General features: G+C 39.0%; 3 protein-coding genes and 1 long non-coding RNA gene across 10 annotated transcripts; 3 read left to right on the forward strand and 1 right to left on the reverse strand.

Annotated features, from left to right (window-relative positions):
• Positions 1-4,345: 4,345 nt before the first annotated feature.
• On the forward strand, positions 4,346-18,643 carry LOC122830014 (perforin-1-like). Of its 3 annotated transcripts, none has more exons than XM_044115041.1 (3): positions 4,346-4,379; positions 16,641-17,161; positions 17,270-18,643. In XM_044115041.1, the coding sequence occupies exons 2-3, from the start codon at positions 16,641-16,643 to the stop codon at positions 18,447-18,449; spliced, it is 1,701 nt and encodes a 566-aa protein (XP_043970976.1). In that variant the 5' UTR covers positions 4,346-4,379; the 3' UTR covers positions 18,450-18,643. The 3 variants fall into 3 exon arrangements, with proteins under 3 accessions (XP_043970976.1, XP_043970977.1, XP_043970975.1); XM_044115042.1 differs by lacking the exon at positions 4,346-4,379 and adding an exon at positions 15,580-15,635; XM_044115040.1 differs by lacking the exon at positions 4,346-4,379 and adding an exon at positions 16,436-16,474.
• A 9,284-nt stretch (positions 18,644-27,927) lies between these two features.
• Positions 27,928-34,149, forward strand: LOC122830017 (perforin-1-like). Of its 3 annotated transcripts, none has more exons than XM_044115047.1 (3): positions 27,928-27,965; positions 32,149-32,675; positions 32,780-34,149. In XM_044115047.1, exons 2-3 carry the CDS (start codon positions 32,149-32,151, stop codon positions 33,903-33,905), a joined length of 1,653 nt encoding a protein of 550 aa, XP_043970982.1. In that variant the 5' UTR covers positions 27,928-27,965; the 3' UTR covers positions 33,906-34,149. The 3 variants fall into 3 exon arrangements, with proteins under 3 accessions (XP_043970982.1, XP_043970981.1, XP_043970980.1); XM_044115046.1 differs by lacking the exon at positions 27,928-27,965 and adding an exon at positions 31,944-31,982; XM_044115045.1 differs by lacking the exon at positions 27,928-27,965 and having other exon boundaries at positions 32,024-32,675.
• Positions 32,471-44,328, reverse strand: LOC122830024. Its single transcript, XR_006370473.1, has 4 exons — positions 44,179-44,328; positions 44,050-44,098; positions 32,803-32,915; positions 32,471-32,599 (listed from the first exon to the last, which is right to left on the reverse strand). It is a non-coding gene; the product is annotated as an uncharacterized LOC122830024 (long non-coding RNA).
• LOC122830012 (perforin-1-like) lies at positions 43,446-49,671 on the forward strand. 3 transcript variants are annotated; one of them, XM_044115039.1, is made up of 3 exons: positions 43,446-43,483; positions 47,667-48,193; positions 48,298-49,671. In XM_044115039.1, exons 2-3 carry the CDS (start codon positions 47,667-47,669, stop codon positions 49,475-49,477), a joined length of 1,707 nt encoding a protein of 568 aa, XP_043970974.1. In that variant the 5' UTR covers positions 43,446-43,483; the 3' UTR covers positions 49,478-49,671. The 3 variants fall into 3 exon arrangements, with proteins under 3 accessions (XP_043970974.1, XP_043970973.1, XP_043970972.1); XM_044115038.1 differs by lacking the exon at positions 43,446-43,483 and adding an exon at positions 47,262-47,500; XM_044115037.1 differs by lacking the exon at positions 43,446-43,483 and having other exon boundaries at positions 47,615-48,193.
• The last annotated feature ends 7,809 nt before the right edge of the window (positions 49,672-57,480 follow it).

Consider the following 57,480-nt stretch of genomic DNA (forward strand, 5'->3'; position numbering starts at 1 on the left):
AGATGTAAAGATCAACCAAATGACAAATAAAGACCTTTTAGCTATTGATGTCTAAAACTTAATTTGCATGGGCCTTTTCATGTATCATTATGACAGACAATGTTTTAAAGTATACCGGATTAGCAAGCCAATAAACTTCAGGGTGTATTATACAGACATGTTGTAATGCAAAAGAAACAGAAACAGAAGCAGAGGGTGGGTCTTTTCATACTTTGAAAAAAATGTGGAAGGAAATTACAACTGTTTCAACTGCATGTCCTATGAACAACAACAACATAAATGTAATAATCAAATTTATAATTTCTTTCCTGTCTATGACATATACAATGTATATCTTTTTATTAATGCCTCTATTAGATTGTTATTTGAATCACAAAACTTATTGTTAAAATCAAGGAGAGAAACTTTTAACGTTGAGCTTTGTTAAAATCATGTCTAATCATGTCTAACAGTATTTTACTTTTGGAATACTGTAATAAAGCATTCATAAAGACAACAGTTGCTTCCATGTTGTAATTTGAGTATGACAAATAAATATTTTAACTTAAGAAGCTCCAATGCACATGATCAACAGAAAGTTATACAAAAATTTGTTGCTCATATGTTTTAGAAACACATTCAAATTCTTTTGCACAGTATATCAAAAATGGGATTTATTAAAATGACAAAAGTGTACTGAGTATGAATTCTGCTTTACAAGGAAAAAAAACAAAATTTCTGACACATAATAGTGGCCCCATAACAAAATTTAGCACGCCATCTGCAAGATGGCATCTTGATATGACATCTTTATAGAGAAAAATTGTCTTGGCACACAAAGACAACCAGCTTATCTGCCTGGATACTAAGACAAGACATGTTGGGGTAGTATCTGGTTTCTTTCACCTGCACAATACCTCAAATGCCTGGCCCACCCTGTTCATCATATTTAAAATGATATCCAAATCTGGTACCTGCATTTATAACTTGTGTGCTCAATTATTGTAATGCAAACTTAACTAAATGTCCAAAAAGTTATTTTTGAAGTCTACCATCTAATCTCTTATCCTGCAGTAGGAGATCTGACTGGAAATGTGAAAAAGACCCACATTTATTCTATTTTAGTATTAATGCAACGGCCTCCTTTAAAATTCAGAGATCAATGTAATCCTTCTCATCCTGTACACAGTTCTAGTTTTAGAAACTTTGAAAGATGTAATAATTTTAACAGCCTAATTTAGATTTGTTGTATTAATAATAAGACTTTCTATGTACTACAAGTGGTTATTTGATTTATAGAAGTGTACAAATCAGTGTAATAAACAAAACTATTTGTGCCACAACAGTTGTTACACAATAGCACCATCATGTGGATACTGAACATTACTGCCCTTTTTATTAATCCCAACTTGGTTTTCAAAACATTTGCGGCTGCATCGTATGTAACTTTTACAAAAAATAAATAACTAAATAAATAAAATGCCTTTTTCGTTTTTTTTCTCTTTTTTTTTAAACATATTTTTTCAAACTATTACCAGGTCATGACAGTATGAGACAGGTAATCTGAAGTAAAATTTTTAGCTATTGGAGTTATGCTTAAGAGAAATTAATTTAATCATAGAATGTCATGAATATATGTGTAGGGCTGCACCGATTGCAGTTTTCTGGCCGATTACAGATCTTTAAAAAGCCTGATCTGCCGATTTTGGCAGGTCAGTTAATAAAAGGAGAATGAATGACTGAATGAACATACTTTATTAATCCCAGAGGGAAATTCACATAACAGCACAAACACAATAAATAAAAGATATTTAATATTATTATATCATTAATATTATTTTTTGGAATTATGGAGAAACAATGCCTTCTTAAATTGCCATCCTGGTAAATTTGTCTATCATTAAAATACACACATTTTGATGCAACTGCACATGTTACAATGCAGAAATGTAAGGTAATACAACAAATCATTTGGGTTTATTATTAGGTTGAGAAAGAAATACAACATAAAAAAAATAATAGTATCAATAGACATAATTAAAGTTACGTGGAATGCAATCTCTTTGGAGGTCAGCGTTTGAAGTTTGACAACTATGACTAGGACTATGAACTGGACTGTGCAGTACATTGTCCACAAAGTGAGAGATTGTACTTTTCCAGCAGATTTAAGATGTAAAGATCAACCAAATGACAAATAAAGACCTTTTAGCTATTGATGTCTAAAACTTAATTTGCATGGGCCTTTTCATGTATCATTATGACAGACAATGTTTTAAAGTATACCGGATTAGCAAGCCAATAAACTTCAGGGTGTATTATACAGACATGTAATGCAAAAGAAACAGCAGCAGAGGGTGGGTCTTTTTCATACTTTGAAAAAAAATGGAAGGAAATTACAACTGTTTCAACTGCATGTCCTATGAACAACAACAACATAAATGTAATAATCAAATTTATAATTTCTTTCCTGTCTATGACATATACAATGTATATCTTTTTATTAATGCCTCTATTAGATTGTTATTTGAATCACAAAACTTATTGTTAAAATCAAGGAGAGAAACTTTTAACGTTGAGCTTTGTTAAAATCATGTCTAATCATGTCTAACAGTATTTTACTTTTGGAATACTGTTTATCTGCGTAGACACAAAATGTCTACAGTTAGTAAACTTAGCAAAAGTAAAAATCAGATGTTTACTTTGTGGCACTTCGTTACCAGAAAATATGCTTATATCTCTTAGCAACAGATTAACAAATACTATTGTTCAAAAAACATAAGATCTCTTCTTCTCTTTAGAAATTCTACTCATTTTATGCTATTTAAGAATTGTGCAGTTGGTGAATTTAGCAAAGTGAAAATGTACATTTTTGTCACTGGTGGTAAGTATATAAAACAGACATTCAACACAAAATATCAGATTTATACTTCATGGCAGTTCATTACCAGAAAAAAATGCTCATCTCTTAAAACCAAATCAATAACAAGTAATATTATTGTTTATAAAGCATAAGCTCTTTTGAAAAAACTGCTTATTTGCTTAGATACGAGAAATTTACAGTTAGAAAATTTTGCAAAAGTAAAAATCAGATGTCTACTTTGTGGGACTTTGTTACCAGAAAACAGGCTCATCTCTTAGCAACAAATTAACAACAAATATTGTTATTGTTCAAAAGTCATATGTACTTTAGCCTTATTTCAGCCTTGCTTTGTAAGTGACCTACGAGGTCACTGGAGGCTTTTATTTTGAAATTTCCAGTAAGCTTAATTTTAAAAGTCCTCACTAATCTCTTGCGTAACAGTGGTTTGGCTTAACCAGTCATATAATGCCCAGTACAGCAAATACCTGCTGTGAAAAATGTGAAGGTTTTTAGTTTATTTTGACTAAACAAACTAAATGCCCCTAAACTGGCAAAGTGGTTGTCAGTTTAGGGGCATATGGAACTTACTTTCTTTGCTCTTCTGCCATCTTGTCTGTAATAAGTGCTTCTGTAGTATCTGCTTAGACACAAAAAATCTACAGTTAGTAAACTTAGCAAAAGTAAAAATCAGATGTTTACTTCGTGGCACTTTGTTACCAGAAATGGCATCTTTGTAGTTCTAACTGGAAGCTCTGCCTTCCTCTGTAGGAACTGAGTGTTCCGCCATCTCTGTAGTTTTCTACATCTCTGCTCTTCCTTGTGTTCTGTTGCTATGGTAATTAATCCTCTCTGAAAACTGTCATGTATGAGTGAGGGGGGAGCAAAATTCTATCTCTGTTTTGAGTCTATAACACAAAACAATGTCAGTTAGAATTTGTTTTGATTTGAATTTTGTTAATTTTTTTCTTGCTAATTACGTTGCCATGGTTATTCAAAATGCGGACAAAAGTAATTCTCGTGGGATCGAACCGTGCGTTTTTTTATATTGTGATGGGGTTACGCAGCAGTACGAGCCGCATCAATGGTGAAAGGAAGAGGGAGTTATTTTGAGGTCATTTCAATGGCTCCCTGCCAGGGCCGGACCAAAGCAAAAGCAAACAAAGCAGCCGTTTAGGGCCCCAGGGCCACCAAGCTCCCACAGTGGAGCTGATATTATTTTATTTTATTTTTTTTTTATAACAATTTCTGTCATCACAATAACAAAAACACACAATGTCATCATGAAGTGATTTGTTTTTACAATATATTAAATACTGTATGTAGAAATCAATATTTTATGGACAAAAAAAAAAAATGCTCACCTTGGTGGTCGCGGTAGGTACCGCACGCTCCTCCAGTAACATAAGCTGCCGTGCAACGTGCAGTGCGCGCATCAAAACGTCCAAAGCTCCGGTAGAAGATAAGTTGGCAAAACAATGTCTCAAAAAAGGATTTATCCTTCAGGGAGGAAGAAAAGAGGAATAATAGAAAAAAAGTCAAGGTAAAGGTTTGTTTTAATGTGTCTCCATAATGTAATGTAATGTAATTTGTGAAGCTGCTAATAGAAAATTAGCTTTATAGCGACCTTGAACGATTCAGTTAAACAGCATTTATGCTAGCGTCTTTGTGTGAAGCTGAATTTTAACTTGAAATTAGTTGATTCTCCTGATTGGCTCTGTATATTTCTGAGGTTTCTTGGCTTCAAAATGGCATGTTTAATAACGTTTAATAAGAATAATTAAAACTTCTCAATGTTTGATATTGTCTAACAAAATGTTTTCCATCAGGGTACATAGCTGCACCATTAATATATTGGTGAGCTGCTCTAACCTGCTGTAAATAAAATTTTTAGCTATTGGAGTTATGCTTATGAGAAATTAATTTAATCATAGAATGTCATGAATATATGTGTAGGGCTGCACCGATTGCAGTTTTCTGGCCGATTACCAATCTTTAAAAAGCCTGACCTGTCGATTTTGATTTTGGCCGATATCAATTTATTTTATTTTTTTCTGAAATTTTGCTAAATATAGGAGGGAAGTCAGTGAGTTAGCAACGGTGGGATTAATATTGTTAACTGTAAACATTCAGACATAACCTTGTGGGCAGCTCTGTCAGTCACACCTCTCACTGCAGAGCAGAAGAAGACAGAGGCTGATTTTTAAACCTTTGCTGACGAAAATAAGATCAGGGGATAAGATGGGCTTCACTTGTTAGTATCGCCCAATCAAGATCCCCCAAAATTAAGAAAATGGGCACCCAGAAATGGACTGGCCGATAAATGTATCCTATATTATACATGCATAGGATATAATGCAAACAGCACCATCAGAGATGCAAAAAGTTTATAGCCAGTGTGTGAATGATGTAATTGTCTATCTGTTGACTGCAGCCAGTCCACATTGTAAGCAGAATCAAAAGGCCCCACAACCAAATTTCGCTTAGGGCTCCATGGAGGCTTGGGCCGGCCCTGCTCCGTACAAGACCTGGCAGGCCCCATTAACAGAAAATATTGCTTATTAATATTTTCTGTTATTGGGGCTGATCCAGAATGCTGCTGCTCATGTTCTCACTAAAACCAGGAAGATAGAGCACATAACACCAGTTTTAAAGTCCTCCACTGGCTCTGTCGCTCAAAGAATAGACTTTAAAATACTGTTGTTAGTTTATAAATCACTGAATGGTTTAGCACCACAATACATTAAAGATCTGCTGTTGTATTCAACCTTCCAGAACTCTCAGGTCTTCTGATTCTGGTCTGCTCTGCATCCCCAGAACCAGAACCAAACGAGGAGAAGCAGCATTTAGCATCTATGCACAAAAAATCTGGAACAAACTTCCAGAAAACTGTAAAATAGCTGAAACACTGACTTCCTTTAAATCTCAACTAAAAACCCGCTTGTTAAAAGATTTGTATTTGAAACGTAATCAATTGCAAATTTATTGACGGAATCTGACTTGATGTTGTGTTTTTAATGTTGATTCTATGTTTCATTGTTTTTTTGTGTTTGATTTGATGTCAAGCACTTTGAAATGCCTTGCTGCTGAAATGTGCTATACAAATAAAGTTTGATTTGAATTTGATTTGATTAAAAAATATAAACCTAAAACTATTAATAAACAGAAGAGAAATATCCCATGGCAATGTCAATTTATAGTTGGAAGACCACCTAATATAATTGCAGCTATAATCGCTTGATGGCACAACTCCATTATGTCCTATGTGTCTGATTCAGTTGGAGAGCAAGTGGCTGGAAGGGAGGGGCGTGAAATACAGCTGTTTAATTTGGATTAGTTCTTTTAAATGTTTTTACTGTTGTGCTGTAACATTTTGAAATATATATTTAAAAGAATTGTGTTGTTTGTTATTATTATTATGCCTTCATAATATCAAAATATTAATAGGATATCTCCATGGCTTTCAACTTCATCTTCTTTTATGGCCGCTTTGCTCTTTCATGATAACAACCAGTAGAGTGAAAAGTCTTCATTTAAATCGGGTAATCAGTTCCAGTTTTACACCTGGAATCATGTACCCAATTGGAATCAGTCAATCCAGTGTGTTTGACAGGAACTGATCAATCAGCTGTCACAATTTTTCTTTAGCCCTTTCCTGGAGAAACTGAACCTCTGACAAAGTGCCAGGGTTTATCATAGTGAATGTGGTTCGATCATAGAGATTGGGTGAAAATAATAAGAAACAAATGCTTAAATGTTGTCCATGGGGAACATGTACATAAGACACACTTTACCTCGAGCATTTAGAGCACAAAATGGAGTTTATTCCTTTTCCAAAACTCAAATGGAGTCTGGAAAAATGTAAAAGATGAATAAATGCCTGTGGCAGATCTCATGAGATGAATAAACAGGTGATCAATGGAATAACCACACAATCAAAGGTATAACTACATGTTTGTATGGAGGTTTTTGTCATCATTACATAGTAATGACTTTAATGACTAAATCAGAGATAAATTTTGTCAAGCTGTGTCCAAAACAATAAATGTGAGATGTACCTACAAATAGATACAGTTTCTTTGTAAAGCAGCAGCTATTTAGTCATGAGGTAAATTTATACACAGCCTGACATTTGTGATCAAAACCTTCCAATACAGATATGTATGTGTGGTGCTAAGCCACTTAAGCCACACTGTTGTTTTGAAGTTGTATTGTGGTGCTAACCTAAGTGGCTTAGCACCACACATACATTAAAGATCTGCTGTTGTATCAACCTTCCAGACCTCTGAGGTCTTCTGGTTCCGGTTCTGCTCTGCATCCCCAGAACTAGAACCAAACATGAAGAAGCAGCATTTAGCTTCTATGCACCACAAATCTGGAACAAATTTCCAGAAAACTGCAAAACAGCTAAAACACTGAGCTTCTTTCAATCAAAACTAAACCCCCACCTGTTCAGAGTTGCTTTTGAACCATGATAAACTAACATATTTGATGTGTATTGATGATTTTGATGATGGCATGTAATGTTTGCTTCTGGTTTTCTCAATTGTTGACTGTATGGTAATTTTATGACTTTGTATTTTTGTGTTTTTATGGTGTAAAACTTTGAACTACCCTGTTGCTGAAATGTGCTATACAAATAAACTTGACTGATAGAATGATTACAGTCATTATGGCCTCTTGGCATTCTCTGATTAATAACTTGTCATATTAGGCGGCCATAAATTGGTAATTTTGCATTTATTCCATATGCTTTCTCCTTTCAAGTGATAGTTTGAATGGAGCTCTGTCTGATATTAAGTTCTTGGAATATTATTTTATAACCTAACCCTTCTTTAAATCTTTCTACAAAATTCTCTCTAACCAGTCTGTTGCATGTCTTCCTTTTTTGGAAGAAGTTTGATCATATCAGATGATACAATCTTGTGAAAATAGAGAAGCAAAGCTGACCACAGGCAGAATGTGTGAATTTGTTACTGTGTACAATGTCTAGTTTTCCTTTACCTAGTGCAATCTTTAAAGAAACAATCAAACATAAAAACATCCCTTTCTGCTGTTGCAGTCTTCTAAGCAAAATCTTATGAGAATTTATGTTAAATTTTCATCACGAGATAACAATTTGCAAAGAATAGAGAATAGAAAAAAGTACAACTCTGAGATCAGTGACTAAAATATGAAATGTATCTCATGAGCTTCTTGTCATTTATTGTTTTTTCTTCTATATTTTGCTACAATAATATTACAAATAGATTTGTCTGCAGGAAAATAGCTTCAATTTGTCTTGTTCTGAATCATAGTTGCTAAAACAATCTGCTAAAAACATCATTGTGATCTAAATAATCACAAGGGCATTTAAATGAGCATATATTAAGATTATTGTGCTGCTTGCATGTTATTTTTAGGGATGTAACAGTACACCCTGTTCACAAGATAATACACAATAAGAGGCTCTTAATAAGAACAGGCTTCATTCTTGTTATCATAGGATACAGAACAAAAGCAGATAAACAATATAACAGCTGGATTGTGCATATTGCAGTAAGAGGAAGAGGAAATTTTGACAAATACCCAAAGGGAACTGGGGGCTCGTTTGCACAACAGGCACAGTTCAATCATTAAGTACCAGTTACACTATCAGATCCAACAAAGATAGACACAGTCATATAGATCTGATACCTGAACAGTCATATTTTGCAGAAGAACTAAGTCAAACCCTTGTTCCATTTGAGGGGGCAACTGTTTTATGCAACTCTGTCTACATTCCCATAACTTGTTCATAATCATAAGACAGCCACATAGGGTTCAGACTTTCAAGCAGCTCCAGTGAAGGTCCTCCAGACCTGATATTACATTAAGGCGGAATAAAAACTTTGTGTTCAAACCAGAATGCCCCAACATCGTCTTAATTTCTGCTGCGTTTGATCCCAAATTCAGGAGACTTAAATTTTACCTCCTGAATTAGTACTCAAATGCAAAGCATGGTGCAAACCAAGACCCTTCAAGTGAAGAAATTAATGCAAACAAGTTTTGATCTACACTCCAGTGAACAAGCAGACAACAAGAAGAAAACTTGTTCCTGATCAAGATTTGACAAGAGGCCACTAAAACAATGAAAAGCTTATACATTATCAAACAAAGCTGAAAGATGAAAATCTGACACACTTACAAAACTATTTTGCAAAACCAAAGGAAACCAGTACATTTTAAAGAAGGCCATAACCAGATAAGTAAATAAAACTACAAAGGAAAACAGACCTATTTAAATTAGGCATAAGTGCACATTTAAAGTCACACCATGCTCATTTTAGTAGATTTCCTAAAAAACTAACAAAATTAAAAAAAAAATTTAATTGTATTATCAGTGTTTCAGTGGCTACTAAGTGGCTTAGCACCACACATACATTAAAGATCTGCTGTTGTATCAACCTTCCAGACCTCTGAGGTCTTCTGGTTCCGGTTCTGCTCTGCATCCCCAGAACTAGAACCAAACATGAAGAAGCAGCATTTAGCTTCTATGCACCACAAATCTGGAACAAATTTCCAGAAAACTGCAAAACAGCTAAAACACTGAGCTTCTTTCAATCAAAACTAAACCCCCACCTGTTCAGAGTTGCTTTTGAACCATGATAAACTAACATATTTGATGTGTATTGATGATTTTGATGATGGCATGTAATGTTTGCTTCTGGTTTTCTCAATTGTTGACTGCATGGTAATTTTATGACTTTGTATTTTTGTGTTTTTATGGTGTAAAACTTTGAACTACCCTGTTGCTGAAATGTGCTATACAAATAAACTTGACTGATAGAATGATTACAGTCATTATGGCCTCTTGGCATTCTCTGATTAATAACTTGTCATATTAGGTGGCCATAAATTGGTAATTTTGCATTTATTCCATATGCTTTCTCCTTTCAAGTGATAGTTTGAATGGAGCTCTGTCTGATATTAAGTTCTTGGAATATTATTTTATAACCTAACCCTTCTTTAAATCTTTCTACAAAATTCTCTCTAACCTGTCTGTTGCATGTCTTCCTTTTTACATGGAAGAAGTTTGATCATATCAGATGATACAATCTTGTGAAAATAGAGAAGCAAAGCTGACCACAGGCAGAATGTGTGAATTTGTTACTCGTGTACAATGTCTAGTTTTCCTTTACCTAGTGCAATCTTTAAAGAAACAATCAAACATAAAAAACATCCCCTTTCTGCTGTTGCAGTCTTCTAAGCAAAATCTTATGAGAATTTTGTTAAATTTTCATCACGAGATAACAATTTGCAAAGAATAGAGAATAGAAAAAGAGTACAACTCTGAGATCAGTGACTAAAAATATGAAATGCATCTCATGAGCTTCTTGTCATTTATTGTTTTTTTTCTTCTATATTTTGCTACAATAATATTACAAATAGATTTTCGTCTGCAGGAAAATAGCTTCAATTTGTCTTGTTCTGAATCATAGTTGCTAAAAAAATCTGCTAAAAAGACATCATTGTGATCTAAATAATCACAAGGGCATTTAAATGAGCATATATTAAGATTACTCTGATGCTTGCATGTTATTTTTAGGGATGTAACAGTACACCCTGTTCACAAGATAATACACAATAAGAGGCTCTTAATAAGAACAGGCTTCATTCTTGTTATCATAGGATACAGAACAAAAGCAGATAAACAATATAACAGCTGGATTGTGCATATTGCAGTAAGAGGAAGAGGAAATTTTGACAAATACCCAAAGGGAACTGGGGGCTCGTTTGCACAACAGGCACAGTTCAATCATTAAGTACCAGTTACACTATCAGATCCAACAAAGATAGACACAGTCATATAGATCTGATACCTGAACAGTCATATTTTGCAGAAGAACTAAGTCAAACCCTTGTTCCATTTGAGGGGGCAACTGTTTTATGCAACTCTGTCTACATTCCCATAACTTGTTCATAATCATAAGACAGCCACATAGGGTTCAGACTTTCAAGCAGCTCCAGTGAAGGTCCTCCAGACCTGATATTACATTAAGGCGGAATAAAAACTTTGTGTTCAAACCAGAATGCCCCAACATCGTCTTAATTTCTGCTGCGTTTGATCCCAAATTCAGGAGACTTAAATTTTACCTCCTGAATTAGTACTCAAATGCAAAGCATGGTGCAAACCAAGACCCTTCAAGTGAAGAAATTAATGCAAACAAGTTTTGATCTAAAATCCAGTGAACAAGCAGACAAGAAGAAAACTTGTTCCTGATCAAGATTTGACAAGAGGCCACTAAAACAATGAAAAGCTTATACATTATCAAACAAAGCTGAAAGATGAAAATCTGACACACTTACAAAACTATTTTGCAAAACCAAAGGAAACCAGTACATTTTAAAGAAGGCCATAACCAGATAAGTAAATAAAACTACAAAGGAAAACAGACCTATTTAAATTAGGCATAAGTGCACATTTAAAGTCACACCATGCTCATTTTAGTAGATTTCCTAAAAAACTAACAAAATTAAAAAAAAAATTTAATTGTATTATGAGTGTTTCAGTGGCTACTAAGTGGCTTAGCACCACACATACATTAAAGATCTGCTGTTGTATCAACCTTCCAGACCTCTGAGGTCTTCTGGTTCCGGTTCTGCTCTGCATCCCCAGAACTAGAACCAAACATGAAGAAGCAGCATTTAGCTTCTATGCACCACAAATCTGGAACAAATTTCCAGAAAACTGCAAAACAGCTAAAACACTGAGCTTCTTTCAATCAAAACTAAACCCCCACCTGTTCAGAGTTGCTTTTGAACCATGATAAACTAACATATTTGATGTGTATTGATGATTTTGATGATGGCATGTAATGTTTGCTTCTGGTTTTCTCAATTGTTGACTGCATGGTAATTTTATGACTTTGTATTTTTGTGTTTTTATGGTGTAAAACTTTGAACTACCCTGTTGCTGAAATGTGCTATACAAATAAACTTGACTGATAGAATGATTACAGTCATTATGGCCTCTTGGCATTCTCTGATTAATAACTTGTCATATTAGGTGGCCATAAATTGGTAATTTTGCATTTATTCCATATGCTTTCTCCTTTCAAGTGATAGTTTGAATGGAGCTCTGGCTGATATTAAGTTCTTGGAATATTATTTTATAACCTAACCCTTCTTTAAATCTTTCTACAAAATTCTCTCTAACCAGTCTGCTGCATGTCTTCCTTTTTACATGGAAGAAGTTTGATCATATCAGATGATACAATCTTGTGAAAATAGAGAAGCAAAGCTGACCACAGGCAGAATGTGTGAATTTGTTACTCGTGTACAATGTCTAGTTTTCCTTTACCTAGTGCAATCTTTAAAGAAACAAACATAAAAAACATCCCCTTTCTGCTGTTGCAGTCTTCTAAGCAAAATCTTATGAGAATTATGTTAAATTTTCATCACGAGATAACAATTTGCAAAGAATAGAGAATAGAAAAAGAGTACAACTCTGAGATCAGTTACTAAAAATATGAAATGCATCTCATGAGCTTCTTGTCATTTATTGTTTTTTTTCTTCCATATTTTGCTACAATAATATTACAAATAGATTTTTGTCTGCAGGAAAATAGCTTCAATTTGTCTTGTTCTGAATCATAGTTGCTAAAACAATCTGCTAAACAGACATCATTGTGATCTAAATAATCACAAGGGCATTTAAATGAGCATATATTAAGATTACTCTGATGCTTGCATGTTATTTTTAGGGATGTAACAGTACACCCTGTTCACAAGATAATACACAATAAGAGGCTCTTAATAAGAACAGGCTTCATTCTTGTTATCATAGGATACAGAACAAAAGCAGATAAGCAATATAACAGCTAGATTGTGGATATTGCAGTAAGAGGAAGAGGAAATTTTGACAAATACCCAAAGGGAACTGGGGGCTCGTTTGCACAACAGGCACAGTTCAATCATTAAGTACCAGTTACACTATCAGATCCAACAAAGATAGACACAGTCATATAGATCTGATACCTGAACAGTCATATTTTGCAGAAGAACTAAGTCAAACCCTTGTTCCATTTGAGGGGGCACCTGTTTTACTGAGTGGATAAGAATGCAACTCTGTCTACATTCCCATAACTTGTTCATAATCATAAGACAGCCACATAGGGTTCAGACTTTCAAGCAGCTTCGGTGAAGGTCCTCCAGACCTGATATTACATTAAGGCGGAATAAAAACTTTGTGTTCAAACCAGAATGCCCCAACATCGTCTTAATTTCTGCTGCGTTTGATCCCAAATGAAGGAGACTTAAATTTTACCTCCTGAATTAGTACTCAAAGTGCAAACCATGCTGCAAACCAAGACCCTAATGTAAAGAAATCAATGCAAACAAGTTTTGATCTAAAATCCAGTAAACAAGCAGACAACAAGAAGAAAACATTTTCCTGGTCAATGTACTTGTCATAAGGGGTGTGATGTTGGCGGTGGTGAGGTAAACGCAGCAGACCCAGATGAGGTGTAGATGAGGAGTTTAATGAGTTAAACCCGGCAGCACTGCTGAGCGGAGGGCTAATGCTCACAACAGGTAGCAACAGGAGATCAAGAGGACTTAACAGTCAACTCCTAAATGAAACAAACGTAACTCAGACGTGACACAGCCGTACACAGACGTGGGAAGACGTAGATTGACGTAGGACCCGACAAACACACGGAGACACAGGTGACATTAAATACACAAGAGGTAATCAGGGAACGAGACACACCTGGGAACTAATCAAGGGGAGACAGGACAACACAGAGACTCAGACACACAGGAAACTTGAAATAAACATACAGAAAAACACAGAACACGACAGTACCCCCCCCTTAACGGGCGGCTCCCAGACGCCCAAAACGGGAAACCCAACGAGGGTGGGCGGCGGGGAGCTGGTTGGGGGTCCAGAGTCCATAAACAACGAAAAACTACCCAACATAATTGGGCGGAAACACAAGGGTCCAGAGTCCAAAAACAAAACAAAACAAACCCAACTAAGTGGGCGGAAGCACAGGAAGGCGGGAACCACAGAAGCGGTCCGGCGGCCGTCCGCGGCGCCGGAGGCGGGAACCACAGAGGCGGTCCGGCGGCCGTCCGCAGCGCCGGAGGCGGAAACCACGGAGGCGGTCCGGCGGCCGTCCGCAGCGCAGGAGGCGGGAACCACGGAGGCGGTCCGGCGGCCGTCCGCGGCGCAGGAGGCGGGAACCACGGAAGCGGTCCGGCGGCCGTCCGCGGCGCAGGAGGCGGGAACCACCGAGGCGGTCCGGCGGCCGTCCGCGGCGCATGAGGCGGGAACCACGGAGGCGGTCCGGCGGCCGTCCGCGGCGACGAGGAGGAGTCTCGGGAGGAGCACCAGGGGTCTCTGGGGTCTCGGGAGGAGCACCAGGGGTCTCTGGGGTCTCGGGAGGAGCACCAGGGGTCTCTGGGGTCTCGGGAGGAGCACCAGGGGTCTCGGGGGTCTCGGGAGGAGCACAAGGGGTCTCGGGGGTCTCGGGAGGAGCACAAGGGGTCTCTGGAGGAGCATTGGGGGGCTCGGAAGCGTTGCTGGCGGCTCCGGCCGCGGAAGCGTTGCTGGCGGCTCCGGCCGCGGAAGCGTTGCTGGCGGCTCCGGCCGCGGAAGCGTTGCTGGCGGCTCCGGCCGCGGAAGCGTTGCTGGCGGCTCCGGCCGCGGAAGCGTTGCTGGAAGCGTTGCTGGCCGCGGAAGCGTTGCTGGAAGCGTTGCTGGCGGCTCCGGCCGCGGAAGCGTTGCTGGCTCAGGAGGCACTGGAGATGACGGGGCTGGGGTGGTGGAACGGGAGGACAGAGTCTTGGGTCTGGGAGGCAGCGGTTCTCCAGCCATGACTGCTAGCGCTGCCTCACGCTCCCACTCTGTCTCCCTCTGCAATTCCACCAACTGCAGGTGCGGAAAGCGCGGAACCCAGTAATCCAGCAGCAGACCCAACCGGATGGCAAATCCAAGCCTTCTCCAAGCCACGTACGGTTTTGCCATGGCCTCCTCATACTCGCGTATGGTTTCCAACAACTCCTGCGTTTCTTCTGGGTCCATAATGGGAAGTGCGGGCCTCACCGTTGTGTTGGTCGGGTCCTTCTGTCATAAGGAGTGTGATGTTGGCGGTGGTGAGGTAAACGCAGCAGACACAGATGAGGTGTAGATGAGGAGTTTAATGAGTTAAACCCGGCAGCCCTGCTGAGCGGAGGGCTAATGCTCACAACAGGTAGCAACAGGAGATCAAGAGGACTTAACAGTCAACTCCTAAATGAAACAAACGTAACTCAGACATGACACAGCCGTACAGGCGACGGAAGACGAGATTGACGTGAGGACCCGACAAACACACGGAGACACAGGTGACATTAAATACACAAGAGGTAATCAGGGAACGAGACACACCTGGGAACTAATCAAGGGGAGACAGGACAACACAGAGACTCAGACACACAGGAAACTTGAAATAAACATACAGAAAAACACAGAACACGACAGTACTTCAATCATCATCTGACTCAAGAGCAAGTTATGAAGAAAATCCAAAATAAAACCCACTCCTTTGGTGGAAAACCTTCAATATACTAACCAGAAAAAGGGTACTAGAATTTTAGATCATACTGACAACCCCAATTGCTCCGAGTCATTTGATTTTTGACCCATTGTTGTAAATAGCTATGACAAACTTACATTCACGGTTTATAGCGACGATACAGACTCTGATACAGAGTCTGGCAAAACAGCCAAAGTCCTTTCTGTTTCCTGTCACCTCCACCATCAGAACGACTGTTTTCAGCAGCTGGAATACAGGTACTAATGGAAGAGCAAGTCTGAGTTCTGAGCATGTAGAGATGCTCACTATAGTGACATTTTCTTCTACTCTTGAGTTGATCTAAAAAGCTAGGTTATCATAAATATTGTTGAAAAATGTATTAATCTAAATTCAACCTAGCTTGTCACTAGGTTGACAAGCTAGCTTGGTTGACACTATTGTGAATAGTGAACAATATTCACTATTTAAAATAGTGAATATTGTTCACTATTCTTAAAAATGTAACAAAAATGTATTAATCTCAAATCAATATTTTGAAAATGCTATTTTCTGGGCAACAAATTCAAGCTTTTATGTTTTTTTTGCCATGACGTTGCACTGTGAATTTGTATTTTAAAATTCTAAACACTTAATTATTGGGGCATGTTTTACTAAAAGTATCTACTGTTCGATTAACCAAAAAATAATCACTAGATTAATTGATTATTAAAATAATTAATAGCTACCAAGTTGTTTATTAACCAGTACAGAAAGGTTAATAAAATGTTGGAAGCGGCAAAAAGTTTGAAAGAATTAAGGAAAATAAATTGCATAAGTATCCATATGGGATACCCTGTCCATCCATCCATCCATCCATTTTCCGTTCACCCTTGTCCCTAATGGGGTCGGGAGGGTTGCTGGTGCCTATCTCCAGCTATGTTCCGGGCAAGAGGCGGGGTTCACCCTGGACAGGTTGGGATACCCTGTTCACGAGATAATACACAATAAGTGTATTGGTATGAAACTAAGCTGATAAGAAAAGCTCCACCTTCACATCAATAGTATAAGAGCAGCCAGACACTTTACAGACGATCAGAGCTTGCAGTCTTCTGTCAGAGTAAGACTTTAAAAACTTTCACCTAAACTCTCATTTTTGCTGTTCCAAATTCTATATAATATGGTTATTTACTAAAAATCCTGAAGCAGAAATTTCCTGTGCATATGTGTATGTTTGTGAATCTTTTGCTATGCAATTTAAACATTTAAATTATTTTTTTTCACAGATGACTAGACTTCTGCAGCTCCTGCTCCTGACCTGGACATTCAGTCCTCTGTGTCTCTCAACCACTGTGAGTTTCATTGGTTCACCAGAGGAATGTAAAACTGCTCACTTTGTTCCAGGTTACAACCTGGGTGGAGAAGGCTTCGACATTGTCAAAATGCAAAGAAAATCTGCCTATGTCATCGACACTGAAACATGGGACCTTGGAAATGGCACTTGCAGAATGTATGGAAACAGCTACCAGAATGGAGAGAAACAAAAGATCCCAGTCTCTGTGGTGGACTGGAGAAATGTCCCGAAATGCAATTTGAGAGTCTCCAGTATGGTCTATGATTCTGTTGAATCTCTCGTCAATAGCTCTACATCATCTGTGTCCAACAACTGGAAAATTGGTCTTGAAGTTCCTTTTGTCTCAGTTGGTTTTGGAGGTTCCCATTCCAAGGTGGCTGAATTTGGCATAGCAAAGTCAAAACAAGACCGCTACACCTTTACCCGCCATTCTGTTAGCTGTACCTTCTACAAGTGAGTGTCAAGGCAGAACTTACTGTGCAACTTTTCATTAAGCTGCTATGCATAAAGTATGTCTGTGACAAAAAGTAACTTGTTTTATCTGTTTTCATTCCTTCACAGCTACAGACTGACAACAAACCCACCTTTGCATCACGAATTTAAAACGGCTGTGAAGTCTCTTCCTCCAAATTCTTCTGGGTTACCATATCGCAATTTCATCGATACTTATGGCACACATTACATCACACAGGTTTTCCTAGGAGGGGAGATAAAAGCAACAACATCGATTAGGACCTGCGAGGCATCCTTAAAGGGGCTGTCGGCTACCGAAGTTAGTGACTGTCTGTCAGTTGAAGCTTCAGTTAACTTTGCTTTTGTGGCAAGCATTAAAGCTATGTATGAAAATTGTCAGAAAAAAAAACAGAATCTGGGCTATGGTCAAAGTTTCAACTCTGTGTTTAGTGAACGTATCACAGAAGTTGTTGGTGGGGACAAAAATGATGTTGTGTTCTTCCAAGGGTCTAATGATTCAAGTGTCCATATCACATGGAAAGAGTCTCTTAAAACTACCCCTGACATCGTGAGTTACAACCTGAAGCCTCTGCACACAATTCTGCCAGATGGTCATCCTGCCCAAAGTGGGCTTAAAGAAGAGGTGGAAAAGTATATTAAGGAGAATGCAGTGCTAAAAAAATGTTCAGAATCCTGTAAAATTGGACACAGATCCAATAGCAGAGATCCCTGTGCTTGTGTGTGTAACGGCAACCAGAATATTAGGTCAAACTGCTGTCCAGCTGGAAAAGGTCTTGCAACATTGAGGGTGTACAATCTTTATGCTAGGGGACTGTATGGTGATTGTTGCTCTCAGACAGACGCTTCAGTGGTTGTTAAATATACTAACCAGGAAAAGCGTACTGAAAGGATAGATGAGTCTGACAATCCCAATTGGTCAGAGTCATTTGATTTTGGACCCATTGTTGTAAATAACTATGACAAACTTACATTCACGGTTTATGACGACGATACATATTGGAAAAGGGACCTGCTTGGTAGTTGCTCCATTGATCTCCGCAGCGGAATCGTTTCAAACAGTTGCATGTTTGATCATGGTACCTTTTTTTTTAGCTACTCAGTTGAATGTGCACCAAGCCTTGGTGGCAACCAGTGTGAGGAGTACATTCCTTCTCCCATGGATCCGTCTTTGGCTAAAGTTTTCTACTCCAGAAACGGGGTTCTGCTTGGAGATTTAAATAAGGGGTTTGTTAAATCTGCTCCTCAGCCAGGTTTGGGCCAACTGTGAGACGACTGGATGATGACAAGGATTTTGATCTGAATCATTTTTGCTTTTGGCATTTCTATCTTTGACTTTTATATTAATTAAAAGAACATAGTTTGCAAATTCAGTCTAAATGTGATAATCTGTACTGATAACTTCTGTCTCTGTTTCTTCCTTTGTACTTGCAAATTACTGCAATAAAGCATTCATAAAGACAACAGTTGCTTCCATGTTGTAATTTGAGTATGACAAATAAATATTTTAACTTAAGAAGCTCCAATGCACATGATCAACAGAAAGTTACACAAAAATTTTTTGCTCATATGTTTTAGAAACATATTCAAATTCTTTTGCACAGTACATCAAAAATGTGGGATTTACATTAAAATGACAAAAGTGTACTGAGTATGAATTCTGCTTTACAAGGAAAAGAAAAATGTATTGCGTGTAGAAAGTTCAATTTTCTGACACATAATAGTGGCCCCATAACAAAATTTAGCACGCCATCTGCAAGATGGCATCTTGATATGACATCTTTATAGAGAAAAATTGTCTTGGCACACAAAGACAACCAGCTTATCTGCCTGGTGTGACTGGAATACTAAGACAAGACATGTTGGGGTAGTATCTGGTTTCTTTCACCTGCACAATACCTCAAATGCCTGGCCCACCCTGTTCATCATATTTAAAATGATATCCAAATCTGGTACCTGCATTTATAACTTGTGTGCTCAATTATTGTAATCCAAACTTAACTAAATGTCCAAAAAGTTATTTTTGAAGTCTACCATCTAATCCCTTATCCTGCAGTAGGAGATCTGACTGGAAATGTGAAAAAGACCCACATTTATTCTATTTTAGTATTAATGCAACCTCCTTTAAAATTCAGAGATCAATGTAATCCTTCTCATCCTGTACACAGTTCTAGTTTTAGAAACTTTGAAAGATGTAATAATTTTAACAGCCTAATTTAGATTTGTTGTATTAATAATAAGACTTTCTATGCACTACAAGTGGTTATTTGATTTATCGAAGTGTACAAATCAGTGTAATAAACAAAACTATTTGTGCCACAACAGTTGTTACACAATAGCACCATCATGTGGATACTGAACATTACTACCCTTTTTATTAATCCCAACTTTGTTTTCAAAACCTTTGCGGCTGCATAGTATGTAACTTTTACAAAATAAATAAATAAATAAATAAAATGCTTTTTTTGTTTTTCTTTTTTTTGTTTTCTTAACATATTTTTTCAAACTATTATCAGGTCATGACAGTATGAGACAGGTAATCTGAAGTAAAATTTTTAGCTATTGGAGTTATGCTTAAGAGAAATTAATTTAATCATAGAATGTCACAAATATATGTGTAGGGCTGCACCGATTGCAGTTTTCTGGCGGATTACAGATCTTTAAAAAGCCTGACCTGCCGATTTTGAAATTATATTAACTTAATAATACAGAACAATTAATAAAAGGAGAATGAATGACTGTATGAACATACTTTATAAATCCGAGGGAAATTCACATAACAGCACAAACACAATTCAATCTGGATAGACTCACACAGAGAAAGAGAAGCAGTTAGAAGATTTAATGATACAGAAACTTTGGCGCCGAACCCGGCGGAAGACTTGTGAGCTGAGGATCACCAGGCAGGTGATCGGTCCAGGTTTAGCTCAGGGTAGTCTTCCCCGGTCCGAATACTGGTGGTGGAGAGCCTTGAACGAAGGAGCAGAGGGGAGCTAGGAAGATGTCCCTGGGATGATGGTGGAGATGGGGAGGAGGTGGGTCAAGCACGGCTGACGAGCAAGAAGATCCGGGAAGCTTGTCCTTTGAAGGGATCCGTGAGCACGATTGGCTGAGCGGTGCGCGCACCTGTCCTGATTGGCTGCGGCGGGAGCGTGGTGAGTGTCTGATGTGTGACGGCTGTGTTTTGTCTCCCAGCTTGAATTTTCGCCTAGGCTTCATTTCAATCTGGATAGACTCACACAGAGAAAGAGAAGCAGTTAGAAGATTTAATGATACAGAAACTTTGGCGCTCGAACCCGGCGGAAGACTTGTGAGCTGAGGATCACCAGGCAGGTGATCGGTCCAGGTTTAGCTCAGGGTAGTCTTCCCCCCAAAAGAGGGTGCCGGGTTGAGGCCTAGCTGGCCTGCAGTCTGCAAGACTTGTTAGGCGCAGCTACGTTGGCGGGGGCCTGCAGTCACATGACTTGTTAGGCACGAGCCGCGTTGGCAGGGGCCTGCAGTCTGATAGACTTGTTAGGCGCGAGCTGCGTTGGCGGGGGCCTGCAGTCTGATAGACTTGTTAGGCGCGAACCGCTTGATGATCTGTGGAGGATGGAATGGCTGCTGTCGAGCCGAGGGCAGAGGACCACTGGTCCGCCGGGTCTCCTAGGCAGAATGGGACTGTTAGGGATGGCGATGCTCCACCACCAGATATGATGAGATGCTTACCTGCAGTTATGGAACGTTGAGCTTCGAGTAGGATTGAGAGATCGGGTCTGATGTAAGATGAGAAGGCTGAGGACGCCAAGCGTCCGAGCTGAAGGAGAGAAGCTACAGGGACGCCTTGAACGGCGGTAGACGTAGCGGCACTTATTCTAAAAGAATGGCCTGAAAAGTGACTAGGTGGAAGACCGCAAGCTGCTAACGTCAGTCTGAGGTGGTGAGTGAACCAGTTAGCAGTCATGGCGAAGCATTCAGGTGTGAGAAACAGAGATTTGGATTCGTGGCAGAGTTGATGTCTTTACATGTGAATTTGAGCATGGCGTGAAAAGAGCAGAACGGAACGTTCATGCGTGCGATAGCGATAGTACACAACCTTTCGTTTTGGTGTGTTTGATGTGAAGGATTGTAGTGGTCCGCGAAGAATTTTAGATCAGATATAGATAGATCTCATGACAAAATGAATACTTTTGATGCAGATGTGAACTCACTCAGCCCAAGAAATCCATGGAAGGCTAGGAGGAAGCGCATGGAGGAGAGCTTAGGTGTAGGAGGAGAAAGCTCTGGAACAGAGCGCAGTGATGAGACTCTTAGGTAATAGGAGTGTGATCAGTCTCTGCTATCGGGAATAGAGGTGCTGTGCTTAGCAATCCCTTTGAGAAGGAGCTTCGCAGCAGAGTTCGAGAAGAGGCTAGGTGATTAACTAGGTTTCTGTAGCTTCACGTGAAAACTGATGCCCGCGAACGGACTGCGGATGTAGGACAGTACGAATCGACGGTGGTCGAAACAGTAGGTGATGAAAGCGAGAACTGTGGATATACTACCAGGGTAAAGGGGAGAATTGATAGCAGAGCAGAACTTGGTGAAGGTTTGCCAGGCGAGAGTATGTGGAGAGTGTAGATGGGAAGACCAACTTTATGTAGTGGCGTGATGAACGCGAGAGGGAGTGGAGAGAGCCATTCATTAAGCATCAGATCTTCGAAGGCTTGCGTTAGCTCAGGTTGAGCGTCGGCAGCAAGGCATGGACAGCGAAACCTGAAACTTAGAACGGGACGGAGAGTCGGCGATAACATTGTAATAACTGGAAACGTGCTGAGCTGAGATGATGAAATGTTGTTGACAGCTTGCCATGTGCAGCGGCGAATGAAAGGCATAATGGAGCTAACGGATGGGCAGCCTTTATTAATGCTTGGACCATGGTAATATTATCCCAGCGCGCTAATAAACGCATTCTGCTCCAAGGATGGCCCCAGAGGCGGCAAGCTACGGCAAAGGGAAATATTTCATAAAATGTAGAGGATTCGGACTGAGGAAAATAGGAAGGCCACTTTCTGGCAACCATTTAGCTTTTAAAGCCCCCAAAACCAGAGGACGGGCAGCGTCCGTGGAGAACTGAAGCGAGTCGGTCGAGAGAATGACGCATGGCGGGGTTGCGGTCTGTGAGACTTGGGCGTGAGCCGCGTTGGCGGGGGCCTGCAGTCTGATAGACTTGTTAGGCGCGAGCCGCGTGGACAGGGACCTGCAATCTGTGGGGCTTGGGCGTGAGCAGCGTTGGCGGGGGCCTGCAGTCTGATAGACTTGTTAGGCGCGAGCCGCGTGGACAGGGACCTGCAGTCTGTGAGGCTTGGGCGTGAGCAGCGTTGGCGGGGGCCTGCAGTGTGATAGACTTGTTAGGCGTGAGCCGCGTGGACAGGGACCTGCAGTCTGTGAGGCTTGGGCGTGAGCCGCGTTGGCGGGGGCCTGCAGTCTGATAGACTTGTTAGGCGCGAGCCGCGTGGACAGGGACCTGCAGACTGTGCGACTTGATGCTGTGTTGTCTCCCCACGGCGAACAGCCCTGCGCCTGATTACTCTTCTGTAAGGAACACATCCTACCTTCACACATACAACGTGACAACGCAGAGCCCTTAAGGTGTCTCCACTGCTGCAGGTTTGAAGAGGGAAAGCCTGGGTTACGTTTGCAACCGACAGGGAGGGACAAGCGATAACAGTTTTAGGTAAACGGCCACATGTCAGGGAAGTTAGATCTTTGTAAGCTTTATCGCAGGCGACGTGTGTTGCCACAAGGTTAATTTCGCTGATTTCACTCGTGTGTTTGAGGAGGAAAAACAAAAACTCCCACAGCGCTCCGATGTAAAGATGTAAAACAAAAAGATTTATTCCACAGTTACTTGTGTTATCCTTTACATGGGCAGTCAAATCTTAAATAACCTCCACAGAACGAACTACGGTTAAAAACTGTGCGGCTCTGTCGATTCTCACTGCAGCGACCTCGCCTTTTTCCCTCTCTTCCCTTCTATAACACCAGGCTCCTCACCTCTTTTGCATAAATTTCAAAGTGGCCAATGAAGTTATAAGGCATACAAACTTAAAATAAAACACTTAAAACATTATGAATTAAGCTACATACAATATAATAATACTTCCTAAACCTCAACAAATTATTTTATTAAATCACTGATTAAACGAATAAGTTTTTTTTTTTTTTTTTTTTTTTTGGTAACTGAATATTTTCTACATTAACTTGGCCTCCACACGACGGTTAGACTTGGTGATAAGCCATCAGGCTATCAAGGACGACGCTTGTTTATGCGAGTGCGCTTTGTGGTTCATTGCGAATAGCTCCAGCAGAGATTACGTAGCAATTGTGACAAACGTGAGAGATCGTGCATTTATCAAAACGCTGGCTAGTCGTATCCTGACGCGTGTGTTGGACTGCGACTGTGCAGATGGCACGGACCTCTTAGAGCGCATGCCTGCTTATTCGCTGCGTGAGTGCCTCCTTGAAAGGAGTCGGAACCAATGAATGAGGAGGAAAGGAAGCCGTCCGTGCGGGTGGTATTGCCACAAGTGAATGACTTGAAAGAGGACGCTCGTGCAGTTCGGATTGCTGTGCAGGTGAAACTGACTGTTAGAGGGTTGAGGTTGACGCAGGCGACTGGGACTTCGTGGCTGAAGGTCCTTTGACCCTGATAAAAAGAAGTGTGAAACTAGGCGAGAGTGGCAGGTCCAACGTGTTTTTTTTTTTTTTTTTCTCCCCTAATAAAAGAGGAATTTGAAAATAAAAGATTGCGCCAAACTCGTTTGTTTTCGGTGCGTTTCATGTGTAGCTTTAAAAGAATCCTCTCTATTAGTGAAAAGAGCTTAAAGAAATATGGTGCTGTGATTAGGAGACCAGCGGCAGCTGGGCTGGAGGGCAGAATGTGCTGAGATACAGACTGGGACTTCTGACAGAATTTGGAGCGAGCTGAGCAACAGAGGAAGAGAGGGCTACGGCGGCCTGGGCGGGGAAATAACGGAATGAGGTTGACAAAAGCGTCCGCCATTAAATGGCGGGGCCGAGGGAACCTCGGCTCTTCTAACTAATTGAGCTACTCGAGACCTTGAAGATGCCAACTGACCAGCAATAGGAGGCGAAATAAACTTGAATTAAAGGTACTGGTGCGCTGACGGTGACATGATGCGTATGAAAATGAACGAATCAGGAGTGGGTACGTCTTACCTAGACGACGCCCGATGGGCGTAAACGAAGTTCCCGGTTGATGAGGCTGAAGGGTCAGCTGCGAGCTGAGATACGCGGAGGTGAGCGTAGCGGTCTGATTTCGGTTTTCTCCTGGAGGTGGACTGATAGAGAAGATGGGCAACGGATCGAGTCCATGATGGGACGAGGAGGAAGAGCTGACGTGCGTCAATGGAGCCACGGCGGATCGTGGAGACAACCAGCGCTGCAGGTTGACAGCGCCAGTGAGCCGTAGCAACTGACGATGGTGAGCCGGAACGGGGAACCAGGCGGATGCCAGAGGACGCCTGCGTCATCAATGAGGGGAAGACATCGCTGGAGGCCGAATGCAGGCTTGATAGGGTGGTTAGATCGGTGAGGAATGACTGGGAGTCGACAGGAGCGCAGCCGGCAGGTGAGGGACACTCCCTGTATCTGGTTCTGAAAGAGGGCGAAGATGATCGGAAGGTGCTTCTGCGAGCTGAATTAGGGACTGAAGGACCGGGAATGCTGGCGGACGGGAGGCAGCTGACTAGCTGACTGAATGTGGGAGAGGTTGAAAAGCGCATACGTAGAGTCGAAGCACGGCTGACGAGCAAGAAGATCCGGGGAAGCTTGTCCTTTGAAGGGATCCGTGAACGACGATTGGCTGAAGCGGTGCGGCGCACCTGTCCTGATTGGCTGCGGCGGGAGCGTGGTGAGTGTCTGATGTGTGACGGCTGTGTTTTGTCTCCCAGCTTGAATTTTCGCCTAGGCTTCATTAAATAAAAGATAAAACAAAATTTTTTATTAAATTTTTTTTAATTAAGAAGGGCATAGACATAATTTACAAAACTGCAAACCAAAATCTCAGAGAAGCAAATGTTGAAAACATTTGAATGTTTTGAATCTTTGTGTTACAAATTAGAGTATAAAGTACATATCCAGACATACTATCCACAGAGATAGGCAGGTGGTGAGCAAAAAAGTGTAACAATTGAAAAACTTTAGTTTTCAAAGCAAACCAGCCGCGACAGAGAGCAGGTTAGTTACTTCAAGTAAGAAGGATGACGATAACTGAGACCCTAGAGGAAGCATTATTTTTTTCCGTTGAATAGCCTGTTAACTAATTTGGGATGTGGTGCCGATCTCTTATGAATCACATTTTCAGGTTAACTTGGCTTAAATAAGAGAATTTAAGGACTGCCATAATCTGGATGACTGAAAATCTACATGTGCAATTGTAGGTCTATTTAGTGTAAGGAGTCACTAATTCCTGTCTTTTGAGTCGGATCGAATGCCGAGTACGAACTAGAAGTATCTGGTATAGATGAATGGAAGTTGTGTGTTTAATGCCCTACAAACAGCTACATTCAACAATCAATACATTACATTAAATCAGTTATTCTACTTAGAAGATAGAAATAGGAGAATTATAATATTATAGTAGGCCATCAGTTTTTAAGATGATCCCCACCAACTCCCACATCTGTTCTAATAAAATTTGCAAATAATTTTTGGAAAGATTGTAAAAATGATTAAAACACACATCATCATGTACATGTATTTTCAAACGGACTCTGTGACAATCCTTAACTTCTTTTCATTCTTTCTCTGCTCCACAGGTACAGACTGACCACTAGTCCTCCTTTTAGTCATGACTTTCTTGCAGCTGTGAACTCTCTAAGGGCTTGTGACAGACAGCTGCATGATTAATCATGGAACGTTCTTCTTCACTTACTCCGTGGAGTGTGCACCAAGTCTGGGAGGAAGCCGGTGTGATGAGTACATTTCCTCCCCCATGAATCCCTCACTGGCCAAAGAGTTTTACACTAGGAATGGGGTTCTGCTTGGCGATACAATGAAGAGGTTTTCTAAGCCAGCTAGACAGGCAAGTTTGGACCAGTTTTGAAATAATTTGTTGAAAAAAAAAAATTATTTGATAGTGTTACCAAGATGTGGTTCTCTTGTATTAGAAAGTACATTCAGAGTGAGCAGTCACAATGAAAACATGGTAAATCCCTTTGACTCGCTTGTGCATAAACCTGAACTTTTTATTCTGATGCCATTGTCACGTCCATTAATGTGAACATTTGGTTTTGAGGGATGAACTATACATCCTTAGTTTGTATTGTAAGAAGTGCACCAGTTGTTGTGCAAATATTAATAGTGGTGTAAAAAATGACCCAAAGTGAAAAACGTGCTAAACCAAAACTTCTCAGCCTGTATTGAATCTATTAACATACTTTACATATATTTACACCAGGAATTGTGTAATATGTTTTATGATTGATAATCACAATTTTGTTTTCACAAGCAAGATTTTTTTTGTGCCATTACCAATTTAAAAAAAAAAAAAAACAAACAAAACAAAAACAAGAATACATAAAAATACATCAAATATATACTATTTATGTACTTGTATACTGATATTTTAGTAAAATAAAGATAAGAGTGATTTATAGAATTATGAGGACATTTTTTTTTTACCACAATAGCACCACCCAGTGGACATTTAGCACTGTGCATAGAAATTAGCTGACTTAATTCATGCTATATGATCAAATGGGATATTATAAGGATAAGCAACAGAAATATAGCAAGAACAGGAAGTCTTAACTCTTTATGTGCCGGTAACCACTGTAATATAGATTATGTAGATTATGGCTCAGTTTTTCATGTTTTTGTGGTAACAATAAGAGCTGCAACTTTTCAGAGGCACCAGGTTGGTGAGTGGAGAAACTGCGGAGCTTTAATAAACAGCAGAGGGTGAACTTTTCCTTAATATAGAAAAAATGCAGACAGAAACTGCAACATCATTAAAAATATGGAACAAACTCATAAAAACCTTTTTGATATGAAATGTGAATTATGCTCTTTATTAATAATATTTTTAGTTTTTGGAATTATGGAGCAACAATACCTTCTTAAATTGCCACCCCTGGTAAATTTGTCTATCATTAAAATACACACATTTTTAATGCAACTCAACATTAAAAAAATAATAGTATCAATAGACATAATTAAAGTTACGTGGAATACAATCTCTTTGGAGGTCAGTGTTTGACGTTTGACAACTGTAACTAGGACTATGAACTGGACTGTGCAGTACATTGTCCACAAAGTGAGAGATTGTATCTTTCCAGCAGATTTAAGATGTAAAGATCAACAAAATGACAAATAAAGACCTTTTAGCTATTGATGTCTAAAACTTAATTTGCATGGGCCTTTTCTTGTATCATTATGACAGACAATGTTTTAAAGTATACCAGATTAGCAAGCCAATATACTTAACTTTTAACGTTGAGCTTTGTTAAAATCATGTCTAATCATGTCTAGCAGTATTTTACTTTAGGAATACTGTTTATCTGCGTAGACACAAAATGTCTACAGTTAGTAAACTTAGCAAAAGTAAAAATCAGATGTTTACTTCGTGGCACTTCGTTACCAGAAAACATGCTTATCTCTTAGCAACAGATTAACAAATACTATTGTTCAAAAAACATAAGATCTCTTCATCTCTTTAGAAATTCTACTCATTTTATGCTATTTAAGAATTGTGCAGTTGGTGAATTTAGCAAAGTGAAAATGTACTTTTTTGTCACTGGTGGTAAGTATATAAAACAGACATTCAACACAAAATATCAGATTTATACTTCATGGCAGTTCATTACCAGAAAAAAATGCTCATCTCTTAAAACCAAATCAATAACAAGTACTATTATTGTTTATAAAGCATAAGCTCTTTTGAAAAAACTGCTTATTTGCTTAGATTCAAGAAATTTACAGTTAGAAAATTTTGCAAAAGTAAAAATCAATGTCTACTTTGTGGGACTTTGTTACCAGAAAACACGCTCATCTCTTAGCAACAAATTAACAACAAATATTGTTATTGTTCAAAAGTCATATGTACTTTAGCCTTATTTCAGCCTTGCTTTGTAAGTGACCTAGGAGGTCACTTGAGGCTTTTATTTTGAAATTTCCAGTAAGCTTAATTTTAAAAGTCCTCACTAATCTCTTGCGTAACAGTGGTTTGGCTTAACCAGTCAAATAATGCCCAGTACAGCAAATACCTGCTGTGAAAAATGTGAAGGCTTTTAGTTTATTTTGACTAAGCAAACTAAATGCCCCTAAACTGACAAAGTGGTTGTCAGTTTAGGGGCATATGGAACTTACTTTCTTTGCTCTTCTGCCATCTTGTCTGTAATAAGTGCTTCTGTAGTATCTGCTTAGACACAAAAAATCTACAATTAGTAAACTTAGCAAAAGTAAAAATCAGATGTTTACTTCGTGGCACTTTGTTACCAGAAATGGCATCTTTGTAGTTCTAACTGGAAGCTCTGCCTTCCTCTTTAGGAACTGAGTGTTCCGCCATCTCTGTAGTTTTCTACATCTCTGCTCTTCCTTGTGTTCTGTTGCTATGGTAATTAATCCTCTCTGAAAACTGTCATGTATGAGTGAGGGGGGAGCAAAATTCTATCTCTGTTTTGAGTCTATGACACAAAACAATGTCAGTTAGAATTTGTTTTGATTTGAATTTGGTTAATTTTTTTCCTGCTAATTACGTTGCCATGGTTATTCAAAATGCGGACAAAAGTAATTCTCGTGGGATCGAACCGCGCGTTTTTCTATATTGTGATGGGGTTACGCAGCAGTACAAGCCGCATCAATGGTTAAAGGAAGAGGGAGTTATTTTGAGGTGTAGAATAATATGCATTTCAATGCCTCCGTGCCATGGCCGGCCCAAAGCATAGGCAAACAAAACAGCCGTTTAGGGCCCCAGGGCCACCAAGGGGCCCCCTCAGTGGAGCTGATTTTATATGTTTTTTTTATTTTTTACTCTGACCACTCTGCTGCATGTCTTCCTTTTTACAAGGAAGACGTTTGATCATATGAGATGATACGATCTTGTGAAAATAGAGAAGCAAAGCTGACCACAGGCAGAATTTGTTGCTCGTGTATAGAACTAGTTTACCTTTATCTAGTGGAATCTAGTGGAATAAAAAAAACATCCCCTTTCTGCTGTTGCAGTCTTCTAAGCAAAATCTTATGATTTGAGAATCATGTTAAATTTTCAACACGAGATAACAATTTGTAAAGAATAGAAAATAGAAAAAGAATACATTTTCACTTTAATACTACAAGTAATATTAAAAGAAAAATATCAGGACATTATTCTCTAGTCAAAGCTGAGTTTGATACGTGTACCACAGAAGTTATTGATAGGCACAGAAATTGTGTTGCTGAAAGATATATCTGCTTAAAACATCTTCAGAAGTTACTTCATGACTTGTTTTCTGTGTTCCTCGGTCTTCTTGTTGCTTTTAATGTTCTCTAAATAAAACCTTTAGGCCTTCAGAAAACATCTGCCTTCACACTGAGATTAAATGACGCATAGGACAAGTTTTTACTGATCAGGAAACCTTTGAAGACAATATGCTGAATTAAATGCTGTTTGAGTTTTACATCAAATAAGGCCACATGGAACCATTTTCAGATTTTTATATACAAAGAGATAAAAAGCATGTATTCTTTAAATACAAATTCATTCATTAGTTACCTTATGCAGGCTGGTTTTCACTACAGGCACAGTTCAGTTGTTAAGTACCAGGTGTGGTCATAGTCATATATATATACAATAGTTCATGATAAATACAGGCAAAAGTTCATCAACAGTACTTTACTTTACTATGTGACTTATAGAAGATGTTTGGTCTTATTTTGAAGATAAATATTTTAATTTACTAAGTAGTCTCATTACACCAGAAATGGCAACTTTCTTCATTCTAAAAGTAATGTCAAATTGTGAAAAAGAGATAATGCTAAACATTTACCGAAAACAAGATGTGTAATTTTTTGTGGTTTTCTTAAGTTAAAGCTGTTGAAGATAATTTGCACGTGTCTGGCACCATTTTGTAGAAACGCTTCCTCTAAGGAGCATTGCCTGTCAAACTTATAAGCTTTTCAAAAACAAGATGTCTGATTATATAATACAATTTAATTCAGCAATTTACTTTTAGCAGAATGCAACTCTGAGATCAGTGACTAAAATATGAAATGTATCTCATGAGCTTCTTGTCATTTCTTGTTTTTTTTCTTCTATATTTTACTACAATAGTACTAAAACTAGATTTACGTCTGCAGGAAAATAGCTTCAATTTGTCTTGTTCTGAATCATAGTTGCTAAAAGAATCTGCTAAACAGACATCATTGTGATCTAAATAATCACAAGGGCATTTAAATGAGCATATATTAAGATTACTCTGATGCTTGCATGTTATTTTTAGGGATGTAACAGTACACCCTGTTCACAAGATAATACACAATAAGAGGCTCTTAATAAGAACAGGCATCATTCTTGTTATCATAGGTTACAGAACAAAAGCAGATAAACAATATAACAGCTAGATTGTGCATATTGCAGTAAGAGGAAGAGGAAATTTTGACAAATACCCAAAGGGAACTGGGGGCTCGTTTGCACAACAGGCACAGTTCAATCATTAAGTACCAGTTACACTATCAGATCCAACAAAGATAGACACAGTCATATAGATCTGATACCTGAACAGTCATATTTTGCAGAAGAACTAAGTCAAACCCTTGTTCCATTTGAGGGGGCAACTGTTTTACTGAGTGGATAAGAATGCAACTCTGTCTACATTCCCATAACTTGTTCATAATCATAAGACAGCCACATAGGGTTCAGACTTTCAAGCAGCTCCAGTGAAGGTCCTCCAGACCTGATATTATATTAAGGCGGAATAAAAACTTTGTGTTCAAACCAGAATGCCCCAACATTGTCTTCTGCTGCGTTTGATCCCATATTCAGGAGACTTAAATTTTACCTCCTGAATTAGTACTCAAATGCAAAGCAAGGTGCAAACCAAGACCCTAATGTAAAGAAATCAATGCAAACAGTTACTGATCTAAAATCCAGTAAACAAGCAGACAACAAGAAAAAAAACTTGTTCCTGGACAATGTACCATACTTCAATCATCATCTGACTCAAGTGCAAGTTGTGAAGAAAATCCAACATAAAACCCACTCCTTTGGTGGAAAACAGATGAAGGATGCTGTCCGACTCTGGCAAAACAGCCAAAGTCCTTTCTGTGCATTCCTGTCACCATCAGAACGACTGTTTTCAGCAGCTGGAATACAGGTACTAATGGAAGAGCAAGTCTGAGTTCTGAGCATGTAGAGATGCTGACTATAGTGACATTTTCTTCTACTCTTAAGTTGATCTATAAAGCTAGGTTATCATAAATATTGTTCACTATTCTTAAAAATGTAACAAAAATGTATTAATCTAAAATTAATATTTTGAAAATGCTATTTTCTGGGCAATAAATTCAAGCTTTTATGTTTTTTGCCATGACATGTTGCACTGTGAATTTGTTGGTAGTTTCAAAACAGTTAGAGGAAATCCAAGTGAGATGCATTGATTAATCACTTCCCCATGTCTTTATCTAAACTTTGAAAGACGTAAGGAAAATAAATTGCATAAGTATCCATAAGGGTGCAGTTTGTATGAAACTAAGCTGATAAGAAAAGCTCCACCTTCACATCAATAGCACAGGAGCAGCCAGACACTTTACAGACGATCAGAGCTTGCAGTCTTCTGTCAGAGTAAGACTTTAAAAACTTTCACCTAAACTGTCATTTTTGCTGTTCCAAATTCTATATAATAGGGTTATTTACTAAAAATCCTGAAGCAGAATTTTTCTGTGCATATGTGTATGTTTGTGAATCTTTTGCTATGCAATTTAAACATTTAAATTATTTTTTTTCACAGATGACTAGACTTCTGCAGCTCCTGCTCCTGACCTGGACATTCAGTCCTCTGTGTCTCTCAACCACTGTGAGTTTCATTGGTTCACTGGAGGAATGTGAAACTGCTCACTTTGTTCCAGGTTACAACCTGGGTGGAGAAGGCTTCGACATTGTCAGCATGGAAAGAAAAGCTGCCTATGTCATTGACACTGAAACATGGGACCTTGGAAATGGCACTTGCAGAATGTACGGAAACAGCTACCAGAATGGAGAGAAACAAAAGGTCCCAGTCTCTGTGGTGGACTGGAGAAATGTCCCGAAATGCAATTTGAGAGTCTCCAGTATGGTCTATGATTCTGTTGAATCTCTCGTCAATAGCTCCACATCATCTGTGTCCAACAACTGGAAACTTGGTCTTGATATTCCTTTAACCTCAGTTGGTTTTTCTGTTGGAGGTTCCCATTCCAAGGTGGCTGAATATGGCATGGAAAAGTCAAAACAAGACCGCTACGAATTTACCAGCCATTCTGTTAGCTGTAGCTACTACAAGTAAGTGTCAAGGCAGAACTTACTATACAACTTTGCATTAAGCTGCTATGCATAAAGTATGACTGTGACAAAAAGTAACTTGTTCTGTTTTCATTCCTTCACAGCTACAGACTGACAACAAACCCACCTTTGCATCTTGAATTTAAAACGGCTGTGGAGTCTCTTCCTCCAAATTCTTCTGGGTTACCATATCGTAATTTGATCGATACTTATGGCACACATTACATCACACAGGTTTTCCTAGGAGGGGAGATAAAAGCAACAACATCGATTAGGACCTGCGAGGCATCCTTAAAGGGGCTGTCGGCTACCGAAGTTAGTGACTGTCTGTCAGTTGAAGCTTCTGCTAACTTTGATACTATGGCAAGCATTAAGGCTATGAATGAAAACTGTCAGGAGAAAAAACAGAAACTGACCCATGGTCAAAGTTTCAACTCTGTGTTTAGTGAACGTATCACAGAAGTTGTTGGTGGGGACAAAAATGATGTTGTGTTCTTCCAAGGGTCTAATGATCCCAGTGTCCATATCACATGGAAAGAGTCTCTTAAAACTACCCCTGACATCGTGAGTTACAACCTGAAGCCTCTGCACACAATTCTGCCAGATGGTCATCCTGCCAAAAGTGGGCTTAAAGAAGAGGTGGAAAAGTATATTAAGGAGAATGCAGTGCTAAAAAAATGTTCAGAATCCTGTCAAATTGGACACAAATCCAACAGCAGAGATCCCTGTGCTTGTGTGTGTAACGGCAACCAGAATATTAGGTCAAACTGCTGTCCAGCTGGAAAAGGTCTTGCAGTATTGAGGGTGTACAATCTTTATGCTAGGGGACTGTATGGTGATTGTTGCTCTGAGACAGACGGTTCAGTGGTTGTTAAATATACTCACCAGGAAAAGCGTACTGAAAGGATAGATGATTCTGACAATCCCAATTGGACAGAGTCATTTGATTTTGGACCCATTGTTGTAAATAGCTATGACAAACTTACATTCACGGTTTATGACGATTCAGATTGGAAAACGGATCTGATTGGTAGTTGCTCCATTGCTCTCCGCAGCGGAATCGTTTCAAACAGTTGCATGTTTGATCATGGTACCCTTTTTTTTAGCTACTCAGTTGAATGTGCACCAAGCCTTGGTGGCAACCAATGTGAGGAGTACATTCCTTCTCCCATGGATCCGTCTTTGGCTAAAGTTTTCTACTCCAGAAACGGGTTCTGCTTGGAGATTTAAATAAGGGGTTTGTTAAATCTGCTCCTCAGCCAGGTTTGGGCCAACTGTGAGACGACTGGACGATGACAAGGATTTTGATCTGAATCATTTTTGCTTTTGGCATTTCCATCTTTGACTTTTATATTAATTAAAAGAACATAGTTTGCAAATTCAGTCTAAATGTGATAATCTGTACTGATAACTTCTGTCTCTGTTTCTTCCTTTGTACTTGCAAATTACTGCAATAAAGCATTCATAAAGACAACAGTTGCTTCCATGTTGTAATTTGAGTATGACAAATAAATATTTTAACTTAAGAAGCTCCAATGCACATGATCAACAGAAAGTTACACAAAAATTTTTTGCTCATATGTTTTAGAAACATATTCAAATTCTTTTGCACAGTACATCAAAAATGTGGGATTTACATTAAAATGACAAAAGTGTACTGAGTATGAATTCTGCTTTACAAGGAAAAGAAAATGTATTATGTAGAAAGTTCAATTTTCTGACACATAATAGTGGCCCCATAACAAAATTTAGCACGCCATCTGCAAGATGGCATCTTGATATGACATCTTTATAGAGAAAAATTGTCTTGGCACACAAAGACAACCAGCTTATCTGCCTGGTGTGACTGGAATACTAAGACAAGACATGTTGGGGTAGTATCTGGTTTCTTTCACCTGCACAATACCTCAAATGCCTGGCCCACCCTGTTCATCATATTTAAAATGATATCCAAATCTGGTACCTGCATTTATAACTTGTGTGCTCAATTATTGTAATCCAAACTTAACTAAATGTCCAAAAAGTTATTTTTGAAGTCTACCATCTAATCCCTTATCCTGCAGTAGGAGATCTGACTGGAAATGTGAAAAAGACCCACATTTATTCTATTTTAGTATTAATGCAACGGCCTCCTTTAAAATTCAGAGATCAATGTAATCCTTCTCATCCTGTACACAGTTCTAGTTTTAGAAACTTTGAAAGATGTAATAATTTTAACAGCCTAATTTAGATTTGTTGTATTAATAATAAGACTTTCTATGCACTACAAGTGGTTATTTGATTTATCGAAGTGTACAAATCAGTGTAATAAACAAAACTATTTGTGCCACAACAGTTGTTACACAATAGCACCATCATGTGGATACTGAACATTACTACCCTTTTTATTAATCCCAACTTTGTTTTCAAAACCTTTGCGGCTGCATAGTATGTAACTTTTACAAAATAAATAAATAAATAAATAAAATGCTTTTTTTGTTTTTCTTTTTTTTGTTTTCTTAACATATTTTTTCAAACTATTATCAGGTCATGACAGTATGAGACAGGTAATCTGAAGTAAAATTTTTAGCTATTGGAGTTATGCTTAAGAGAAATTAATTTAATCATAGAATGTCACAAATATATGTGTAGGGCTGCACCGATTGCAGTTTTCTGGCGGATTACAGATCTTTAAAAAGCCTGACCTGCCGATTTTGAAATTATATTAACTTAATAATACAGAACAATTAATAAAAGGAGAATGAATGACTGTATGAACATACTTTATAAATCCGAGGGAAATTCACATAACAGCACAAACACAATTCAATCTGGATAGACTCACACAGAGAAAGAGAAGCAGTTAGAAGATTTAATGATACAGAAACTTTGGCGCTCGAACCCGGCGGAAGACTTGTGAGCTGAGGATCACCAGGCAGGTGATCGGTCCAGGTTTAGCTCAGGGTAGTCTTCCCCCCGGTCCGAATACTGGTGGTGGAACGGAGCCTTGAACGAAGGAGCAGAGGGGGAGCTAGGAAGATGTCCCTGGGATGATGGTGGAGATGGGGAGGAGGTGGGTCGAAGCACGGCTGACGAGCAAGAAGATCCGGGGAAGCTTGTCCTTTGAAGGGATCCGTGAGCAGCGATTGGCTGAAGCGGTGCGGCGCACCTGTCCTGATTGGCTGCGGCGGGAGCGTGGTGAGTGTCTGATGTGTGACGGCTGTGTTTTGTCTCCCAGCTTGAATTTTCGCCTAGGCTTCATTTCAATCTGGATAGACTCACACAGAGAAAGAGAAGCAGTTAGAAGATTTAATGATACAGAAACTTTGGCGCTCGAACCCGGCGGAAGACTTGTGAGCTGAGGATCACCAGGCAGGTGATCGGTCCAGGTTTAGCTCAGGGTAGTCTTCCCCCCAAAAGAGGGTGCCGGGTTGAGGCCTAGCTGGCCTGCAGTCTGCAAGACTTGTTAGGCGCAGCTACGTTGGCGGGGGCCTGCAGTCACATGACTTGTTAGGCACGAGCCGCGTTGGCAGGGGCCTGCAGTCTGATAGACTTGTTAGGCGCGAGCTGCGTTGGCGGGGGCCTGCAGTCTGATAGACTTGTTAGGCGCGAACCGCTTGATGATCTGTGGAGGATGGAATGGCTGCTGTCGAGCCGAGGGCAGAGGACCACTGGTCCGGCCGGGTCTCCTAGGCAGAATGGGACTGTTAGGGATGGCGATGCTCCACCACCAGATATGATGAGATGCTTACCTGCAGTTATGGAACGTTGAGCTTCGAGTAGGATTGAGAGATCGGGTCTGATGTAAGATGAGAAGGCTGAGGACGCCAAGCGTCCGAGCTGAAGGAGAGAAGCTACGGGGACGCCTTGAACGGCGGTAGACGTAGCGGCACTTATTCTAAAAGAATGGCCTGAAAAGTGACTAGGTGGAAGACCGCAAGCTGCTAACGTCAGTCTGAGGTGGTGAGTGAACCAGTTAGCAGTCATGGCGAAGCATTCAGGTGTGAGAAACAGAGATTTGGATTCGTGGCAGAGTTGATGTCTTTACATGTGAATTTGAGCATGGCGTGAAAAGAGCAGAACGGAACGTTCATGCGTGCGATAGCGATAGTACACAACCTTTCGTTTTGGTGTGTTTGATGTGAAGGATTGTAGTGGTCCGCGAAGAATTTTAGATCAGATATAGATAGATCTCATGACAAAATGAATACTTTTGATGCAGATGTGAACTCACTCAGCCCAAGAAATCCATGGAAGGCTAGGAGGAAGCGCATGGAGGAGAGCTTAGGTGTAGGAGGAGAGAGCTCTGGAACAGAGCGCAGTGATGAGACTCTTAGGTAATAGGAGTGTGATCAGTCTCTGCTATCGGGAATAGAGGTGCTGTGCTTAGCAATCCCTTTGAGAAGGAGCTTCGCAGCAGAGTTCGAGAAGAGGCTAGGTGATTAACTAGGTTTCTGTAGCTTCACGTGAAAACTGATGCCCGCGAACGGACTGCGGATGTAGGACAGTACGAATCGACGGTGGTCGAAACAGTAGGTGATGAAAGCGAGAACTGTGGATATACTACCAGGGTAAAGGGGAGAATTGATAGCAGAGCAGAACTTGGTGAAGGTTTGCCAGGCGAGAGTATGTGGAGAGTGTAGATGGGGCGAAGACCAACTTTATGTAGTGGCGTGATGAACGCGAGAGGGAGTGGAGAGAGCCATTCATTAAGCATCAGATCTTCGAAGGCTTGCGTTAGCTCAGGTTGAGCGTCGGCAGCAAGGCATGGACAGCGAAACCTGAAACTTAGAACGGGACGGAGAGTCGGCGATAACATTGTAATAACTGGAAACGTGCTGAGCTGAGATGATGAAATGTTGTTGACAGCTTGCCATGTGCAGCGGCGAATGAAAGGCATAATGGAGCTAACGGATGGGCAGCCTTTATTAATGCTTGGACCATGGTAATATTATCCCAGCGCGCTAATAAACGCATTCTGCTCCAAGGATGGCCCCAGAGGCGGCAAGCTACGGCAAAGGGAAATATTTCATAAAATGTAGAGGATTCGGACTGAGGAAAATAGGAAGGCCACTTTCTGGCAACCATTTAGCTTTTAAAGCCCCCAAAACCAGAGGACGGGCAGCGTCCGTGGAGAACTGAAGCGAGTCGGTCGAGAGAATGACGCATGGCGGGGTTGCGGTCTGTGAGACTTGGGCGTGAGCCGCGTTGGCGGGGGCCTGCAGTCTGATAGACTTGTTAGGCGCGAGCTGACCTGCAATCTGTGGGGCTTGGGCGTGAGCAGCGTTGGCGGGGCCTGCAGTCTGATAGACTTGTTAGCAGCGCGCCGCGTGGACAGGGACCTGCAGTCTGTGAGGCTTGGGCGTGAGCAGCGTTGGCGGGGGCCTGCAGTGTGATAGACTTGTTAGGCGTGAGCCGCGTGGACAGGGACCTGCAGTCTGTGAGGCTTGGGCGTGAGCCGCGTTGGCGGGGGCCTGCAGTCTGATAGACTTGTTAGGCGCGAGCCGCGTGGACAGGGACCTGCAGACTGTGCGACTTGATGCTGTGTTGTCTCCCCACGGCGAACAGCCCTGCGCCTGATTACTCTTCTGTAAGGAACACATCCTACCTTCACACATACAACGTGACAACGCAGAGCCCTTAAGGTGTCTCCACTGCTGCAGGTTTGAAGAGGGAAAGCCTGGGTTACGTTTGCAACCGACAGGGAGGGACAAGCGATAACAGTTTTAGGTAAACGGCCACATGTCAGGGAAGTTAGATCTTTGTAAGCTTTATCGCAGGCGATGTGTGTTGCCACAAGGTTAATTTCGCTGATTTCACTCGTGTGTTTGAGGAGGAAAAACAAAAACTCCCACAGCGCTCCGATGTAAAGATGTAAAACAAAAAGATTTATTCCACAGTTACTTGTGTTATCCTTTACATGGGCAGTCGAATCTTAAATAACCTCCACAGAACGAACTACGGTTACAAAAACTGTGCGGCTCTGTCGATTCTCACTGCAGCGACCTCGCCTTTTTCCCTCTCTTCCCTTCTATAACACCAGGCTCCTCACCTCTTTTGCATAAATTTCAAAGTGGCCAATGAAGTTATAAGGCATACAAACTTAAAATAAAACACTTAAAACATTATGAATTATGCTACATACAATATAATAATACTTCCTAAACCACAACAAATTATTTTATTAAATCACTGATTAAACGAATAAGTTTTTTTTTTTTTTTTTTTTTTTTTTGGTAACTGAATATTTTCTACATTAACTTGGCCTCCACACGACGGTTAGACTTGGTGATAAGCCATCAGGCTATCAAGGACGACGCTTGTTTATTCGAGTGCGCTTTGTGGTTCATTGCGAATAGCTCCAGCAGAGATTACGTAGCAATTGTGACAAACGTGAGAGATCGTGCATTTATCAAAACGCTGGCTAGTCGTATCCTGACGCGTGTGTTGGACTGCGACTGTGCAGATGGCACGGACCTCTTAGAGCGCATGCCTGCTTATTCGCTGCGTGAGTGCCTCCTTGAAAGGAGTCGGAACCAATGAATGAGGAGGAAAGGAAGCCGTCAGTGCGGGTGGTATTGCCACAAGTGAATGACTTGAAAGAGGACGCTCGTGCAGTTCGGATTGCTGTGCAGGTGAAACTGACTGTTAGAGGGTTGAGGTTGACGCAGGCGACTGGGACTACGTGGCTGAAGGTCCTTTGACCCTGATAGAAAGAAGTGTGAAACTAGGCGAGAGTGGCAGGTCCAACGTGGGTTTTTTTTTTTTTTTTTTTGGCCCCTAATAAAAGAGGAATTTGAAAATAAAAGATTGTGCCAAACTCGTTGGTTTTCGGTGCGTTTCATGTGTAGCTTTAAAAGAATCCTCTCTATTAGTGAAAAGAGCTTAAAGAAACATGGTGCTGTGATTAGGAGACCAGCGGCAGCTGGGCTGGAGGGCAGAATGTGCTGAGATACAGACTGGGACTTCTGACAGAATTTGGAGCGAGCTGAGCAACAGAGGAAGAGAGGACTACGGCGGCCTGAGCGGGGAATAACGGAATGAGGTTGACAAAAGCGTCCGCCATTAATCTTTAATGGCGGGGCCGAGGGAACCTCGGCTCTTCTAACTAATTGAGCTACTCGAGACCTTGAAGATGCCTACTGACCAGCAATAGGAGGCGAAATAAACTTGAATTAAAGGTACTGGTGCGCTGACGGTGACATGATGCGTATGAAAATGAACGAATCAGGAGTGGGTACGTCTTACCTAGACGACGCCCGATGGGCGTAAACGAAGTTCCCGGTTGATGAGGCTGAAGGGTCAGCTGCGAGCTGAGATACGCGGAGGTGAGCGTAGCGGTCTGATTTCGGTTTTCTCCTGGAGGTGGACTGATAGAGAAGATGGGCAACGGATCGAGTCCATGATGGGACGAGGAGGAAGAGCTGACGTGCGTCAATGGAGCCACGGCGGATCGTGGAGACAACCAGCGCTTGGCTGCAGGTTGACAGCGCCAGTGAGCCGTAGCAACTGACGATGGTGAGCCGGAACGGGGAACCAGGCGGATGCCAGAGGACGCCTGCGTCATCAATGAGGGGAAGACATCGCTGGAGGCCGAATGCAGGCTTGATAGGGTGGTTAGATCGGTGAGGAATGACTGGGAGTCGACAGGAGCGCAGCCGCAGGTGAGGGACACTCCTGTATCTGGTTCTGAAAGAGGCGAAGATGATCGGAAGGTGCTTCTGCGAGCTGAATTAGGGACTGAAGGACCGGAATGCTGGCGGACGGGAGGCAGCTGACTAGCTGACTGAATGTGGGAGAGGTTGAAAAGCGCATACGTAGAGTCGGGCACGGCTGACGAGCAAGAAGATCCGGGAAGCTTGTCCTTTGAAGGATCCGTGAACGACGATTGGCTGAAGCGGTGCGGCGCACCTGTCCTGATTGGCTGCGGCGGGAGCGTGGTGAGTGTCTGATGTGTGACGGCTGTGTTTTGTCTCCCAGCTTGAATTTTCGCCTAGGCTTCATTAAATAAAAGATAAAACAAAATTTTTTATTAAATTTTTTTTAATTAAGAAGGGCATAGACATAATTTACAAAACTGCAAACCAAAATCTCAGAGAAGCAAATGTTGAAAACATTTGAATGTTTTGAATCTTTGTGTTACAAATTAGAGTATAAAGTACATATCCAGACATACTATCCACAGAGATAGGCAGGTGGTGAGCAAAAAGTGTAACAATTGAAAAACTTTAGTTTTCAAAGCAAACCAGGCGACAGAGAGCAGGTTAGTTACTTCAAGTAAGAAGGATGACGATAACTGAGACCCTAGAGGAAGCATTATTTTTTTCCGTTGAATAGCCTGTTAACTAATTTGGGATGTGGTGCCGATCTCTTATGAATCACATTTTCAGGTTAACTTGGCTTAAATAAGAGAATTTAAGGACTGCCATAATCTGGATGACTGAAAATCTACATGTGCAATTGTAGGTCTATTTAGTGTAAGGAGTCACTAATTCCTGTCTTTTGAGTCGGATCGAATGCCGAGTACGAACTAGAAGTATCTGGTATAGATGAATGGAAGTTGTGTGTTTAATGCCCTACAAACAGCTACATTCAACAATCAATACATTACATTAAATCAGTTATTCTACTTAGAAGATAGAAATAGGAGAATTATAATATTATAGTAGGCCATCAGATTTTAAGATGATCCCCACCAACTCCCACATCTGTTCTAATAAAATTTGCAAATAATTTTTGGAAAGATTGTAAAAATGATTAAAACACACATCATCATGTACATGTATTTTCAAACGGACTCTGTGACAATCCTTAACTTCTTTTCATTCTTTCTCTGCTCCACAGGTACAGACTGACCACTAGTCCTCCTTTGAGTCATGACTTTCTAGCAGCTGTGAACTCTCTAAGGGCTTGTGACAGACAGCTGCATGATTAATCATGGAACGTTCTTCTTCACTTACTCCGTGGAGTGTGCACCAAGTCTGGGAGGAAGCCGGTGTGATGAGTACATTTCCTCCCCCATGAATCCCTCACTGGCCAAAGAGTTTTACACTAGGAATGGGGTTCTGCTTGGCGATACAATGAAGAGGTTTTCTAAGCCAGCTAGACAGGCAAGTTTGGACCAGTTTTGAAATAATTTGTTGAAAAAAAAAAAATTATTTGATAGTGTTACCAAGATGTGGTTCTCTTGTATTAGAAAGTACATTCAGAGTGAGCAGTCACAATGAAAACATGGCAAATCCCTTTGACTCGCTTGTGCATAAACCTGAACTTTTTATTCTGATGCCATTGTCACGTCCATTAATGTGAACATTTGGTTTTGAGGGATGAACTATACATCCTTAGTTTGTATTGTAAGAAGTGCACCAGTTGTTGTGCAAATATTAATAGTGGTGTAAAAAATGACCCAAAGTGAAAAACGTGCTAAACCAAAACTTCTCAGCCTGTATTGAATCTATTAACATACTTTACATATATTTACACCAGGAATTGTGTAATATGTTTTATGATTGATAATCACAATTTTGTTTTCACAAGCAAGATTTTTTTTGTGCCATTACCAATTTAAAAAAAAAAAAAACAAACAAAACAAAAACAAGAATACATAAAAATACATCAAATATATACTATTTATGTACTTGTATACTGATATTTTAGTAAAATAAAGATAAGAGTGATTTATAGAATTATGAGGACATTTTTTTTTTACCACAATAGCACCACCCAGTGGACATTTAGCACTGTGCATAGAAATTAGCTGACTTAATTCATGCTATATGATCAAATGGGATATTATAAGGATAAGCAACAGAAATATAGCAAGAACAGGAAGTCTTAACTCTTTATGTGCCGGTAACCACTGTAATATAGATTATGTAGATTATGGCTCAGTTTTTCATGTTTTTGTGGTAACAATAAGAGCTGCAACTTTTCAGAGGCACCAGGTTGGTGAGTGGAGAAACTGCGGAGCTTTAATAAACAGCAGAGGGTGAACTTTTCCTTAATATAGAAAAAATGCAGACAGAAACTGCAACATCATTAAAAATATGGAACAAACTCATAAAAACCTTTTTGATATGAAATGTGAATTATGCTCTTTATTAATAATATTTTTAGTTTTTGGAATTATGGAGCAACAATACCTTCTTAAATTGCCACCCCTGGTAAATTTGTCTATCATTAAAATACACACATTTTTGATGCAACTCAACATTAAAAAAATAATAGTATCAATAGACATAATTAAAGTTACGTGGAATACAATCTCTTTGGAGGTCAGTGTTTGACGTTTGACAACTGTAACTAGGACTATGAACTGGACTGTGCAGTACATTGTCCACAAAGTGAGAGATTGTATCTTTCCAGCAGATTTAAGATGTAAAGATCAACAAAATGACAAATAAAGACCTTTTAGCTATTGATGTCTAAAACTTAATTTGCATGGGCCTTTTCTTGTATCATTATGACAGACAATGTTTTAAAGTATACCAGATTAGCAAGCCAATATACTTAACTTTTAACGTTGAGCTTTGTTAAAATCATGTCTAATCATGTCTAGCAGTATTTTACTTTTGGAATACTGTTTATCTGCGTAGACACAAAATGTCTACAGTTAGTAAACTTAGCAAAAGTAAAAATCAGATGTTTACTTTGTGGCACTTCGTTACCAGAAAACATGCTTATCTCTTAGCAACAGATTAACAAATACTATTGTTCAAAAAACATAAGATCTCTTCATCTCTTTAGAAATACTACTCATTTTATGCTATTTAAGAATTGTGCAGTTGGTGAATTTAGCAAAGTGAAAATGTACTTTTTTGTCACTGGTGGTAAGTATATAAAACAGACATTCAACACAAAATATCAGATTTATACTTCATGGCAGTTCATTACCAGAAAAAAATGCTCATCTCTTAAAACCAAATCAATAACAAGTACTATTATTGTTTATAAAGCATAAGCTCTTTTGAAAAAACTGCTTATTTGCTTAGATACAAGAAATTTACAGTTAGAAAATTTTGCAAAAGTAAAAATCAATGTCTACTTTGTGGGACTTTGTTACCAGAAAACACGCTCATCTCTTAGCAACAAATTAACAACAAATATTGTTATTGTTCAAAAGTCATATGTACTTTAGCCTTATTTCAGCCTTGCTTTGTAAGTGACCTAGGAGGTCACTTGAGGCTTTTATTTTGAAATTTCCAGTAAGCTTAATTTTAAAAGTCCTCACTAATCTCTTGCGTAACAGTGGTTTGGCTTAACCAGTCAAATAATGCCCAGTACAGCAAATACCTGCTGTGAAAAATGTGAAGGTTTTTAGTTTATTTTGACTAAGCAAACTAAATGCCCCTAAACTGACTAAGTGGTTGTCAGTTTAGGGGCATATGGAACTTACTTTCTTTGCTCTTCTGCCATCTTGTCTGTAATAAGTGCTTCTGTAGTATCTGCTTAGACACAAAAAATCTACAATTAGTAAACTTAGCAAAAGTAAAAATCAGATGTTTACTTTGTGGCACTTTGTTACCAGAAATGGCATCTTTGTAGTTCTAACTGGAAGCTCTGCCTTCCTCTGTAGGAACTGAGTGTTCCGCCATCTCTGTAGTTTTCTACATCTCTGCTCTTCCTTGTGTTCTGTTGCTATGGTAATTAATCCTCTCTGAAAACTGTCATGTATGAGTGAGGGGGGAGCAAAATTCTATCTCTGTTTTGAGTCTATGACACAAAACAATGTCAGTTAGAATTTGTTTTGATTTGAATTTGGTTAATTTTTTTCCTGCTAATTACGTTGCCATGGTTATTCAAAATGCGGACAAAAGTAATTCTCGTGGGATCGAACCGCGCGTTTTTCTATATTGTGATGGGGTTACGCAGCAGTACAAGCCGCATCAATGGTTAAAGGAAGAGGGAGTTATTTTGAGGTGTAGAATAATATGCATTTCAATGCCTCCGTGCCATGGCCGGCCCAAAGCATAGGCAAACAAAACAGCCGTTTAGGGCCCCAGGGCCACCAAGGGGCCCCCTCAGTGGAGCTGATTTTATATGTTTTTTTTATTTTTTACTCTGACCACTCTGCTGCATGTCTTCCTTTTTACAAGGAAGACGTTTGATCATATGAGATGATACGATCTTGTGAAAATAGAGAAGCAAAGCTGACCACAGGCAGAATTTGTTGCTCGTGTATAGAACTAGTTTACCTTTATCTAGTGGAATCTAGTGGAATAAAAAAAACATCCCCTTTCTGCTGTTGCAGTCTTCTAAGCAAAATCTTATGATTTGAGAATCATGTTAAATTTTCAACACGAGATAACAATTTGTAAAGAATAGAAAATAGAAAAAGAATACATTTTCACTTTAATACTACAAGTAATATTAAAAGAAAAATATCAGGACATTATTCTCTAGTCAAAGCTGAGTTTGATACGTGTACCACAGAAGTTATTGATAGGCACAGAAATTGTGTTGCTGAAAGATATATCTGCTTAAAACGTCTTCAGAAGTTACTTCATGACTTGTTTTCTGTGTTCCTCGGTCTTCTTGTTGCTTTTAATGTTCTCTAAATAAAACCTTTAGGCCTTCAGAAAACATCTGCCTTCACACTGAGATTAAATGACGCATAGGACAAGTTTTTACTGATCAGGAAACCTTTGAAGACAATATGCTGAATTAAATGCTGTTTGAGTTTTACATCAAATAAGGCCACATGGAACCATTTTCAGATTTTTATATACAAAGAGATAAAAAGCATGTATTCTTTAAATACAAATTCATTCATTAGTTACCTTATGCAGGCTGGTTTTCACTACAGGCACAGTTCAGTTGTTAAGTACCAGGTGTGGTCATAGTCATATATATATACAATAGTTCATGATAAATACAGGCAAAAGTTCATCAACAGTACTCTACTTTACTATGTGACTTATAGAAGATGTTTGGTCTTATTTTGAAGAGAAATATTTTAATTTACTAAGTAGTCTCATTACACCAGAAATGGCAACTTTCTTCATTCTAAAAGTAATGTCAAATTGTGAAAAAGAGATAATGCTAAACATTTACCGAAAACAAGATGTGTAATTTTTTGTGGTTTTCTTAAGTTAAAGCTGTTGAAGATAATTTGCACGTGTCTGGCACCATTTTGTAGAAACGCTTCCTCTAAGGAGCATTGCCTGTCAAACTTATAAGCTTTTCAAAAACAAGATGTCTGATTATATAATACAATTTAATTCAGCAATTTACTTTTAGCAGAATGCAACTCTGAGATCAGTGACTAAAAATATGAAATGTATCTCATGAGCTTCTTGTCATTTCTTGTTTTTTTTCTTCTATATTTTACTACAATAGTACTAAAACTAGATTTACGTCTGCAGGAAAATAGCTTCAATTTGTCTTGTTCTGAATCATAGTTGCTAAAAGAATCTGCTAAACAGACATCATTGTGATCTAAATAATCACAAGGGCATTTAAATGAGCATATATTAAGATTACTCTGATGCTTGCATGTTATTTTTAGGGATGTAACAGTACACCCTGTTCACAAGATAATACACAATAAGAGGCTCTTAATAAGAACAGGCTTCATTCTTGTTATCATAGGTTACAGAACAAAAGCAGATAAACAATATAACAGCTAGATTGTGCATATTGCAGTAAGAGGAAGAGGAAATTTTGACAAATACCCAAAGGGAACTGGGGGCTCGTTTGCACAACAGGCACAGTTCAATCATTAAGTACCAGTTACACTATCAGATCCAACAAAGATAGACACAGTCATATAGATCTGATACCTGAACAGTCATATTTTGCAGAAGAACTAAGTCAAACCCTTGTTCCATTTGAGGGGGCAACTGTTTTACTGAGTGGATAAGAATGCAACTCTGTCTACATTCCCATAACTTGTTCATAATCATAAGACAGCCACATAGGGTTCAGACTTTCAAGCAGCTCCAGTGAAGGTCCTCCAGACCTGATATTACATTAAGGCGGCATTAAACTTTGTGTTCAAACCAGAATGCCCCAACATTGTCTTCTGCTGCGTTTGATCCCAAATTCAGGAGACTTAAATTTTACCTCCTGAATTAGTACTCAAATGCAAAGCAAGGTGCAAACCAAGACCCTAACGTAAAGAAATCAATGCAAACAGTTACTGATCTAAAATCCAGTAAACAAGCAGACAACAAGAAAAAAAACTTGTTCCTGGACAATGTACCATACTTCAATCATCATCTGACTCAAGTGCAAGTTGTGAAGAAAATCCAACATAAAACCCACTCCTTTGGTGGAAAACAGATGAAGGATGCTGTCCGACTCTGGCAAAACAGCCAAAGTCCTTTCTGTGCATTCCTGTCACCATCAGAACGACTGTTTTCAGCAGCTGGAATACAGGTACTAATGGAAGAGCAAGTCTGAGTTCTGAGCATGTAGAGATGCTGACTATAGTGACATTCTCTTCTACTCTTAAGTTGATCTATAAAGCTAGGTTATCATAAATATTGTTCACTATTCTTAAAAATGTAGCAAAAATTTATTAATCTAAAATTAATATTTTGAAAATGCTATTTTCTGGGCAATAAATTCAAGCTTTTATGTTTTTTGCAATGACATGTTGCACTGTGAATTTGTTGGTAGTTTCAAAACAGTTAGAGGAAATCCAAGTGAGATGCATTGATTAATCACTTCCCCATGTCTTTATCTAAACTTTGAAAGAAGTAAGGAAAATAAATTGCATAAGTATCCATATGGGTGCAGTTTGTATGAAACTAAGCTGATAAGAAAAGCTCCACCTTCACATCAATAGCATAAGATCAGCCAGACACTTTACAGACGATCAGAGCTTGCAGTCTTCTGTCAGAGTAAGACTTTAAAAACTTTCACCTAAACTGTCATTTTTGCTGTTCCAAATTCTATATAATATGGTTATTTACTAAAAATCCTGAAGCAGAATTTTTCTGTGCATATGTGTATGTTTGTGAATCTTTTGCTATGCAATTTAAACATTTAAATTATTTTTTTTCACAGATGACTAGACTTCTGCAGCTCCTGCTCCTGACCTGGACATTCAGTCCTCTGTGTCTCTCAACCACTGTGAGTTTCATTGGTTCACCGGAGGAATGTGAAACTGCTCACTTTGTTCCAGGTTACAACCTGGGTGGAGAAGGCTTCGACATTGTCAGCATGGAAAGAAAAGCTGCCTATGTCATTGACACTGAAACATGGGACCTTGGAAATGGCACTTGCAGAATGTACGGAAACAGCTACCAGAATGGAGAGAAACAAAAGGTCCCAGTCTCTGTGGTGGACTGGAGAAATATCCCGAAATGTAATTTGAGGGTCTCCAGTATGGTCTATGATTCTGTTGAATCTCTCGTCAATAGCTCTACATCATCTGTGTCCAACAACTGGAAAATTGGTCTTGATATTCCTTTAACCTCAGTTGGTTTTTCTGTTGGAGGTTCCCATTCCAAGGTGGCTGAATATGGCATGGAAAAGTCAAAACAAGACCGCTACGAATTTACCAGCCATTCTGTTAGCTGTAGCTACTACAAGTGAGTGTCAAGGCAGAACTTACTATACAACTTTGCATTAAGCTGCTATGCATAAAGTATGTCTGTGACAAAAAGTAACTTGTTCTGTTTTCATTCCTTCACAGCTACAGACTGACAACAAACCCACCTTTGCATCTTGAATTTAAAACGGCTGTGGAGTCTCTTCCTCCAAATTCTTCTGGGTTACCATATCGCAATTTGATCGATACTTATGGCACACATTACATCACACAGGTTTTCCTAGGAGGGGAAGTAAAAGCAACAACATCGATTAGGACCTGCGAGGCATCCTTAAAGGGGCTGTCGGCTACCGAAGTTAGTGACTGTCTGTCAGTTGAAGCTTCTGCTAACTTTGATACTATGGCAAGCATTAAGGCTATGAATGAAAACTGTCAGGAGAAAAAACAGAAACTGACCCATGGTCAAAGTTTCAACTCTGTGTTTAGTGAACGTATCACAGAAGTTGTTGGTGGGGACAAAAATGATGTTGTGTTCTTCCAAGGGTCTAATGATCCCAGTGTCCATATCACATGGAAAGAGTCTCTTAAAACTACCCCTGACATCGTGAGTTACAACCTGAAGCCTCTGCACACAATTCTGCCAGATGGTCATCCTGCCAAAAGTGGGCTTAAAGAAGAGGTGGAAAAGTATATTAAGGAGAATGCAGTGCTAAAAAAATGTTCAGAATCCTGTCAAATTGGACACAAATCCAACAGCAGAGATCCCTGTGCTTGTGTGTGTAACGGCAACCAGAATATTAGGTCAAACTGCTGTCCAGCTGGAAAAGGTCTTGCAGTATTGAGGGTGTACAATCTTTATGCTAGGGGACTGTATGGTGATTGTTGCTCTGAGACAGACGGTTCAGTGGTTGTTAAATATACTCACCAGGAAAAGCGTACTGAAAGGATAGATGATTCTGACAATCCCAATTGGACAGAGTCATTTGATTTTGGACCCATTGTTGTAAATAGCTATGACAAACTTACATTCACGGTTTATGACGACGATTCAGATTGGAAAACGGATCTGATTGGTAGTTGCTCCATTGCTCTCCGCAGCGGAATCGTTTCAAACAGTTGCATGTTTGATCATGGTACCCTTTTTTTTAGCTACTCAGTTGAATGTGCACCAAGCCTTGGTGGCAACCAATGTGAGGAGTACATTCCTTCTCCCATGGATCCGTCTTTGGCTAAAGTTTTCTACTCCAGAAACGGGGTTCTGCTTGGAGATTTAAATAAGGGGTTTGTTAAATCTGCTCCTCAGCCAGGTTTGGGCCAACTGTGAGACGACTGGACGATGACAAGGATTTTGATCTGAATCATTTTTGCTTTTGGCATTTCCATCTTTGACTTTTATATTAATTAAAAGAACATAGTTTGCAAATTCAGTCTAAATGTGATAATCTGTACTGATAACTTCTGTCTCTGTTTCTTCCTTTGTACTTGCAAATTACTGCAATAAAGCATTCATAAAGACAACATTTGCTTCCATGTTGTAATTTGAGTATGACAAATAAATATTTTAACTTAAGAAGCTCCAATGCACATGATCAATGGAAAGTTACACAAAATGCTCATATGTTTTAGAAACATATTCAAATTCTTTTGCACAGTATATCAAAAATGTAGGATTTACATTAAAATGACAAAAGTGTACCGAGTCCGAATTCTGCTTTACAAGGAAAAAAAAAATGTATTGTGTGTCTAGAAAGTTCAATTTTCTGACACATAATAGTGGCCCCATAACAAAATTTAGCACACCATCTTCAAGATGGCATCTTGAAATGACATCTTTATAGAGCAAAATTGTCTTGGCACACAAAGACAACCAGCTCATCTGCCTGGTGTGACTGGAATACTAAGACAAGACATGTTGGGGTAGTATCTGGTTTCTTTCACCTGCACAATACCTCAAATGCCTGGCCCACCCTGTTCATCATATTTAAAATGATATCCAAATCTGGTACCTGCATTTATAACTTGTGTGCTCAATTATTGTATTGCAAACTTAACTAAATGTCCAAAAAGTTATTTTTGAAGTCTACCATCTAATCCCTTATCCTGCAGTAGGAGATCTGACTGGAAATGTGAAAAAGACCCACATTTATTCTATTTTAGTATTAATGCAACGGCTTCCTTTAAAATTCAGAGATCAATGTAATCCTTCTCATCCTGTACACAGTTCTAGTTTTAGAAATTGTGAAAGATGTAACAATTTTAACAGCCTAATTTTGATTTGTTGTATTAATAATAAGACTTTCTATGTACTACAAGTGGTTATTTGTTTTATAGAAGTGTACAAATCAGTGTAATAAACAAAACTATTTGTGCCACAACAGTTGTTACACAATAGCACCATCATGTGGATACTGAACATTACTACCCTTTTTATTAATCCCAACTTTGTTTTCAAAACTTTTGAGCCTACATAGTATGTAACTTTAAAAAAAAAAAAGCGTTTGTTTTTTTTCCTTTTACATATTTTTCAAACGATTACCAGGTCATGACAGTAAGAGACAGGTAATCTGAAATAAAATATTTAGCTATTGGAGTTATGCTTAAGAGAAATTAATTTAATCATAGAATGTCATGAATATTTGTGTAGGGCTGCACCGATTGCAGTTTTCTGGCCGATTACCAATTTTTTTTCGTCTGAAATTTTGCTAAATATAGGAATAAAGTCAGTGAGTTGGCAACAGTGGGGTGAATATTGTTAACTCTAAACATTCAGACATGACCTTGTGGGCCGCTCTGTCAGTCACACCTCTCACTGCAGAGCAGAAGAAGACAGAGGCTGATTTTTAAACCTTTGCTGACAAAAATAAGATCAGGGGATAAGATGGGCTTCACTTGTTACACTGAAAAAAATACCTCTTTGGATGAACATAAAAAAAGTGGAGTATCTGGGGGGTGAGAGGGGTGAGAGGTCGGTCTTGTCACCCCCACAAGATGCCGCCCTGGGCGGTTGCCCGTGTTGCCCATGGCAGAATCTGGCACTGGCTGATTAATCACAATTAATCACTATGCCTAACTTTGTAGGCTTGAAATATAAATATGCACACAGCTGTGCAAACCCCTCTTGCTGCACGTCAACAATTTAAAATCCAAGCCATTTTCTTGCTTTTGTAATCTCCCATATTCAATAGCAACTAAGAGAAATTTACTCCACTATACATGCATACAAGTGGTACCAAACTTGTTCAGGAGCCAACTGATAGATAAGATCTACTTTATTAGATCTATTTTAATTTCTAGTTCCTGGATGCCCCACTCTTTTATGATACCATGAAGCCCATATCAAACATACACATCCTCAAAAAATGTTTTGTCTCAAACCAACCATGTCTGAAGATTCTTAGTCTTCCAGATTTTTATATTCAGGAAGGTTTATAGAAACTCAGTTTGTTTTAAACGTTGGTTAAGAAATTCCCCCATGGGCGTGCTGTGGTGGCGTAGGGGATAGCATGACCCACGTTTGGAGGCCTTGTGTCCTCGACGCAGCCACCGTGGGTCCGATTCCAGGACCTGTCAATATTTACCGTATGTCTTCTTCCCCCTTTCCTGTCAGTCCTACTTTCAAATAAGGGACACTAGAGCCCACAAAATATCCCCCGGAGGGGCGGAAAATTTTTTTTCCCCTCTATATTCATTTCCTATACAATACACTATATTGTCCTCATCCAGCCAGGGAAGACCGGTGTAATTCGTGTACATGAAACTGTGGGCTAGTAAACTAGATGTGCACATCGTTGGCTAAAGACCCAACACAAGAAAGCTTGTTGCTGTCTGCAGTCGCAGGAAAAGTATTCCGCTGTTCATAGCTCCCTGTGTGTAACGTGTTGCTATGAACTAGATAACATTCCGTGGAAGAGTGTTGTGCAATATTAACGCATTAAAATGTTCTGGTCATTCGCGTGCGCTAATGTTGACAGTCCTATGTGCGAGAGAGAGAAAAAACCAAACAGTTGAGACATGCTACCCTCAAACAACTTCCGCAAAAAGACCAGAAAATAGCCATCTGCATATTCTAGGTGAATCAAAAGCACTTGTGTTAACTGAGAAATAACCGAAGTTAGCTTTAGCAAACAAGCTCAATATAACCACATAAAATATATTTTTGTACACAAAACCGCAATATAATATTTTTTAAAAAGTACTTACCCGGTGAAAGTCATTGTTGGCCAGCCCTCTAGCCTGTGAGCATTCGCCTCCAGCCGGTAAAAATCCCACATGCAATTGTACATTACAGATTTACAGTAGGCTACATGTTTAAATTTCCGCACGTGATCCAGCGGTCCAAACATGTCCCATATACTTTCCATATGCATTTCAGATCACAACAGCTGTATTTTCAAAACCCAGCCACCTAACTGTAATTTCATGCTGTAGTTTTTACAGCCATTTGTTACAGTGTGGTTCTTAAATGCCAATAGTGCCCTGCAGAGAAAAACAAATATCTATAATTGAATGCATAACTAAAACCGCATAGAAGTTTTCCCAGGTGCAAAACAGTTATGTCGTGTGATCTCCTGATCTCGCTAGACCCTCTTCAGAGGAAGACCAATCTGACTAAATTGAATCACATTATCTCAACTTGAATACATTTTATTCAAGTTGAAACAAAAAACGATTGCTTTCGTGGTCTCATGTTATTCCGTGATTTCCTATAATCTCGCGTGAACTCGTATGATCTCACTCGTCGTCCTCGGCACAAGATCAGACTGACTATAATGAATCATATTATCTCAACATGATTAAATTTCATAAACGTGAAGTTGTTGAATTTCTTGTTTATACAACATGATTGTATCACGTTTTTGTTTGAAACATGAAATTATTTAGTTAAAAGTACATAATATTCTTTTGTTAATATAATAACCCCTTAAGTTCACTTTTTTGAGTGCAGGATATTGCCATGGCTTTCAACTTCATCTTCTTTTTATGGCCACTTTGCTCTCCAACTCTCTTCATGATCACAACCAGTAGAGTGAAAAGTCTTCATTTAAATCGGGTGATCAGTTCCAGTTTTGCACCTGGAATCATGTACCCAAATTGGAATCAGTCAATCCAGTGTGTTTGACAGGAACTGACCAATCAGCTGTCACAATTTTTCTTTAGGTAAACAGCCCTTTCCTGGAGAAACTGAACCTCTGACAAAGTGCCAGGGTTTATCATAGTGAATGTGGTTCGATCATAGAGATTGGGTGAAAATAATAAGAAACAAATGCTTAAATGTTGTCCATGGGGAACATGTACATAAGACAAACTTTTCCCTGAGCATTTAGAGCACAAAATGGAGTTTATTCCTTTTCCAAAACTCAAATGGAGTCTGGAAAAATGTAAAAGATGAATAAATGCCTGTGGCAGATCAAATGAGATGAATAAACAGGTGATCAATGGAATAACCACACATTCAAAGGTATAACTACATGTTTATATGGAGGTTTTTGTCATCATTACATAGTAATGACTTTAATGACTAAATCAAAGATAAATTTTGTCAAGCTGTGTCCAAAACAATAAATGTGAGATGTACCTACAAATAGATACAGTTTCTTTGTAAAGCAACAGCTATTTAGTCATGAGGTAAATATTCATACACAGCCTGACATTCGTGATCAAAACCTTCCAATACAGATATCCTCCAGCAAGTAAAAAGTGATATTTTAGTGGTTCTTTGATAGAAACAAGCACAAAGCTCTGATAAATAAACAAAACGATTTATGCCACAAAGGCAATAGCACCACAAGTAGAGACCTGAACATTACAAATCTTTTATTAAAATCATTTTATGAAATGGCGTCTTAAACAGACCAAAAACAGTTTATGTCACAATTTATTTATTTGCTTATTTATTTATTTTAAGAACAAATGACAATATAATTGTTATGAGCATCAGCGGTCTGCTACGGCCTACCATGCAGGTAGAAAAAAAACAATATATTGGAATGTTTACATCGTAAATTTTCTTCATCATCTAGAGCAACCTGTACCTGAGATTGAAGGAAATCTGTACTGAAAAACAGGTGAGCTTGTGTTACTGGTGGTTACAGCAAGATCTAGAGAAATTCATCTGTGAATTGAATTGTGTCTTCTCAGGTCTGCCTGAAACATCAGATCCAGAACACTGCTGCTCACGCTCCAACTAAAACCAGAAAGAGCACATCACCCCAGTTCTAAAGTCCTTACTCTGGCTCCCTGTAGCTCAGAGAATAGACTTCAAAATACTGTTGTTTTGAAGTTGTATTGTGGTGCTAACCTAAGTGGCTTAGCACCACACATACATAAAAGTTCCGCTGTTGTATCAACCTTCCAGACCTCTGAGGTCTTCTTCCATGATAAACTAACATATTTGATGTGTACTGATGATTTTGATGATGGCATGTAATGTTTGCTTCTGGTTTTCTCAACTGAGAATGACTGCATGGTAATTTTATGAATTTGTATTTTGGTGTTTTTATGGTGTAAAACTTTGAACTACCTTGTTGCTGAAATGTGCTATACACATAAACTTGACTGATAGAATGATTACAGTCATTATGGCCTCTTGGCATTCTCTGATTAATAACTTGTCATATTAGGTGGCCATAAATTGGTAAATTTGCATTTATTCCATATGCTTTCTCCTTTCAAGTGATAGATTGAATGGAGCTCTGGCTGATATTAAGAGCTTGGAATATTATTTTATAACCTAATCCTTCTTTAAATCTTTTTACAAAATTCTCTCTGACCACTCTGTTGCATGTCTTCCTTTTTACAAGGAAGAAGTTTGATCATATGAGATGATAGAATCTTCTGAAAATAGAGAAGCAAAGCTGACCACAGGCAGAATGTGTGAATTTGTTACTCGTGTATAGAACTAGTTTTCCTTTATCTAGTGCAATCTTTAAACAACCACACATAAAAAACATCCCCTTTCTACTGTTGCAGTCTTCTAAGCAAAATCTTATGATATGAGAATCATGTTAAATTTTCATCACGAGATAATTTGTAAAGAACAGAGAAAATAAAAAAAGAATACATTTTCACTTTAATACTACAAGTAATATTAAAAGAAAAATATCAGGACATTATTCTCTAGTCAAAGCTGAGTTTGATACGTGTACCACAGAAGTTATTGATAGGCACAGAAATTGTGTTGCTGAAAGATATATCTGCTTAAAACGTCTTCAGAAGTTACTTCATGACTTGTTTTCTGTGTTCCTCGGTCTTCTTGTTGCTTTTAATGTTCTCTAAATAAAATCTTTAGGCCTTCAGAAAACATCTGCCTTCACACTGAGATTAAATGACGCATAGGACAAGTTTTTACTGATCAGGAAACCTTTGAAGACAATATGGTGAATTAAATGCTGTTTGAGTTTTACATCAAAGAAGGCCACATGGAACCATTTTCAGATTTTTATATGCAGAGAGTTTAAAAAGCATGTATTCTTTAAATACAAATTCATTCATTAGTTACCTTATGCAGGCTGGTTTTCACTACAGGCACAGTTCAGTTGTTAAGCACCAGGTGTGGTCATCGTTCTAACTGCGTGCAACTAGAAAGACAATCTAGTTGTTGGTCTATTTGCCGACCGAATCATGGATTTGGGTTCTTTGTTAAAACGATTAATGACTTATACTAAAACAATGAAAAGCTTATACATTATCAAACAAAGCTAAAAGATGAAAATCTGACACACTTACAAAACTATTTTTCAAAATCATAGGAAACCAGTACATTTTAAAGAAGGCCATAACTAAATAAGTAAATAAAACTACAAAGGCAAACAGACCTATTTAAATTAGGCATAAGTGCACATTTAAAGTCACACCATGCTCATTTTAGTAGATTCCCTACAAAGGTAAAAAAAAAAAAAGAAAAAAAAAGTAAATGAATAATAAAAAAGTAAATGGATAAAACAAAATTGTATTATGAGTGGATCAAGAAGGACGGCTTTTCATTTTTGACTGAATAAGCTGTCTGGGTAAAAGAGAAGGGGATGAGAAGAAGACCAGAAGGGAGATTTATTGATGTGGTGGAAAAGGACATGAAGTTAGTTAGTGTGAGTGTGGAGGACGCAGTGGACTGGACTAAAGTGAGACAGATAATTTTCTGTGGCAACCCCAGAAGAGAAAACTTTGTTTAGTGAAATTATTTTTGCGTTTGACTGACTGTCCAGATCACATTGAAACTGAATGTAGGTTTGGACTTTGCTAGTATCATTTGCTACATTATCTTCAGTATGAAAGTCATAAGCAGAAGGGTTGCAGGCCCTGCTGTGTATTGAGCCATTGTAGCATTTTGTACCATGTGATGATAAAAAAAGACACGTTAAATTCTAGAAAGAAGTATGAGCCGTTTTTCAGTTTATTAGTAACCCCTTTTCAGAATAGATCCATAAGTAAATTTAATATAATGGTTTAAAAATCATATAATCAAGATGTTCATGACAAACGGCATTCATTAAAGCTTACATGAAAGCAGATAGAGTTTAGTTTAGACAATAGTTCATAATAAATACAGGCAAAAGTTCATCAACAGTACTCTACTTTACTATGTGACTTATAGAAGATGTTTGGTCTTATTTTGAAGAGAAATATTTTAATTTACTAAGTAGTCTAATTACACCAGAAATGGCAACTTTCTTCATTCTAAAAGTAATGTCAAATTGTGAAAAAGAGATAATGCTAAACATTTACCAAAAACAAGATGTGTAATTTTTTTGTGGTTTTCTTAAGTTAAAGCTGTTAAAGATAATTTGCACGTGTCTGGCACCATTTTGTAGAATCACTTCCTCTAAGGAACATTGCCTGTCAAACTTATAAGCTTTTCAAAAACAAGATGTTTGATTACATAATACAATTTAATTCAGCAATTTACTTTTAGCAGAATGCAACTCTGAGATCAGTGACTAAAAATATGAAATGCATCTGATGAGCTTCTTGTCATTTATTGTTTTTTTTCTTCTATATTTTACTACAATAGTACTAAAACTAAATTTATGTCTGCAGGAAAATAGCTTCAATTTGTCTTGTTCTGAATCATAGTTGCTAAAAGAATCTGCTAAACAGACATCATTGTGATCTAAATAATCACAAGGGCATTTAAATGAGCATATATTAAGATTACTCTGCTGCTAGCATGTTATTTTTAGGGATGTAACAGTACACCCTGTTCACAAGATAATACACAATAAGAGGCTCTTAATAAGAACAGGCTTCATTCTTGTTATCATAGGATACAGAACAAAAGCAGATAAGCAATATACCAGCTGGATTGTGCATATTGCAGTAAGAAGAAGAGGA

This window comes from Gambusia affinis, linkage group LG04 (assembly GCF_019740435.1).
Source record: "Gambusia affinis linkage group LG04, SWU_Gaff_1.0, whole genome shotgun sequence".
Taxonomy (NCBI): domain Eukaryota; kingdom Metazoa; phylum Chordata; class Actinopteri; order Cyprinodontiformes; family Poeciliidae; genus Gambusia; species Gambusia affinis.

Bases quoted from the DNA above. Each gene is read 5' to 3' on its own strand.
- LOC122830012 (XM_044115037.1), top strand. From the start codon at position 47,631: ATGCAATTTAAACATTTAAATTATTTTTTTTCACAGATGACTAGACTT. The intron at 48,194-48,297 runs GTGAGTGTCAAG...ATTCCTTCACAG, and splicing joins GTTAGCTGTAGCTACTACAA to CTACAGACTGACAACAAACC.
- LOC122830014 (XM_044115041.1), top strand. From the start codon at position 16,641: ATGACTAGACTTCTGCAGCTCCTGCTCCTGACCTGGACATTCAGTCCT. The intron at 17,162-17,269 runs GTGAGTGTCAAG...ATTCCTTCACAG, and splicing joins GTTAGCTGTACCTTCTACAA to CTACAGACTGACAACAAACC.
- LOC122830017 (XM_044115045.1), top strand. From the start codon at position 32,113: ATGCAATTTAAACATTTAAATTATTTTTTTTCACAGATGACTAGACTT. The intron at 32,676-32,779 runs GTAAGTGTCAAG...ATTCCTTCACAG, and splicing joins GTTAGCTGTAGCTACTACAA to CTACAGACTGACAACAAACC.